Source organism: Danio aesculapii, chromosome 11, assembly GCF_903798145.1.
Source record: "Danio aesculapii chromosome 11, fDanAes4.1, whole genome shotgun sequence".
Taxonomy (NCBI): domain Eukaryota; kingdom Metazoa; phylum Chordata; class Actinopteri; order Cypriniformes; family Danionidae; genus Danio; species Danio aesculapii.
The window spans coordinates 37,709,369-37,770,316 of NC_079445.1; the positions used below are offsets into that span (position 1 = coordinate 37,709,369).

General features: G+C 38.0%; 2 protein-coding genes across 5 annotated transcripts in view; one reads left to right on the forward strand and one right to left on the reverse strand.

The window, feature by feature from the left end:
• The window catches only part of ninj1 (ninjurin 1), a 23,930-nt gene extending 23,737 nt beyond the window's left edge, over positions 1-193 (reverse strand). The window contains exon 1 of the mRNA XM_056468711.1: positions 7-193. Coding sequence (XP_056324686.1) covers positions 7-111 — 105 coding nt within the window. The 5' untranslated portion in view covers positions 112-193. The remainder of the gene's footprint in view (positions 1-6) is intronic.
• Positions 194-30,779: 30,586 nt separating this feature from the next.
• On the forward strand, positions 30,780-60,657 carry wnk2 (WNK lysine deficient protein kinase 2). Of its 4 annotated transcripts, none has more exons than XM_056468700.1 (30): positions 30,780-31,304; positions 34,773-35,439; positions 42,719-42,891; positions 43,045-43,265; positions 43,405-43,562; positions 43,885-43,973; positions 44,348-44,567; positions 44,645-44,927; positions 45,319-45,800; positions 47,564-47,698; positions 47,814-47,852; positions 48,108-48,263; positions 48,444-48,878; positions 49,147-49,428; positions 49,529-49,569; positions 49,775-49,937; positions 50,008-50,124; positions 50,255-50,413; positions 50,500-50,551; positions 50,681-50,887; positions 51,237-52,084; positions 52,306-52,363; positions 52,439-52,506; positions 53,721-54,304; positions 54,378-54,628; positions 55,094-55,306; positions 55,600-55,698; positions 56,180-56,224; positions 56,382-56,632; positions 58,551-60,657. In XM_056468700.1, the coding sequence occupies exons 2-30, from the start codon at positions 34,843-34,845 to the stop codon at positions 58,848-58,850; spliced, it is 6,726 nt and encodes a 2,241-aa protein (XP_056324675.1). In that variant the 5' UTR covers positions 30,780-31,304; positions 34,773-34,842; the 3' UTR covers positions 58,851-60,657. The 4 variants fall into 4 exon arrangements, with proteins under 4 accessions (XP_056324675.1, XP_056324676.1, XP_056324678.1 ...); XM_056468701.1 differs by having other exon boundaries at positions 55,600-55,674; XM_056468703.1 differs by lacking the exon at positions 48,444-48,878.
• The last annotated feature ends 291 nt before the right edge of the window (positions 60,658-60,948 follow it).

Consider the following 60,948-nt stretch of genomic DNA (forward strand, 5'->3'; position numbering starts at 1 on the left):
ACTCACCTCTGCTGATTCAGCTCGATTACCAATTAGCAATTCCATCCCGTCTGAAGCCATAATCCTTGCTTTGATTATATCTAACAGTCCGTAAAAGTGTTTGTGGTACATTGTGATCTCATGGAAGATGAAAGGAAAAAGGGTTGGACAAACGACTGCCAATCACTGCAGTAGCGGTGTAGGATTCGTTCTTTTGAGAGTCGGATCTTTCTGTCGAATCATTTTACAAAACCTATTTGAACAATTTGCTTACCAACTGTCCCAGGTGTTTTTGAAAACCGTTCTATTTACGGTGAATAATTGTTGAAAAGAATCGATGAATTTCGAATCACCACACTGCAGAGCCTCATATTTACCCTCCATCGCCCACAATGTAAGAGCAAAGTTCGGGTTGCACTTAATGCCATTAAAGGGGAAAGTTCTGCTCCCATCTAGTGGTCATTGAAGAACACCCAGAATTCACGTTTATTGACTGGGCTGAGAGAGCACCATATCTGTTGATAAATCTTAGTGCAAAAGATATTTGTTTTAATTACTAAGAAGTAAGAAAATGACTCTTCACAGGATGTTGTGAATCAGTAGGCCTTATGTACCACACTTGTGAAATAACACTTGCTGGATTGTTTGGTAGATTAAAAGATTATTCAATAAACGCTGCTACTCTTTCTATTATCACTTCATCTCCTGATTCTCAGTCAAATTCATGGGTGATACAAGACTGATTTGCAGTTTGGTAATCAGATGGTAGCAGTCATTGGGGGGTATTAGAGAGAATTTATGCTTTTCTGGTATTACTTACTCTTGTTCCAATTTTTTTTTCTATTGAGCACAAAATAATTTATTAGAAGACTTTTAGAAACTGGTAGCCATTGACTTCCACAGCAGGCTTATTTGTATATTTTTGTTTCCAGCATTTTTCAAAATATCTTCTTTTAAAAATCAAATCGGTTTTGCGACAAGTGAGTGATGAAGGTGAAAGAAATTTGTGTGTGTGTTTGTTTGTAAAATTGGTCATATTTCTGACATGGACACTTGGATTTTCTTTAATTTTCTTAACACTTTTGCTTAATGTTATTGATAGATTCACACTTTCTTTTGGGCATCTAATTTAATTATACATTGATTCACTTGTGCACAGAAAATGCTTTTTAAAAGTGGAAAAGGATTTATTAGATTAAAATACTTTAAAATATTTACATTTACTCATAAGAAATTATTCTAGATTAGAATTATTTCCAAAAAGATTCTTTAAGAACCAGAAGTAGTAATACTATTATAATGATTAAATGGCATAGTGCTGCATATTAAAAATGTATAAATGTATGATATATAAAAATATATATATATTTGGGAGTGTTTATTGTTGGGTATTGTAAAACACCACCTTTTACTGTATAAGATTTATATTTGTTCAGTTTTAAGTGATTCGGTATCCTATCCGCCGTGGGACAGAGCAGAACAATTTAATTGTAGTAATTTTAGAGAGAGCACTGACAACAGTTCAATATGTCAAGTTCTTAAAGTACAGACTCATGACAGACTAATTAAATGCAGTATTACAGAAGAAGTGCAGTTTCTATAAATATAAAGAACCTCAAGACAAGATTTCTGACCCTCACTGCACATTTGTCTTTCTTAATCTTTAAATGACCGATTATCCTTTTCTTGTAATTCATCCTTCGAATGACCTAGTGATTTTAAGCTGAATATAATAGGATACAGCACACTGCAATGTTTAAACACATTTTGAGACTTGTTTACCTTTAATGTAGAGCGCACAGAGTCCTGTTTTAATCAAGACTGGTTTTTAAATATTGGTAACACTTTACAATATATTTTGTGTTGGTTAAAGCATTTACTAACATGAGCAAACAAAACCTTTATTACAGTATTTGTTCATGGTAGTTAATGGAAATACAGTTGTTTATTGTTAGTTCATGTTAACTCGCAGCGCATTAACTAATGTTAACAAGCATGATTTTGAATAATGCATTAGTACACTGTAAAAAATGGTTTTCAACAGTAAAAATGCTACAGTAAAAATCTATAACCTGGTTAACATATGTTTCCTTAATATATACGGCGAATAACCGTAAATTGACTTTCCCAGAATTCCCTGAATGGCACATCACTTTTAATGCATTTTGTTGACATTACTATGGATACTATGGATGTACTATGTGTACATTAGAGATTTATGTTACATCTAATGTTGATAAACAATGTTTATTTCATGACGTTAATTTTATGTGTGTTAACATACTGGTGTTTAGTAACTGTGTGAATGACACTGAGCTCCTTCTATACACTGATTCACTTCTTTGCTTGTGAGAAAAAGTCGTTTGATGAGCATTGGTTCATTATGTAACACTCATCACCTCCTGCATATGGCTGTGGTAACGTGTCTAACTGTGTAACAAAGATGTGTAGATGTTGGTAATTCAAAATACAGACATATTACATCTATAAATTAATGAAATACGGTAGTTTACTGTAAAAATGAGGAATTACTTTCACGGTTTGTACTGTATTTTTAACAGTAAAATACTGGCAACCACAGCTGCCGTTTTTTTACTGTAAATTTTACAGATTTATTTTTTACAGTGTATATGTCGAACTATGATTAATAAATGTTGTACAAGTATTGTTCATTATTAGTTATTGTTAGCAAATACTTTAATTAATGAAACCTTATTATAAAGTGTAACCAATATATGGAAATTCTTGTTCTTATCAATTAAATCTATATTAAAAACATATTAAATCTGATAGTATAACTAACAATTACGACTGACAGGAAATCATGTACTGTCCCATTTAACTGGCTAAACTGATTATTTCACAACAAACCCTCTGGCCTCAAGAATGCGTTATACTGTACGGGTTATTGCAGAGGGAATAAACACAATTCTCTCCAGTAGGTGGAACATTTTCTTTCAGGAGCAGAGGAAGAGGAGCAGGGGAGGGGTGAGAATAAAAAAAGCATCGTCATACAACATTCATTCACATTAAATATTCAGCAGTCTTAACCAAGTCACGCGGCGTCCGTGCAAGGATAATCTTGAGCCCACTAAAAGACTTGCATGCAAAGTTGCTAGAAACTACTACAAACTTATGTATGCTAACATATGAGTCTAATACATCTGACGATAGTTATGTCTCTGCAGGACAGTGACGCATCCGGCCGGTGCGTCCTTCAGCCCGGCTCTTGGTCTCACGTCACGTAGGTTTTGGGCGGACCCAGCGTTCCGTGGGGTCCATGACGACCCGTATAGTGGAGGAGAAGGGGACCGCCTAAAAACAGGACGCTTTTATTGGACACACAGTGTTTGCTAGGTGCTGCAGGATGTCCGTAAGTGAGCATCAGCACTGGAACTATGACGCTGTAATATAACGAGGGAGCAATCTTTAGGGAGGTGTCGGTGTGCCGTATTATCCGAGATGAGGAGAGCATTGCCGCAGTGAGCAAATAATCTCATCAACTGGCTGTGGATTTCATGTCCTTTACAGACGCTGACATTCTAAGAAGCAAGAAGGGTACTCAGCTTTGAAGCGGATATGCGCGTGCTCGGTGAAAGTAGACGTCGGAGAGATCGTTCAACACAATGGTATTTCAAGAGGCAGATGCGCACTTTATAGTTTTGTGACGGATTGAACAACGTGACAACCCCTGTCACCATCCCAGCATGGTGAGATTGATTCTGATGTTAGTTTTGTAGTGAATAAGTATGTTTTTAAATTGTTTTGAAGTAGCTGCACGTTTGCGCTATGCGTTTCTGATGTAAGGAGCTTGCGTCGCACTTAAAAAAAAAGAAGAGATCTTTGAAAGGTTTGTACATTTTTAGTTTCACTTTTTAAGTAAGTGTAAATATTTGATTATAATTAATGCTAGCTTCTGTATGTAAACGAGGAGTCTGGCAGTCGGTGCTCAAATGATGCCGAACTGCGTCAGTACACACTGTCATTGCAGGTATGGCAAACCGATTTAACATTTATTCTTTTTAAATTAAGTGACTATTATAGATCTTATTTTATTTTCGCATGACTAAATTTAAATTTCACTATAGTCTAACTATTCATTAATTCCAGTGTGACTAACATATAGGCTGGTACATCAGTAGTGGCTATTTAATCATTCACTTGTGATAATTACTTTGTAATATTAACTTTTAAAACATAATTACTGTCCAGTTGCTACTAATAATATTTAAAGTTTTATGGCATAACTGCTATTCAGTAGTCACCTTTACTTGTAAGAATTGTAGTGTAGGGTAATGTTGTGCCATATGACAAATCATGAAATGGTTTTAACTTTAACTGTGATGTAAATACATTATGTTTGTTTCAGGGTCAGATATGAACTTTCCCATTACTGTTGTAGACAACAAGGGCAATTTTTAACATTAATAATCAGTCTCTCTACTGTTGGAAGGGAATCCGCTGCATAGTTGGTGGTTCATTCCGCTGTGGCGACCCATGATAAATCAGAGATTAAGCCAAAGGAAAATGAATGAATGAATGAATCAGTCACTCCAGGATTTGTGGGTCCATTGGCTTTTGAGAACAAAAAATATAATTATTTTACAAGATTTTTGTGTATTTCAAAGTAAAACTCAAGAACGGAAACAAATAATGCTATAATCTTGAGAAAAGCCATCACAAAATCTATTATAATGTAGATAAAATGTCCCTGTAAATTCCTGGGGGACTTGATTCTATCATGTTAAGAATACTAAAAACTATCAATAAAACAGTAACAATTATAAAAACATTGCATGAAATATTTTGCCAAAATCATTATGTCAATAATTGCTCTTGATATTGTAATAATAATTACTGAAAAGCTTTGCGTGTAAAGATTTATCTGGCTTTACATGATTATATTGGTCTGTTTTATTATCTTAGCTCAAGTTATACAAAAACTTCATATAATTATTTAAGCTGTAAAAGAATTTTTTACTTACAATATTTCAGCACATTTGTTTATGATTCAAGTATTCGTCGGCATGCAGTCCTGCAGTGACCATGCACTCAACAAAACCCTGGTTTTCTTTGAATGCATCTGATTGGATACTGCAATCTTAAGCTCATCACAGTATGTGTTTGGTAAGGTCGGGCATACATGTGTGTCTCTTTTGCCTCCTTGTGAGCTCATATGTGTTTTGAACCCATCTGGAGAAATCAATGAAGAATTAACAATTCAAGCCGAGTGACTCCACAAGCTCCAATCATTTTCCAATCATTTTTTCAGCGCAATAGCCTAGTGGTTAGCGCGTCGACATTTTGTGCAGTAGCAACGTCAGTGCGTCCTGAGTTCGAATACCGGCTCGAGGACATTTCCCTACCCAACTCTCTCTCTCTCCTCCTCTCTCTCTCTCTCTCTCTCTCTCTCTCCTCTCTCTCTATCTCCAACTTTGCTTCCTGTCTAAATACTGTCCTATCTAATAAAGGCAAAAAAGGCCAAAAAAGTAAATCTTTAAAAAAAAAAACATGTCAATAAAGAGACATGAGAAGTCATTTTGAATTTGTAAGGTGTGTGTGATTGAACGAGCCTACCTGTCAATCCACCTGAAGCTAACCAATCAGGAGGAAAAAAACTCACTGAATGCTGAGCACTATATTACTGTATGTGTTATGTATGACAGGGTCATCAGAGATGATACAGCAGGCTTTATAATTCACACACATGGGCTGACTAGTCATCCTGATTTTTTGGAGCTGAAAAAAGTATCTGTATGTGTAGTAGGGTTGTCTCGATACTGGAATTCGTTTCCAATCGATACTGAAACGTAAAAAAACGTCCTTTTCTCGCTAAAATTTGAGCGCTGTTGAGCACATTTTTAAACACCTCTGATTTCACCGAACATCACCGATGTTTACCGAGTTTAACCACAGATACGGGACACTGAATCGTTTTAAAGTCGCGATTTATCAGAGGAGCACTCGTATGTCAGCTAATAGACAAACCATGCCGATCGACGTGACTTTGAAATGCTCCAGTGTCCCTGTATCTGTGTTTACACTCAGTAAACAATGGTGAACTGATGACCTTTACGGCCAATCACAGTCATTTCTGTTGAGCACGTGCACACAATGACAGAGGTTTTTAAAATTTCAGTATCGATTTGTAGCGAATTTCAGTATCGTGACAACCCTAAGAAAACTTGCATAGGTCGTATCAATACTAAACCGTTATGGGGACAGGTAGAAAGAGGGTGATGCTTTGAAAGCAATAAAAACAATGTATTCCTCTGTTCCTGTTTTGGCACTGAATTTCATGTGATTGCTTCAGAATTGGTCAGTCATAAAATTTGTCGTATATCACTGCATCCAAATGATTTTCACATAAACTCAGTAGTGATGTGTGCATGCACATATAATACTCCTAAATCAGATCTGCATTGTGTACATCTGCCCTAACAAAAAAAACCAAGTAATCAGATGGCTCCACATTCATTAATTTTCTTTCGGCTAGTCTCTATTTCGGAGGTCAGCACAGTGTAGTGAACCCAACTATTCCAGCACATTTTTTACGCAGCAGATGCCCTTCCAGCCACAAACCTGTACTGGGAAACACTCATACACACACACACACACACACACAACACACACACACACCACACTCATACACTACAGCCAATTACATTTATTCAATCATTTTTATTTGGCTTAGTCCTTCCATTCATCAGGGGTCGCCACAGCGAATTGAAGCCGCCAACTTATCCAACATATGTTTTACAGCCAGCGGATGCTCTTCCAGCTGCAACCCAGTACTGGGAAACATCCATACACACTCATACACTATGGCCAATTTAGTTTATTCAATATAGCGCATGTGTTTGGACGTGTGGGGGGGAACCAGAGCACCCAGAGGAAACCCATGCGAACACGGGGAGAACAAACAAACTCCACACAGACAATGCCAACTGGCCCAGCCAGGACTCAAACCAGCAACCTTCTTGTTGTGAGGCGATGGTGCTAATCACTGAGCCACCGAGTGCCACCATGTCTGATACAGTGTGGTGCAAATCTGAAAGTAATGGTACACATAATAATGATTCATTTTGATATTTTCTTTACATGTAATGTGCAAGTGCATGTTTGCCTTCTTATGTAGATATTGTGTAGACAGAAAGTTCACAAACTATTGTAGTTAAATTAAGCTTTAGTTTACTTTTATGAAGTTTAAGGATTAAACTACTTGCAATATTGCAGGTGCATTCATTCAAGGAGGACCACGCAAACGGCTGAATGTCACTGATGAGTGTCCAGCGATTCACTGGTCATGGAAAACCTGACTGGATCCAACGCTGAGCCGGAGCCTGTGGGCTCCACAGGTCCTTCTGTTCCCTCAAAAAAGACTGTAATTTATGAAAATGGTCATGAACATCCCTCTCATATGGACCCCGCAGCTGCAGCACACAGGGGGGCCAGCGATTCCAACTGCATACCCCCTATCAGATTACCGAGGCCTGGTCCGGCAGAGATTTATACGCAGAAGTTGTGGTTCTCTGAGTGTCAGAGGACCAAGAACTCGAGGTTCAGAGTGCGACATCACCAGCAGCCCTGTTAAAAGTGCACATATCGCTGTCCAGAGGAGCTTTAACAAGGAGAGTCAGGTGGAACAAGCAGATGGTACCAACGAGAACTTGACAAAGAGCCAGAGACAAGCGAGACTGAGGACAAACAAGATGCTGAGCAGTCTGAAGCTACGGGGGAAAGGCAGGGAGTGATGAGAACGAGGAAGAGGCTGAAATGAAGGCCGTTTCCACTTCTCCAGGTGGACGCTTTCTTAAGTTTGATATTGAGCTTGGCAGAGGCTCCTTCAAAACGGTTTATAAGGGCCTGGACACTGAGACCTGGGTGGAGGTGGCCTGGTGTGAACTTCAGGTAAGGATAATGCAATTACGACATATAGTAAACTGCCGTTTTAATCTCACAGTGTTTCATTGACTGCATAATAGGATTCCTGTTGGCCTCCTTTCAGATTCCAAAGATTTGTTGATATGCTGTATTTAATATCAAGGTGTTGACTCGGGGGGCAGTTTATTCAAATATGAAAATTGCATTATTAATTACTCATCCTATGTCATTCCAAACCCCTGAGAAATTTGTTTGTCTTTGGAGCACAATTTAATATAATTTAGGAAAACTGAGAGCTCCATCAGATAGCAAGGCTTCCGACTTCTTCAAAGGCCAGAAAGGTACCAAAAACATCCTCAAAATAGCCTTCAGTGGTTTAATGTTATATTGGAAAATTATCAAGCTAAATTAGCAACTTTATTCAACAGTTTCTTCTCCTCAATGTCAGTATATTGTGCACGTTCATGAGCACTGTGCAGTTATACAAAGCACAGATGTATCCGAGGTACTTCGTCAGATGCACGTCAAAGCGAGACACGTGAATGTGCACCCTATACTGACAATGAGGTGAAGAAACTGTTAAAAAAGTCTTTTAAGTGGTTATGCACGCACAAATGTATTCTCGCATCTTGAATAAAATTTCAATTGAACCGTCCATTTTAAGGATATTTTTGGTATTTTTCTGAACTATGAAAGAGTGCAGACCAGTGGTGTAGTCCCTTGCACGTAGACTTTTTTCATCAAGCTGTTTGGGTATTACGACTTCTGAGGATCAAACCCTCTGTATACTCACTTGTTTGGTGATTAGACTTTCCTAATTTTTGTGTATTGAATATTTGAGTTTTTCGAAGATCACAACAAATCAGCTGAATGATGTCTTGCTGAAACGTCAAGTAAAATTAAAACAGCATGGGTGTCACTTCAGCTCCCCTAACACTTTTGCGATTACCTGTACACTACTAAATGATCGTCTCACAGTCCCTTTAAATTTGATATAAAAACGGCGGCAGAATCCCGCTCCTAAATATATATATTATATATATATTATATATATATATATATATATATATATATATATATATTATATATATATATAATATCAAATCAAAGATACATTGACTTTCGTCGTTTCTTTGCCTACTTTTAAAATTTGGATTGGGTGGGTTATAGTACACCACCTATTTTTTTTAGGACTACACCACTTTTGCAGACCATTGTTGTCTATGGAGGATGAGGGAGCTCTCAGATTACCTTAATTTTTGCTCCAAAGATTAATAGGTCTTAGCGGTTTGGAACGACACGAGGCCATGAGTAATTAATAATACAATTTTACATTTTTGGCGGGAACTAACACTATAACTAAGAGCACAATAATAAGCTCTAGATTTTAACTATATCAGTTTTCTGTAAGTAAAAAGCTAAAATGGTAAAAATATGTGGTTAATTAAAATGAGCTATTAACAAAGAAGTCTATATATTTTCTAAATTGATCCTGTTGCCATTCAGAATGCTTCCTCCTACAAGTTTCTCGGGTCATCTGATATGGCCTCTTCCTTTTATCAGCACTATTGATTGTAAAATGGGGAGATTGAATCACCATGGGCCACTTCTATATCAGATTCCCTCTGTTTAATAGTGTTTCCTTGTTGTTGTCTAGAATAATTCGAGGTTCAGCTGAGTTTAACATTTTTTTCTGAAATATTGAGAGTTGATTATGAGATTGATTTTAATTGCATCATGCAAACAGCTTTGTGCTACTTCTAGCCTGTTAAAATTTTAATACATCTGAGAGCTTGCTCAAACATCCCAGTAGACATTAACAGTACAAAGGATGAAGGGTGTGGACACAAACAAACTCTGGAGATCAGCAGTGCACATCCCAGGAGGATCAGTCCCCTCTGCATAGGGTCATGTGATGAGATCTGGTCATGTTAACTTACCTACTGAAATGATGCAACAGTGCAATGTTATCAAGTCATTTCTTTGTAGGTTTTGATAAATCCAAACAAGACATGTTTTTAACTAATCACTTTATTTTATGCATATAATATTTAAGAATTAAAATATTATTTTCAGCTCAAAATACTTATCAGATTATTTATTATACAATGCAGAATATGCCCATTTTTGGCTTTTTTGGCTTAGAACAAGGTGTAGCTGCCCACCGTTCCAATGTGTAACTTATGCCTTACATCAGATAAACAGCAGTCAGTGACGGAGACAGACACGGGTGAAACAGATATCCAAAATAGCAAGTAAGTTTATTTGATGTATTTGTGGTGGAGTTTATTCAAGCCTTTCTAAAACGATGAGTCACACACAAATGTCATCACAAAGTTCGCAGTACAAATACACACACGTTTAACTTTGTACTGTCTTTGCTCTCGTTGCTCCAATATACCATGTGGTGATTCCAGCGGTTATGAATTACATAGCGAATTTACTGTTTACTTTATTACAAACATATACTGTATTAAAAACGTTTTAAACTTGTAAAACTCATTCATGAGGTGTAGCTGATCATGGAGAGTTGGAACATCTTTTTATGCCAGTTATGTGCTGTGGACATGTTTATATAGTTTAAGTCAGAATTATTAAACCCCCTGTGATTTAAAAAAAAAATCTTTTAAAATATTTCCCAAATGATAATTAACAGAGCAAGGAAATTGTCACAGTATGTCTGATAATATTTTTTCTGGAGAAAGACTTATTTGTTTTTTTTTCAGCTAGAATAAAAGCTTTTAAAAAAATTTTTAGGAATTATTTTAGGGTCAATATTATTAGCCCCTTTAAGCTATATGTTTTCGATAGTCTACAGAACATCATTATACAATAATTTGCCTAATTGCCCTAACCTGCCTAGTTAACCTAATTAACCTAGTTAAGCCTTTAAATGTCACTTTAAGCTGTATAGAAGTGTCTTGGAAAATATCTAGTCAAATATTATTTACTGTCATCATGGCAAAGATAAATCAGTTACTAGAAATGAGTTATTAAAACTGTTATGTTTAGAAATGTGTTGGAAAAAAAACTTCTCTCTGTTAAACAGAAATTGGGGGAATAAAAAAAACTGGGCTAATAATTCTTACTTCAACTGAACGTGTTACTAAGGATTTATGCTCCTCTGAAAACCACACTCCTATGTCACGTTGTGGTGGGCCTCAAAATCCCTGGGATTTGGATCCTATTTTAACATAAGCAAATTTCAGAAAAGAAACTTGTTATATTCTATCACTCCAATATGACAGTTGACACACTAAACCTACACACGGATCTGTTCAAACAGCTTCCAAAAGTTGATTTGGCATCAAATGTGCTAAGGCTGCACGATTCTGGCTAAAATGAGAATCACGATTATTAATGTATTATTTATTTTTTCTTAAAATCAAGATCACAATTTTCTCACGATTCTATAGGTGTAAAATAAAGGTTGATATGAGTAGGCTATTATTATTGTTATTTCTCAAACATAGATAAAACACTAAAGTAAGGGGTTTACTAAAGTGGACATCATTGGCAGGCACGCGCATGTCCTCTCGGTGGTAAACAAACAGCGCTTCAGCTCATGTGTGATTTCGCGGGTGTTAATACTTCATTACATTAAGACCGAAAATATATTTTGGGGTTAATTATACCTTATAAATACAGTATGTGACACTTTCGATACCATTTGCAGGTGTCCATGTTGCTGAGCAACCTAAATAAATCAATGTGAAGACTTGTGCGTTCGCCTTAACGCTTCTTTTCTGACCTTGAAAATATAATTGGCTGAATCGTAGAAAAACAGAGATAAGATCGTGTGTAGGCTCAAACTGAGATCATGATCTTTTTTTCGATTAATCGTGCAGCCCTTTTATGTGCCCTTAAATGCACATTAAAATTTCCCCTTTATTCAATCCACACAAATCTTTTATCAAGAGATATAACTAGGACTACTAAGAAGAAGATCATTTTCACTTTGGGTGAAAAATATAAATTCGGTGTTCGCTGTCCTTTAAAGGATGACTAGACAGTCTTGATCTTTGTGTTTCCAGTCATATACATGCGAATGGATTGTTTTTTGCTTCTATGTGGGGTGGTGAGCGTTATTATTACAGAGGGGAGTCCCATTTGGACTATAGAGGTTAATATTTTGAGATTTTTGCTTTGTTTCTCTGAATGAGTGACCTTTTATTGTATCCGAGAGAGCTTTACAGTATATATTACAGGCATTATCGGTGGCTGCTGTTGGTTTTGGCTAGGATATATCCTGCTTTATGATTCGAAAAATCACATGGATGGAATTAGAAATAAGCATACATTACGACTGCTGTGCGTAGCATTTCAGCAAGCCAAAATTTGCTGAGGCTTCCAAATTTGCAAGGAGGAGGAGAAAGAGCAAGGATGAGACAGAGGAGTGGGTCAGATGAGGTGAATACGACTGTGTGCACAGGAAAAATGGCTTCCCTCACTTCAAGCAGCAGCATTCTCAAGACAATAGAAAAGATATTCCTAATGGACCATTTATGTTCAGCTGAACGCTCAACTTGATTTATCCCTCGTTCGTCAGATAGCATCAGCAGCTTACAGTCTGCATGAAACAAACCTGTTATCTTCAACTGTCTCTGATGGAGTCTTCATCTAATACAAGTGTCAGGAAAAGATCTTAGAGCCACACCCTGGCCATGCATACAAACTAAAATCTCATTTCGTTTTGTGAGCGCTATCTACTTAGCATAATTCTGAAAAAAAATGACATGTCATCCACTTTGATCACATTGATAAAAACACATCTTGATAGTAATGTAAACAGAGCCAAAAACCAAGCTTTTCTTTAGCATACTGCTCTCAGGAAATGCTTGCACTGTCAATGGAAATTTGTTTAACAAAAGTTGCACAATGGCTTTGACGTTAAAGTCAGCAGGAATAGTTAAGTTTGTTATTTTCTTCCTATTGTGATATCCAGTTGAAATGATTTCTGAATTGAGAATTTTTTTTTTTTAGAATGGTGCATTATTTTCATCCTTTGGGAACCGATTGGATTGTTGAAAGATGGGTGTTGCCAGGGCCAGATTAACCAATGGGCCTTATGGGCACAGGCCCAGGGGCCCGTGCAAACTCGGGGCCCTTGCGAGGGGGGGGTTGGGATGCAGATTTTGGAGTGTCTATTTAGGCTAAGTGCAAATAGTGCACCTCGTTGGAATAAGCTAGTTTAGTGATTCTCGCCCATCACTGTTTGATTGACAGAGACAACATAACTAAAGAGCGCAATCAACAGCAGCTTGAGTGGCGTAGCTTGTAAAGCGCTTGGCATGATCGATCATGAACCCGGTTCGAATCCAGCTTCTGATGAACACAGTCTTCTTTCCCCCCACTATAAATCAGATTTTAGCTACTCTTCATCACGAGGAAGACAGTAGGAATCATTAATAAGTGTGTGTATTATAGAAGACTCAGATTCATACAACTGGATTGGAGAGGTGTTATATCCAAATCAATGCATTATGAGTTTGTAGAAGTTATACATTAAAAATACCTTTAATTATATATTTTATACTGTTCTGTGAACTTGAACAAGTACTGTATATTAAAATCCATTAATTTTCACTCGTATTAGTATTTTTTCAAATTATGCTTTAAATGCTTTAAAAATAAGTTAAATCGTTGTAGACTAGAAATATATGTACTGTATATCATTTATTTTAAATATGTGGGCAATACATTATAGATTAATTTTATTAAAAACTATTATATTAATCTTATTTTTTAATTCAACTATAGGGATGCGGCCAGGTAGGGGCCTAGGGCCTAGGTGTTGCTAAAAATGGGGGAAGATTTGAAATGTGTTTGCACTCAGTGAATCACTGTCAGCACTCTGGTGCACATTTTTTTCAGTTGACAGATGAAAACAAGAAAAGCTAAATTTTACAGATGGACTCGTATCTTATTTGTTAAACTACTGCCTCCAATAAAGGCAGAGGAAAGTGAGACCCTCACTGATTGCCCCACCCTAAAGGACTGATAGCCCCGCCCTAAAGCCGATAGCTTCAAAAGCATTCCATGTGGCCATGAGTGAAGGAAAGTAATTTTAAAGGTGGTGGGAAGGTAATGATATTTGATTTAAGATTATTATGGCACATGCATTTATATATATAATATAAATATACAAAGACAGTTCACTGTGATTGCTGTGAATGGGGAATAGTGCAACACTCAGTTTGTCATCACAGTGAAGGAAGTCACACCTTCCAGTTGAAATAGCCAATCGTCATGTAATAGGCAGGATAAAGTACATCCTGGCTGTTGTTTTTGCAGAATAAAGACCTTCAATCTTATACAACAGCGCTCCGTTTCATGTTGGGCTGCCGATAACTCTGATAACAACCGCCTGAATGTTCTTTATCCCTTAATGCTAAAGCATCAGCAATAATGGGACCGGTCACTTCACATTTTGTTGCAGATTTGAAATATGTAGCTTAATTGCGAGTCCAGCATGCAATTTTGGAGACTTCAGGATTCCCCCATTCATTTAGGATTTTGGTCTTGGATAAATTGCTTGGGGGTGTTGCTAATATGGCCGCCAAGTGAACAGACATTTCTTGAAAGGAACTTTGTGAATATACAGTATATGTTAGTATTATGTTAGTAATTATGTTAGTATTTTTACTTTTTTACCTTTTTCAGCTTGACTCTATAACTTCAGAATGCTAAATCATGCCTGAGTCTGGATATGTGATGGTCAAAAACGTCTATCTAGTGGATTTTTACAACAACTAAAAGTGAAAACAATGGAAAAATACTGCATACATTGCATGAATCTATATCTTCTGCGTTTGATGGTCAGCAGTTTTGAATTAGTTCAAATTCCTCCTGCATTAAGAACATTACACCTCAAGCATTTAGAGTTTTTATAGTGCACGAGCCGTTGAACTCACAGTGTATTTTTGCTGAGCATGAGGGGGCCTCTTAAAAAGCTGTTATCTCAAGAAATCCCACTTTCTTTTTAAACGAGATAATGCACAGCTGGTCATATGATCTGTGAGGTTTACCTTTCTGAGAACACAGAGGAAGAGCTAAGCTTCTCTTTGAACACAAAAGCCTTATTCTTGTCTATTATGGCGAAGGAGAGGTCAGACCGCAGGTGTATGAACATATGAATTGCCTTTTCATAGTCACGCTAACCGTTTCAATGTAAAAAAAGTTATATGAAGGAAAAATAGTCTCACCTTTGGTTAAGAATGACTTCATATCCAAATATTCTCTGTTTTTTTTTAAGGAAGGTGATGTATTTGAATATGTTTTAGTCTAGTTGGCTAACAGAAGAACCCTTGTGCTTACATTAGGAGTGGCAAAGCAAGTAGAAAAACTCCCTGTTTCAATGAACCCCAAACACTCATATGCTGACAGTTATATAACACCCTTCCTGTTAAAAACTGAAGCAGTTATCTGAAAGTTGCAGCCTTAGGTGTCTTCCTCTTTTTATGTCCTGCTATGTATCCACGCATCTCATATGCTGTTAAAAAATAACCACAAGGTTTCATACACATAAATAAATCATTCATTAACATGAAGAAATAGCAAGCCTGTCTGATTTTAAGGATGTTTCAAAACCATGTTCATCATAATGTTAATTTTCCATAAGTTATTAATACATTATAACAGCTGAAGTGGTAAAGTGTGAATTATGTTCATTTATTTAACAGACTGAAGTCAATTTTTGCACGTAGCTCCCACATGATGTGTTTGTGTGTGTATAATGCTTATATTGTTTTTCAGACTTGGGTTGAGCCACTTCACAATGAAGTATCTTGCTTAAAACAGCACAGCTGCCACTATTAATTAATAAACAATGTGATATGGATATGTAATGCAGTCAGCAAAGCAGCTACTACAGTTCATTTACATTTCAGACGTCAATTTTAAGCATTACCGTGCTTATACCTTCATGCTTATGAGTGTAATTTTGGTTTTAATTTGAAGCTAGACTATTTGTTGGAAGTGTAGCACTATTTTGGATCACCTGGTATTGAAACCGACCATAATATTACTCAAGTATTACGTCATACTAAAAGCAAGTGGAGGCGTCGTCATGACTTGGCATAGAAATTACCCACATGGAAATCACTGACCTTTCAGTTAGCCTAAACACACAGATTTAAACATTGGTTTTGCCCACAGGAATGATGATATGTTTGATTTTGTGTGTTTTAGGATGTTTGTTGAATGGAGAAATCCCGCAGGTGGTTAGATGTCGCTCATTTTTCTAACCACAGGACCTCAACCTTTCGGGAGTTTTTTTTCCAGTGCAAATGCTGATGTAAGTGTATGAAAGCTCATTGAAATTCAAGGTTACGTTAATGAAAAATGCATGTTAAGTGTAAGAGCTGAAAGGCATTTCGATGAGAAATGGTGACCTGCCAGAGCATTTAAAATACACACTTTCCCTTTTCTCTTACACTAGTGTAAAATATGCAAAGTAAAAATGATTCTTCTAAATATGTTTCTAATATGCTGATTTGCTGCTTGAAAACACATAGATGTGTCAATGGTGAAAGGTTATGCTACTTAAATTTGTTTTAAAGGGCACATAGTTTACCTCTTTTTTATGATTTAATATTAATATTATGGTTCTTCTGAGTGTGCCAGTTTAGGTTCAGTTTAAAACACAATTCAGATTTTTTATTATAATGTGTTAAAAAGTGTCATGTTGGGGGTGTCTACAGTTCGCTGATTTGCTTCACATGTAAATTAGTTTCGGCTTCCCGCCAACGTAACAAGGGGGCGTGGCCTCTGTTTGCAACAGAGTCTGACAAGAAGACTCAGAGGAGAGAAGGAGTGAGAGGATCACCATTCAGTCGTACATGTACGACTCTGACACAGACCAAGCAGAGAGTACAAAATCATTTGTGTCTTTGTACAGTTTTACAGCCAACTGTGTGCTAGTTTCAAGTGCCGAGCTTGTACACAGAAACTAATAACCACGCACACTGAATTAACTTTGACTGAGGCACCGGATGCGCCGCTCGAAAGCCGCGACACGGCTTACCAGACACTCTCTGTGGCACACCAGAGACATGAAGTGTCCCGAATCATCGCGCCACGCATTTTTTAATTCTAAACATAGGTTTCTGCAGCGGTCCGCGGCGCCCCAGCCGTCGACTTGAGTGTACCCTGATAGAAACCGATGGTTAGAGTTCTAAAACGCATGCTAGTTAAGATCACAGGAGCTTCTGGGATCGCGAGAAATGCAACGGCTGAAAGTATAAGGTAGACTCAATGAAAAGTACACATGTTTGCAAACCTACCTAAAGATACAACCAATAATTCCGATTAGAGCGATAATGTGGAGAATATTGCTCTTGTGTTGAGCCCAATGAGCCTTGCATCTAAAAATAGAGCTAAGGGTGTTCCTTTAGTGATATCGCTTTCGACTCACGCTGAAATGGCGGACGTGAATCCAACAAACTGAGGATATGATGACGCGCCTGTCAATCATTATTGGTGGGCGGGGGGACCGCTCTCCTACGTAAAGTTGTGGTCGATTTGAAAACAGCTCCAATTGGTCCACCGTTTTTTTATGTTGTTAAAAAAAAAGCACTGGGTGTGCTTATATCACCCCAATATGACAGTCTATACACCATACATGCACATATGTCTGTCCAAACAGCTTGAAAAGATTTTTTTTACCATAGGTGCCCTTTAATATATTACCATTCAAAAGCAACATTCACCAAAATATTTATTCTAGTGGACAATGAAGACTTAGAGGAATAGGCCTTGAAATTAAATGAAATTGATATTGATTTACGCATTTCACAATATTACTTTTATTAGATTTTAATCAAATAAATGTAGTATTGGTTGCAGGGACAGGCCAGAAATTTGAAATTGGTTGTACTCAGTGCTACCTACATAATAAATATCCAGAGTGCTAAAGGATTCCCTTTGTCATAGAACGCAGATCTTATCATTCAAGATGAGAAAGCAAAAATACAGATTCTCCTTCTGAATTTTGCTACCCACAGAAGCAGGCAGAGGTTTACTGAATTCAGCCAGTTTACATAAAGTTTTGATGTTTAATAATAACTGCAAATAATTAACATAGCCTATGTCTTGCTAATATTTTCAAACTTCTTGCAAATTAATGTGTAAAATACAAACGATCGCCAAAACATAAGCTACAATAAAAAACCAAATGAGGGTTTTTATTTAATACAGAAAACAACGCAATTATATTATCATACCTCTCACACTACTTATTTTCTAATCTTCTTTGTTGACCTGCGTTTTAGTCAGTTGGACAGTTTCATTTTCAGAGCTGCAGCCTCAGTCAATTCCAGCAATAAAGAAGAAAAAAACGCTCATATGAGCAAAGTGCGGAGCAACAGTTGGACATTTCGTGCAGTGGAGGGGAATTTAAATTTTATAGACAAACAATGACTAAAGGACGCTGTTAATCATCAATATTGAATTCATTCATAAGTCTCCCCATGTTAATGACATGCTTTCTATTGGGATTTTCCATAATAAAAACATTTTTGTCGGGTGGGCCAGCCTTCAGTTGAGTGGGCCAGTGTACCCTGGCCTAGTAGCCCCCGCCACTGATTGGTAGGCATACACTTATTAAAAATGTTTCCATGTTTCAATGTTTCCAAACCTTTACTTTATATAAATGTATTATAAATATTACATAAGTCTAAAAAGACAACTACACAATAACCTTATCAGTACCAAATGGAACTGCTATACTGAATGCTTTTAGATCTAGTTCTCAATTCTTTAAGAAACATTCGTCATCTGCTTGTTTACTTTTAGATTTTTGTTCCCACTTTTACCAGAGACAAATCACTATCTATCTATCTATTCTATCTATCTATCTATCTATCTATATCTATCTATCTACTCTATCTATCTATCTATCTAGCTATCTATCTATGTCAGTCTGACCAATCACTTAGTTTATGTAAGATATTACTATAAACTATGGTAAAATAATGTTAAAGGCATGCTTTTTTACCTTACAATTATGTTACCTCATCGTATGATATTTAGCTAAAATAAGTTATGAGTCACTTACTGTAATTTACGTATGTTGAATATACCTTATTTGGTTTATTGCTTATGAAAGGTTTTAGCCTCGTGTTTAGCTGCTCAATGCGCCGCATTTTAATGGAATCTTAAATGCGAGCTATTTGTGTCTCGCCTCGGCTGGACAGAGTTTGTTAGTGTCTTCCAGAGGCTATTGTTGATGGTTACATGGTCGGGTGATCTCATCATCAGTCAGGATCGGTGGAGCGGAACCAACAAGCTAATGAATAAGTGGTTTGTTTCTAAACTTTGAACAGCTTTGTGCCGCGTAACTTATCAAGTTAACTCGACACTTAACGTTACAGACTTCCGTTACAGGAAACAATAAACCGGTGTCCTCAAGCACCCTCATGTTGCACAAAATACACTCTTATTAGGCGAGCCACACCACAACATCCCTTCAATTCAGCTCACTGTACGAAAGTGCATTCACTGCTTACAGTAGGCTAGCGACAATAATACTCGAAACCTAAGGAAAACACGCCCGCAGCTTATTCATAAGTGAAATACAATCAATAAATACATTATAATTAAACCTAGCCAAACAAAAACATTCGACACCATAGTGTAAATGTGACTGGGTTTCATAGACATCTAGTTGAACTTTCACGCTTAACGTTACATTCATTTGCGGATCGTTTTGTGTTCATTTTGAATGAAAAGATTCTGTTCAATTTCTCTCACCGCTCCTGGATTCATCCCTTCTGTTTGCATCTCCATTCAATTCCATTGCTTCTGAAGCCATAATCCTTGCTTTGATTATACCTAACAGTCCGTAAATATCTGGATTTCTGTGTGTTTGTGGTGCATTATGATCTCAATGGACGATGAGGGGGTTGGACAAGCGACTGCCAATCACTGCAGTAGCGATGTAGGATTCGTTGTTCGAGAGTCGGATCTTTCATTTGAACCAATTCATTCAGTCAGTCGAACCGCTTATAACATAGACTGTAAAATAAAACACTAATGAACAATACGCTTACAAATGTTCTAGGCTGTTTAACAAGTTTTCAGAGAAGTGTAAGTGGTTTCAAGCGTTGTTTACTGTAGATGCGAAATAAATGTTGCAGGAATCGTGGCCGCAACAAAGTGTGCATAAAATTGTAATACACAGCAAGATAAGATTAAACCGCAAGATTAATTGGGGAAAAAAAGCATCACAAAAGCCACATATCATCATATGCAGTACGTAGTAGTGAAACTAGTCTGTATGTAAAACAATCTGTGTTACATTTGTTCAAAAGAATCGATTCCCGAAATTCGAATCACCACAGTTCAGACCATCATAGGAAAAAGTTAAAAACAAAGTTAACCGCCAATTGTCCACAATCTCAATACCAAAGTTCGAGCTGATATCAGTGTAATGTTATTAATAGCCTATAATATGCATGTACGATCGCTTCATTCGTTAGCAACGAATGTAGACTTAATTGTGCAGTCCTAAACAAAAATATTTCACCTGTCTGACATGGTTTTGGTTTGATGGCGTCCCAAAACGGGCATTGACCTTGATTCAGTGCCAACACAGGAAAAGAATGTTTAGTAGGGCATGAAACATTTTGCTGCCATCTAGTGGTGTCGTTGTATACAAATGTGCAATTTCTGCTTTCCTTTTTCCTTGATAAAAAACCCAAAACACTTTTATGAACATAAATGAACATTTAAACCCCCCCCCCCCCCCCCCCCCACCCCAATTCAAATAGTGCTATCTAGAACATAAGGTGTTAGACAGTACCCAACAGTATTAGGGGGATTATTATTATTGTAATAGGGATAGCCTTTTAAGTGCTACATGGCACCCTTTCTTAAGCATGCTTTATAGCACATCAAATCGTGCTATTTAGAAATATTTGTTTATTTTTTAATGTAGGGTCCATTATTGTGCTCTTAAACAAAATGTTTCTACTTAAACCACAAATGGCTTCACCTGCTTCATACAGTTGAAGTCAGAATTATTAGCCCCTAGTTTATTTTTTCCCCCAATTTCTGTTTAACAGTTTCTGTTTTTTCCAACACATTTCTAAACATAATAGTTTTAAAAACTCATTTCTAATAAATTATTTATTTTATCTTTGCCATGATGACAGTAAATATATTTGACTAGATATTTTTCAAGACACTTCAAGACAGCTTAAAGTGACATTTAAAGGCTTAACTAGGTTAACTAGGCAGGTTAGAGTAATTAGGGCAAGTTATTGTAACGAGGGTTTGTTTCTGTAGACTATTCGGAAAAAAATTTGTTTAAGGGAGCTAATAATTTTGACCTTAAAATGGTTTTAAAAAAATTAAAACTGCTTTTATTCTAGCTAAAATAAAACAAAGAAGACTTTCTCCAGAAGACAAAATATTATCAGACATACTGTGAAAATTTCCTGCTCTGGTTAAAACATCATTTGGGAATATTTAAAAAAAGATTCGAAGGGGGGCTAATAATACTGACTTCAACTGTATATGGAAGCTACAGAAAGGCTCTGTAGAATCATTTTAATGGGTTTTTAGTTAACATAAATAAATAGATAAATAGAACTCCAAATGTTTTTTTTAGAACTATTTAAGGGTATTTATTATTGAATAAGAAAATCGAACCAATCTAGAAAACTCTAAATGTTTACATTAATTCAATGTATTATACAAAATATTTTAAAATTATATTTAAACATTTGACCATCTAATTTTAACGATTTCACTTTTTAATAAACATTCATAAAGTTTACGTTACTGTTTGTACAAATACAGTGCTTAACTTTCACATGCGTCTCTTGAAATTTGGAAAAGTAAACCACAATGCATGGTGAAAACAACTAATGACAATTAAAAATCTATTATAATAGGCCCTTACAATATCAAACAAATTGTACATTTTATAAACATTTTTTGTATATATTGGTGTTCTTGTGTCATGGCGACAGTACATATTTTTGGATGAAAGACATTGTGTGCTTAATGTCACAATGTGTGAACATCGCACCTGAAAAGACAAAAGACTGCAAACAGGCATTCCACAGTCTGTGGCATGTCCATGTCTGCCTCTCTAATAATGTTCATGTTGTCCATTATAATTTTGACACTTTAAGCCTTAAGGGAATCAGGAGAGCCGTTGAACTCTATGGTTGGTGTAGGACCTTGGGATTCCTATAAAACAAACATTTAATCTTTTGAGCACTTTTAACCAATAAGTCATTATCAAATAGACTGAAAATTACCCAATAATAAAGTTATAGGAATTTACTCATTATCATTTTTTCTTATCTGCTTGCCACAAAATTGTAACAGTATTTACTCACAGGCTGTTTGCTCTCCAAGAAAAAGAAACTGCTCTATTAGTTCAGCAGCAAACCCCTCCCTAATCTGCACCTGAAATTCTAGGTCCATCACAATATGAGTTAGGAAGAGAGTATTGTTTTAGCGCATAAATATGAAGAGAAATCATAGAATAATAATATAACATTTCAAGCAACAAGCCTCAGTCTTAAACACAGATGCATCACTTTTAAACTAAACCAACTGCCTCCTCGAACAGCAGAAGCATTTATACATGTCATAATATTCAATGGTTCCTCTTACATTTTGCACTCTGAAATTATAATTAAATTTAATCTACATTTGACATAAAATACAATTTATTGAACCAAACTTGCTTTGTTTTAAGTCCCTCAGAGTTCAGCTCACATCCTTTTGACCCCATACTTCTGCGTCATTTGCAGGATGATTGTTGAGCTCACAAATGAAGGCATTACAACACGTTTACTTTATTTATTTTCAAACTAGTTTTTTTTTCTTTTTATAATTCCTTAATTTTTTTTATAATAAATATATAACTATATAAAATCATTATTTCAGCATCAACCAGCAAGTCTGACATATGCATGTTAAAAAGGGCTGAGTATTGCCAAATTTTTCGATACTATAGTGATACCAATACATTGAATTCAATACTGGTTCCTGATCAATCGCAAGTCAAATGCATCTATTCTGGTAATGAAGTCATATCTTAGTTCACGGATCATTAAATAACAAGGTGTCCAATCACAGCTGACTTCATGAAAAATGACCAAAGACATTTGAGGTTACAATTAACCTCACTGTTACACCTGTTTACACCTGGTGCATTTTGTTCGGTCGAATCGCAAGTAGGGACATTCCAAGGGAGACACATTCCTGTTTAAACCTGGTGTTTTAAATGTGTGCTTTTGTCCAGTTTTCTGATGATGGGGGTGTATGTGATCAAGCTTTCTTTGATCTTTGTGTACTATGAAAGCTTCGGCAATTTTCATACTGCACAAGAAAGTACTAAATCAGTTTAAAATGCTTAATAAATAGGCTACTTCATGTATAATGTGTGTGTATATATATATATATATATATATATATATATATATATATATATATATATAGATATGTATATATATGTATGTATATGTAATTTTTTTTCTTTTCTATCCAATGAGCTCCAACTGTACAGAATTGTTTTACTGATATAACATGTATATGCATTCTTGAAGGTTGACCATGTGCGACCATGTGCCAATACAGCAATCTTATTGAACAAGTTTCCAACCACCTCAAGAACAAAGTCCAGCCTGGCAAAAAGTTATGATCACGCGACACACGAAGACCGGGGCGGGGAATTTATCACGCGGGGCCCCCCATCATGGGTCTGCGGGCCCATCCGCTACACCACTGACCGTAAGAAATCAATAACTTGCATTTACACAATATCATCCTCTGAATAATGGCTTGTCTAATTGCTCTGGTCTTCAGACACTCATTTCCGACTTCATCAAAATCTCCCAAAATGGATAGTGGTCTCTTTCTTCACAAGTTTTGGTGGCATTCAAGTAGTTTGTTGGAATTCATTGAGGCTCTAATGGGACAGACTGTATTTCGTCATCTATCTTCAAAGAGAATTAACAAAAACAAAGAATATTTGTTTTTCAGTGTAGTGTGTTGTTAAAGGTAAAGATTCAAGCGCTTAATGTGTTCTGTTTCTCAAGTCTTTGAGGCAAACATTTTGATTCCAGCATGTTTGCTGACCACCAGATGGTTCATAACAATGAAGCTGCAGAAACTGTCAGTAAAGGAACAGACATCTGGACTGAGTCCCTCCCTCAGAGATGTCAGGAGGACTAATGCTTGCAAAGGTTCAAGAGGGGAAGGAGACAAGGAAGGACAGCAACCTGTTTAGGCACGTAGAACTTACCAGATTTAAATTTGAGGTGTGCTAGTAGGCTAGGGTGGACAAAATGGAAAGTTCATGCCTCTCCAGATTGCCTGTGAACAACACATTTGTCAGGCATATAAAGGTGGAGTGGCCCCCCAGTGGTGTGTGCTTACAATATGTACCATCTGAAGTGGTCCTGGCCTATGCCCATGCCTTTTATACAGCATGAAGGACCAGGAGGAAAGACAGATCATCAAAAAAACAGTACAATCAACCAGAAAGACGGAGTTGGCCCCAGTTTTTTGAATGACTGTGTGAAAGCACAGTGGGCTGATCCAGTGATGTCACAATTGTGGTGTATATGGACAGAGGGAGATGACCTGACCAAGGGAACAAGTAGCAAAGGATCAATAAACTCTCAATGTTGCTGCAACAGTGGGCAGTCTCTGTGTGGATTAAAGTTTGTTGTTCAATTCAATTCACCTTTATTTGTATAGCGCTTTTACAATGTAGATTGTGTCAAAGCAGCTTCACATAAAAGGTCACAGTAAATAGGAACAGGGTAGTTCAGTTTGTAGTGTTCAAGTTCAGTTCAGTTTAGCTCAGTTCAGTGTGGTTTAATAATCACTACTGAGAGTCCAAATATTGAAGGGCAAATCCAACGATGCGCAGCTCTACAGATCCCGAACCATGCAAGCCAGTGCGACAGCGGAGAGGGAAAAAAAACTTCACTAAATGGCGGAAGTGAAGAAAAAAACCTTGAGAGAAACCAGGCTCAGTTGGGCACGATCATTTTAATTTCTCCGCTGGCCAAACGTCTTGTGCAGAGCTGCAGTCTCAGTGGCGGAGGCTGGAAGCTGGCCTCAGCGAAGACTCGTCTGTCTCTGGAGCGTCACAGGAATCAGTCTCATGTTCTCCACTCCTCCATGACCATCACAGTAGCTGCTCAGGATTCGGCCAGGTCCAGGATATGGAAACCTTGGGATCATCTGTGTGTAGTGTGTAGGAAAGTATGTGATCCAAAGACATTTGAAACAAGTTCAGGTGCCTGGTGTCTGCAAAACCAGTCCTGGAATAACACAGCCAAGCAGGACACCTTGAAGTGGTAAAAACATTGGGCTTGGCTTGTTGCCATTTCTTTTGGACTGAGATGACACAATGATTGGAGAAGTGGTGTCTTGAATTTGTTCAATGTAATCTGCATAAGAATAATAAAGTGAACACCCCTCTTGTATCTATACAATCAAAAAATCCTATACAGATTGTCTCAGTTGACTTCCTAGTCACGAAAGACCTAATAAGAAAGTCTCATATGACATCTTATCACCCAGCAGAGATGGTACAGGGCTGCAATAATTCACCCTGCCCTACTACAGCCACACCCCTTATTTTTGCAGGTTTGGACAATATGCCAACTTGCTCATGAACACTGTTGGTCCCTCCACAGAGATGAGTTTTCAGGAACAGCTGGGTACATCATCACCAATAAAAGGTTATTAAATGCCAAATAACTCAAGCAAGAAAACACCCTCAACTTCACCAAAATAGATAATACATGGTGGATAGATGGAAACAGAATACAAATATTGTATATCTCAACCTAAACTTGACATAAGCTGTTCTGTGTAATGAATTAAGGGGTGTTGGTGATGAGAGGGTGTTGCACCATGATATGTTACATCCTTGTATGTCTGAGGTAGCCTCGCCCTTGCAGAATGAAGTGAGGTTCAACCATCTGATCTAAGAATAATTCAAGAACAGTAACGGTGTGTATACTTGGGTTAGGGGCTATCTTACAGATCTGCCAGCACCTGTACAGAAGTATAGAGGGACTGATGATAGTATGGACACTGCTGAAGGCAACCTTACACAAATTCTACAGAGAGAGGACTCTCACGCCCATAGTTGAGCACTTGAGGAGGTCTGCACAGGCCACCAAGGACCTGTGCCTCAGCTTTAGAGAATGTGAGGTATTTAAGTGGACATGTGTGGACATATTTTAGAGTAGAAGGGTGGATGTAAGCTGTGCCTTCCAGATGAGGGTGGGCAAGTGGTGTTGTCCAAGCCAATAGTGCCTTTCTTGTGCTGTGCCGGAAAGTGACATCAACACCTGAGTTGAGATTATAAGAACCAAATCTATAAGGGATGGGCCTGGTGAGCTTGTGGGAGGGGGTTTCTGTCTGATTGCAGGGTGCTGTCGAGTTATTTCTTGCCAAGGCTATCCATAATAGGATGTGGCATGCTATTGTTGTACTTGAATTGCAAATTACTGGGAGGGATATTTGTAGTGCTGGAGATTCCCCTGACTAAAGTTCGGCAGCCAACTGTTGACTTCTCGAATGATGTAGTCCCCGTCTGGTAGCGGGTAAGAGGGCCAGCAGGAAATTGTTTGTTATGATTTCTGCGTGGTCGATCCTGTTGTAATATGTATTTTGTATACAGAGGAGACCCATTTAGGGTATGATAACAGAGTACGTTTGGTCCTCTGGCACTTGTTTTGTGTTTGCATGTGTGTTCATGTGAGTAAAAGGCAGTGTAAGCACAGATTATTATTCTCAAATGCAGGATATACTGTATAATGACAACAGCTAGATATTTAGCTTGAGTAGTATCGATAGTATGTTTTGTATGCATGGTTATGTATTGTAACAGTAGTATGATGTTACTGGATCAATTAACTTGTCTTACATGATTTTGATATTTGCTGTGTAATACAGTTGTGTATGTTGGTTATGTGAACAATTCATTTTGAGACTTCCATGCTGAATATCTTATAGTGGCCATTTTAATTGTCTTATTTAATCAATGAGTGACAATCTGCCAACATTATCTTCATGCAGTATGAACATTTTAGCTCCTACCCACCTTTCTCCTCTTTTTGGGATTTTAACATTTGTGATCATTGTATAAAGTAAAATTGATTTGTAAGTGGGTTTTTTTACACTAATTATAATTGTAAAAGCTGAAAGGACATTTGTAATGAGAAATGATGACACATCCGCAGCCGTTAAAATACAACTCTTTCCCTATTTCACTTACTGGTCAAGTCAAAAATATACAAACAGATTGGGTTCAATCTAAAATGTTCCTTGCAGAAAATATTTCTAATATGCTGATTTGCTGCTTAAGAAACATTTATGACCTATCAATGTTAAAAAGTCATAGCCTACAGCTTTTGTGTGTGATAAATGACCATTATAAAGTAATGTATACCAAAATACATTTCTTACGGACACTGAAGACTCTTATTTTAGATATATTTACAGCAACAATAGATATATTTCATTATTTTGCAGTTATACTTTTACTGGATAAATAGCATTGTCCAGACTTTTCAAGTGATCTGCAAAAAAAAAATAAATAAATACCCTCAAGCCAAACAAAAACATGCTAAATAAGACTGTAAATGTATTTTGTTTAACTCAACCGTGCGATTCTATAGCCCACTTAAAGCATAACGTAAACGTTACATCCAATTGGCGGATTGTTTATTGCCATTTTAAAACTGTTCTGTTCAAAATCACTCACCTCTGCTGATTCAGCTCGATTACCAATAGCAATTCCATCCCGTCTGAAGCCATAATCCTTGCTTTGATTATATCTAACAGTCCGTAAAAGTGTTTGTGGTACATTGTGATCTCATGGAAGATGAAAGGAAAAAGGGTTGGACAAACGACTGCCAATCACTGCAGTAGCGGTGTAGGATTCGTTCTTTTGAGAGTCGGATCTTTCTGTCGAATCATTTTACAAAACCTATTTGAACAATTTGCTTACCAACTGTCCCAGGTGTGTTTTTGAAACCGTTCTATTTACGGTGAATAATTGTTGAAAAGAATCGATGAATTTCGAATCACCACACTGCAGAGCCTCATATTTACCCTCCATCGCCCACAATGTAAGAGCAAAGTTCGGGTTGCACTTAATGCCATTAAAGGGGGAAAGTTCTGCTCCCATCTAGTGGTCATTGAAGAACACCCAGAATTCACGTTTATTGACTGGGCTGAGAGAGCACCATATCTGTTGATAAATCTTAGTGCAAAAGATATTTGTTTTAATTACTAAGAAGTAAGAAAATGACTCTTCACAGGATGTTGTGAATCAGTAGGCCTTATGTACCACACTTGTGAAATAACACTTGCTGGATTGTTTGGTAGATTAAAAGATTATTCAATAAACGCTGCTACTCTTTCTATTATCACTTCATCTCCTGATTCTCAGTCAAATTCATGGGTGATACAAGACTGATTTGCAGTTTGGTAATCAGATGGTAGCAGTCATTGGGGGGTATTAGAGAGAATTTATGCTTTTCTGGTATTACTTACTCTTGTTCCAATTTTTTTTTCTATTGAGCACAAAATAATTTATTAGAAGACTTTTAGAAACTGGTAGCCATTGACTTCCACAGCAGGCTTATTTGTATATTTTTGTTTCCAGCATTTTTCAAAATATCTTCTTTTTAAAAATCAAATCGGTTTGCGACAAGTGAGTGATGAAGGTGAAAGAAATTTGTGTGTGTTTGTTTGTAAAATTGGTCATATTTCTGACATGGACACTTGGATTTTCTTTAATTTTCTTAACACTTTTGCTTAATGTTATTGATAGATTCACACTTTCTTTTGGGCATCTAATTTAATTATACATTGATTCACTTGTGCACAGAAAATGCTTTTTAAAAGTGGAAACGGAATTTATTAGATTAAAATACTTAAAATATTTACATTTACTCATAAGAAATTATTCTAGATTAGAATTATTTCCAAAAAGATTCTTTAAGAACCAGAAGTAGTAATACTATTATAATGATTAAATGGCATAGTGCTGCATATTAAAAATGTATAAATGTATGATATATAAAAATATATATATATTTGGGAGTGTTTATTGTTGGGTATTGTAAAACACCACCTTTTACTGTATAAGATTTTATATTTGTTCAGTTTTAAGTGATTCGGTATCCTATCCGCCGTGGGACAGAGCAGAACAATTTAATTGTAGTAATTTTAGAGAGAGCACTGACAACAGTTCAATATGTCAAGTTCTTAAGTACAGACTCATGACAGACTAATTAAATGCAGTATACAGAGAAGTGCAGTTTCTATAAATATAAAGAACCTCAAGACAAGATTTCTGACCCTCACTGCACATTTGTCTTTCTTAATCTTTAAATGACCGATTATCCTTTTCTTGTAATTCATCCTTCGAATGACCTAGTGATTTAAGCTGAATATAATAGGATACAGCACACTGCAATGTTTAAACACATTTTGAGACTTGTTTACCTTTAATGTAGAGCGCACAGAGGTCCTGTTTTAATCAAGACTGGTTTTTAAATATTGGTAACACTTTACAATATATTTTGTGTTGGTTAAAGCATTTACTAACATGAGCAAACAAAACCTTTATTACAGTATTTGTTCATGGTAGTTAATGGAAATACAGTTGTTTATTGTTAGTTCATGTTAACTCGCAGCGCATTAACTAATGTTAACAAGCATGATTTTGAATAATGCATTAGTACACTGTAAAAAATGGTTTTCAACAGTAAAAATGCTACAGTAAAAATCTATAACCTGGTTAACATATGTTTCCTTAATATATACGGCGAATAACCGTAAATTGACTTTCCCAGAATTCCCTGAATGGCACATCACTTTTAATGCATTTTGTTGACATTACTATGGATACTATGGATGTACTATGTGTACATTAGAGATTTATGTTACATCTAATGTTGATAAACAATGTTTATTTCATGACGTTAATTTTATGTGTGTTAACATACTGGTGTTTAGTAACTGTGTGAATGACACTGAGCTCCTTCTATACACTGATTCACTTCTTTGCTTGTGAGAAAAGTCGTTTGGATGAGCATTGGTTCATTATGTAACACTCATCACCTCCTGCATATGGCTGTGGTAACGTGTCTAACTGTGTAACAAAAGATGTGTAGATGTTGGTAATTCAAAATACAGACATATTACATCTATAAATTAATGAAATACGGTAGTTTACTGTAAAAATGAGGAATTACTTTCACGGTTTGTACTGTATTTTTAACAGTAAAATACTGGCAACCACAGCTGCCGTTTTTTTACTGTAAATTTTACAGATTTATTTTTTACAGTGTATATGTCGAACTATGATTAATAAATGTTGTACAAGTATTGTTCATTATTAGTTATTGTTAGCAAATACTTTAATTAATGAAACCTTATTATAAAGTGTAACCAATATATGGAAATTCTTGTTCTTATCAATTAAATCTATATTAAAAACATATTAAATCTGATAGTATAACTAACAATTACGACTGACAGGAAATCATGTACTGTCCCATTTAACTGGCTAAACTGATTATTTCACAACAAACCCTCTGGCCTCAAGAATGCGTTATTACTGTACGGGTTATTGCAGAGGGAATAAACACAATTCTCTCCAGTAGGTGGAACATTTTCTTTCAGGAGCAGAGGAAGAGGAGCAGGGGAGGGGTGAGAATAAAAAAAGCATCGTCATACAACATTCATTCACATTAAATATTCAGCAGTCTTAACCAAGTCACGCGGCGTCCGTGCAAGGATATATCTTGAGCCCACTAAAAGACTTGCATGCAAAGTTGCTAGAAACTACTACAAACTTATGTATGCTAACATATGAGTCTAATACATCTGACGATTAGTTATGTCTCTGCAGGACAGTGACGCATCCCGGCCGGTGCGTCCTTCAGCCCGGCTCTTGGTCTCACGTCACGTAGGTTTTGGGCGGACCCAGCGTTCCGTGGGGTCCATGACGACCCGTATAGTGGAGGAGAAGGGGACCGCCTAAAAACAGACGCTTTTATTGGACACACAGTGTTGCTAGGTGCTGCAGGATGTCCGTAAGTGAGCATCAGCACTGGAACTATGAACGCTGTAATATAACGAGGGAGCAATCTTTAGGGAGGTGTCGGTGTGCCGTATTATCCGAGATGAGGAGAGCATTGCCGCAGTGAGCAAATAATCTCATCAACTGGCTGTGGATTTCATGTCCTTTACAGACGCTGACATTTCTAAGAAGCAAGAAGGGTACTCAGCTTTGAAGCGGATATGCGCGTGCTCGGTGAAAGTAGACGTCGGAGAGATCGTTCAACACAATGGTATTTCAAGAGGCAGATGCGCACTTTATAGTTTTGTGACGGATTGAACAACGTGACAACCCCTGTCACCATCCCAGCATGGTGAGATTGATTCTGATGTTAGTTTTGTAGTGAATAAGTATGTTTTTAAATTGTTTTGAAGTAGCTGCACGTTTGCGCTATGCGTTTCTGATGTAAGGAGCTTGCGTCGCACTTAAAAAAAAGAAGAGATCTTTGAAAGGTTTGTACATTTTTAGTTTTCACTTTTTAAGTAAGTGTAAATATTTGATTATAATTAATGCTAGCTTCTGTATGTAAACGAGGAGTCTGGCAGTCGGTGCTCAAATGATGCCGAACTGCGTCAGTACACACTGTCATTGCAGGTATGGCAAACCGATTTAACATTTATTCTTTTTAAAATTAAGTGACTATTATAGATCTTATTTTATTTTCGCATGACTAAATTTAAATTTCACTATAGTCTAACTATTCATTAATTCCAGTGTGACTAACATATAGGCTGGTACATCAGTAGTGGCTATTTAATCATTCACTTGTGATAATTACTTTGTAATATTAACTTTTAAAACATAATTACTGTCCAGTTGCTACTAATAATATTTAAAGTTTTATGGCATAACTGCTATTCAGTAGTCACCTTTACTTGTAAGAATTGTAGTGTAGGGTAATGTTGTGCCATATGACAAATCATGAAATGGTTTTAACTTTAACTGTGATGTAAATACATTATGTTTGTTTCAGGGTCAGATATGAACTTTCCCATTACTGTTGTAGACAACAAGGGCAATTTTTAACATTAATAATCAGTCTCTCTACTGTTGGAAGGGAATCCGCTGCATAGTTGGTGGTTCATTCCGCTGTGGCGACCCATGATAAATCAGAGATTAAGCCAAAGGAAAATGAATGAATGAATGAATCAGTCACTCCAGGATTTGTGGGTCCATTGGCTTTTGAGAACAAAAAATATAATTATTTTACAAGATTTTTGTGTATTTTCAAAGTAAAACTCAAGAACGGAAACAAATAATGCTATAAATCTTGAGAAAAGCCATCACAAAATCTATTATAATGTAGATAAAATGTCCCTGTAAATTCCTGGGGGGACTTGATTCTATCATGTTAAGAATACTAAAAACTATCAATAAAACAGTAACAATTATAAAAACATTGCATGAAATATTTTGCCAAAATCATTATGTCAATAATTGCTCTTGATATTGTAATAATAATTACTGAAAAGCTTTGCGTGTAAAGATTTATCTGGCTTTACATGATTATATTGGTCTGTTTTATTATCTTAGCTCAAGTTATACAAAAACTTCATTATAATTATTTAAGCTGTAAAAGAATTTTTTACTTACAATATTTCAGCACATTTGTTTATGATTCAAGTATTCGTCGGCATGCAGTCCTGCAGTGACCATGCACTCAACAAAACCCTGGTTTTCTTTGAATGCATCTGATTGGATACTGCAATCTTAAGCTCATCACAGTATGTGTTTGGTAAGGTCGGGCATACATTGTGTCTCTTTTGCCTCCTTGTGAGCTCATATGTGTTTTTGAACCCATCTGGAGAAAATCAATGAAGAATTAACAATTCAAGCCGAGTGACTCACAAGCTTCCAATCATTTTCCAATCATTTTTTTCAGCGCAATAGCCTAGTGGTTAGCGCGTCGACATTTTGTGCAGTAGCACGTCAGTGCGTCCTGAGTTCGAATACCGGCTCGAGGACATTTCCCTACCCACTCTCTCTCTCTCTCTCTCTCTCTCTCTCTCTCTCTCTCTCTCTCTCTCTCTCTCTCTCTCTCTCCAACTTTGCTTCTTGTCTAAATACTGTCTTATCTAATAAAGGCCAAAAAAGTAAATCTTTAAAAAAAAACATGTCAAAAAAGAGACATGAGAAGTCATTTTGAATTTGTAAGGTGTGTGTGATTGAACGAGCCTACCTGTCAATCCACCTGAAGCTAACCAATCAGGAGGAAAAACTCACTGAACGCTGAGCACTATATTACTGTATGTGTTATGTATGACAGGGTCATCAGAGATGATACAGCAGGCTTTATAATTCACACACATGGGCTGACTAGTCATCCTGATTTTCTGGAGCTGAAATGAATCTGTATGTGTAGTAGGGTTGTCTCCATACTGGAATTTGTTTCCAATTGATACTGAAATTTAAAAAACGTCCTTTTCCTGCTAACATTTTTAAACATCTCTGATTTCACAGAACTCACCAGTGTTTACTGAGTTTAACCACAGATACAGGGACACTGGATCGTTTTAAAGTCGCGATTCATCAGCGGATCACTCGTATGTCAGCTAATAGACAAACCAGCCGATCGACGTGACTTTGAAATGCTCCAGTGTCCCTGTATCTGTGTTTACACTCAGTAAACAATGGTGAACTGATGACCTTTACGGCCAATCACAGTCATTTCTGTTGAGCACGTGCACACAATGACAGAGGTTTTTAAAATTTCAGTATCGATTTGTAGCGAATTTCAGTATCCTGACAACCCTAAGAAAACTTGCATAGGTCGTATCAATACTAAACCGTTATGGGACAGAGAGAAAGAGGGTAATGCTTTGAAAGCAATAAAAACAATCTATTTCTCTGTTCCTGTTTTGGCGCTGAATTTCATGTGATTGCTTCAGAATTGGTCAGTCATAAAATTGTCGTATATCACTGCATCCAAATGATTTTCACATAAACTCAGTAGTGATGTGTGCATGCACATATAATACTCTTAACATCAGAATCTGCATTGTGTACATCTGCCCTAACAAAAAAAAGCAAGTAATCAGATGTCTCACATTCATTAATTTTCCTTCGGCTAGTCTCTATTTCGGAGGTCAGCACAGTGTAGTGAACCCAACTATTGCAGCACATTTTTTACGCAGCAGATGCCCTTCCAGCCACAAACCTGTACTGGGAAACACCCATACACACACACACACTCATACACTACAGCCAATTACATTTATTCAATAATTTTTCTTTGGCTTAGTCCTTCCATTCATCAGGGATCGCCACAGCGGATTGAAGCGCCAACTTATCCAACATATGTTTTACACAGCGGATGCTCTTCCAGCTGCAACCCAGTACTGGGAATCATCCATACACACTCATATACACATACACTATGGCCAATTTAGTTTATTCAATATAGCGCATGTGTTTGGACTGTGGGGGAAACCAGATCACCCGGAGGAAACCCACGCGAACACAGGGAGAACATGCAAACTCCACACAGAAATGCCAACTGGCCCAGCCAGGACTCAAACCAGCAACCATCTTGCTGTGAGGCGATGCTGACCACTAAGCCACCGTGCCACAATGTCTGATACAGTGTGTGCAAATCTGAAAGTAATGGTACACATAATAATGATTAATTTTGATATTTTCTTTACATGTAAATTGTGCAAGTGCGTGTTTGCCTTCTCATCTAGATATTGTGTAGACAGAAAGTTCACAAACTATTGTAGTTAAATTAAGCTTTAGTTTACTTTTATGAAGTTTAAGGACTAAACTACTTGCCATATTGCAGGTGCATTCATTCAAGGAGGACCACGCAAACGGCTGAATGTCACTGATGAGTGTCCAGCGATTCACTGGTCATGGAAAACCTGACTGGATCCAACGCTGAGCCTGTGGGCTCCACAGGTCCTTCTGTTACCTCAAAAAAGACTGTAATTTATGAAAATGGTCATGAACATCCCTCTCATATGGACCCCGCAGCTGCAGCACACAGGGGGGCCAGCGATCCAACTGCATACCCCCTATCAGATTACCGAGGCCTGGTCCGGCAGAGATTTATACGCAGAAGTTTGTGGTTCTCTGAGTCAGAGGACCAAGAACTCGAGGTTTCAGAGTGCGACATCACCAGCAGCCCTGTTAAAAGTGCACATATCGCTGTCCAGAGGAGCTTTAACAAGGAGAGTCAGGTGGAACAAGCAGATGGTACCAACGAGAACTTGAGCAAAGAGCCAGAGACAAGCGAGACTGAGGACAAGCAAGATGCTGAGCAGTCTGAAGCTACGGGGAAAGCAGGGAGTGATGAGAACGAGGAAGAGGCTGAAATGAAGGCTGTTTCCACTTCTCCAGGTGGACGCTTTCTTAAGTTTGATATTGAGCTTGGCAGAGGCTCCTTCAAAACGGTTTATAAGGGCCTGGACACTGAGACCTGGGTGGAGGTGGCCTGGTGTGAACTTCAGGTAAGGATAATGCAATTATGACATATAGTAAACTGCCGTTTTAATCCTCACAGTGTTTCATTGACTGCATAATAGGATTCCTGTTGGCCTCCTTTTAGATTCCAAAGATTTGTTGATATGCTGTATTTAATATCAAGGTGTTGACTCGGGGGCAGTTCATTCAAATATGAAAATTGGATTACTAATTACTCATCCTAATGTCATTCCAAACCCCTGAGAAATTTGTTTGTCTTTGGAGCACAATTTAATATAATTTAGGAAAACTGAGAGCTCCATCAGTTAGCAAGGCTTCTGACTTCTTCAAAGGCCAGAAAGGTACCAAAAACATCCTCAAAATAGCCTTCAGTGGTTTAATGTTATATTGGAAAATTATCAAGCTAAATTAGCAACTTTATTCAACAGTTTCTTCTCCTCAGTGTCAGTATATTGTGCACGTTCGTGAGCACTGGGCAGTTATATAAAGCACAGATGTATCCGAGGTAATTCGTTAGATGCACGTCAAAGCGAGACACGTGAATGTGCACCCTATACTGACTATGAGGTGAAGAAACTGTTAAAAAAGTCTTTAAGTTTTATGCAAGCACAAATGTATTCTCGCATCTTGATAAAATTTCAATTGAACCACTGAAAGTCTATTTTAAGGATATTTTTTGGTATTTTTCTGAACTATGAAAGAGTGCAGGCCAGTGGTGTAGTCCTTGCTATACGCACGTATACTCAGTATGCCTACTTTTTTCCTCAAGCTGTTACGACTTACGACCTTTATTACGACTTCTGAGGATCAAACCCTTGGTATACTCACTTGTTTTGATGATTAGACTTCCCTAATTTTTGTGTATTGAGTATTTGAGTTTTTCGAAGATCACAACAAATCAGCTGAATGATTTCTTGCTGAAACGTTCAAGTAAAATTATAAAACAGCATGGGTGTCACTTCAGCTCCCCTAACACTTTTGCGATTACCTGTACACTACTAAATGATCGTCTCACAGTCCCCTTTAAATTTGATATAAAAACGGCGGCAGAATCCCGCTCCTAAATATATATATATATATATATATATATATATATATATATATATATATATATATATATATATATATATATATATATATATATATCAAATGAATCAAAGATACATTGACTTTCGTCGTTTCTTTGCCTACTTTTAAAATTTGGATTGGGTGGGTTATAGTACACCACCTATTTTTTTTAGGACTACACCACTTTTGCAGACCATTGTTGTCTATGGAGGATGAGGGAGCTCTCAGATTACCTTAATTTTTGCTCCAAAGATTAATAGGTCTTAGCGGTTTGGAACGACACGAGGCCATGAGTAATTAATAATACAATTTTACATTTTTGGCGGGAACTAACACTATAACTAAGAGCACAATAATAAGCTCTAGATTTTAACTATATCAGTTTTCTGTAAGTAAAAAGCTAAAATGGTAAAAATATGTGGTTAATTAAAATGAGCTATTAACAAAGAAGTCTATATATTTTCTAAATTGATCCTGTTGCCATTCAGAATGCTTCCTCCTACAAGTTTCTCGGGTCATCTGATATGGCCTCTTCCTTTTATCAGCACTATTGATTGTAAAATGGGGAGATTGAATCACCATGGGCCACTTCTATATCAGATTCCCTCTGTTTAATAGTGTTTCCTTGTTGTTGTCTAGAATAATTCGAGGTTCAGCTGAGTTTAACATTTTTTTCTGAAATATTGAGAGTTGATTATGAGATTGATTTTAATTGCATCATGCAAACAGCTTTGTGCTACTTCTAGCCTGTTAAAAATTTTAATACATCTGAGAGCTTGCTCAAACATCCCAGTAGACATTAACAGTACAAAGGATGAAGGGTGTGGACACAAACAAACTCTGGAGATCAGCAGTGCACATCCCAGGAGGATCAGTCCCCTCTGCATAGGGTCATGTGATGAGATCTGGTCATGTTAACTTACCTACTGAAATGATGCAACAGTGCAATGTTATCAAGTCATTTCTTTGTAGGTTTTGATAAATCCAAACAAGACATGTTTTTAACTAATCACTTTATTTTATGCATATAATATTTAAGAATTAAAATATTATTTTCAGCTCAAAATACTTATCAGATTATTTATTATACAATGCAGAATATGCCCATTTTTGGCTTTTTTGGCTTAGAACAAGGTGTAGCTGCCCACCGTTCCAATGTGTAACTTATGCCTTACATCAGATAAACAGCAGTCAGTGACGGAGACAGACACGGGTGAAACAGATATCCAAATAGCAAGTAAGTTTATTTGATGTATTTGTGGTGGAGTTTATTCAAGCCTTTCTAAAACGATGAGTCACACACAAATGTCATCACAAAGTTCGCAGTACAAATACACACACGTTTAACTTTGTACTGTCTTTGCTCTCGTTGCTCCAATATACCATGTGGTGATTCCAGCGGTTATGAATTACATAGCGAATTTACTGTTTACTTTATTACAAACATATACTGTATTAAAAACGTTTTAAACTTGTAAAACTCATTCATGAGGTGTAGCTGATCATGGAGAGTTGGAACATCTTTTTATGCCAGTTATGTGCTGTGGACATGTTTATATAGTTTAAGTCAGAATTATTAAACCCCCTTTGATTTAAAAAAAAAATCTTTTAAAATATTTCCCAAATGATAATTAACAGAGCAAGGAAATTGTCACAGTATGTCTGATAATATTTTTTTCTGGAGAAAGACTTATTTGTTTTTTTTTCAGCTAGAATAAAAGCTTTTAAAAAAATTTTTAGGAATTATTTTAGGGTCAATATTATTAGCCCCTTTAAGCTATATGTTTTCGATAGTCTACAGAACAAACATCATTATACAATAATTTGCCTAATTGCCCTAACCTGCCTAGTTAACCTAATTAACCTAGTTAAGCCTTTAAATGTCACTTTAAGCTGTATAGAAGTGTCTTGGAAAATATCTAGTCAAATATTATTTACTGTCATCATGGCAAAGATAAATCAGTTACTAGAAATGAGTTATTAAAACTGTTATGTTTAGAAATGTGTTGGAAAAAAAACTTCTCTCTGTTAAACAGAAATTGGGGGAATAAAAATAAACTGGGCTAATAATTCTTACTTCAACTGAACGTGTTACTAAGGATTTATGCTCCTCTGAAAACCACACTCCTATGTCACGTTGTGGTGGGCCTCAAAATCCCTGGGATTTGGATCCTATTTTAACATAAGCAAATTTCAGAAAAGAAACTTGTTATATTTCTATCACTCCAATATGACAGTTGACACACTAAACCTACACACGGATCTGTTCAAACAGCTTCCAAAAGTTGATTTGGCATCAAATGTGCTAAGGCTGCACGATTCTGGCTAAAATGAGAATCACGATTATTAATGTATTTATTTATTTTTTCTTAAAATCAAGATCACAATTTTCTCACGATTCTATAGGTGTAAAATAAAGGTTGATATGAGTAGGCTATTATTATTGTTATTTCTCAAACATAGATAAAACACTAAAGTAAGGGGTTTACTAAAGTGGACATCATTGGCAGGCACGCGCATGTCCTCTCGGTGGTAAACAAACAGCGCTTCAGCTCATGTGTGATTTCGCGGGTGTTAATACTTCATTACATTAAGACCGAAAATATATTTTGGGGTTAATTATACCTTATAAATACAGTATGTGACACTTTCGATACCATTTGCAGGTGTCCATGTTGCTGAGCAACCTAAATAAATCAATGTGAAGACTTGTGCGTTCGCCTTAACGCTTCTTTTCTGACCTTGAAAATATAATTGGCTGAATCGTAGAAAAACAGAGATAAGATCGTGTGTAGGCTCAAACTGAGATCATGATCTTTTTTTCGATTAATCGTGCAGCCCTTTTATGTGCCCTTAAATGCACATTAAAATTTTCCCCTTTATTCAATCCACACAAATCTTTTATCAAGAGATATAACTAGGACTACTAAGAAGAAGATCATTTTCACTTTGGGTGAAAAATATAAATTCGGTGTTCGCTGTCCTTTAAAGGATGACTAGACAGTCTTGATCTTTGTGTTTCCAGTCATATACATGCGAATGGATTGTTTTTTGCTTCTATGTGTGGGTGGTAGAGCGTTATTATTACAGAGGGGAGTCCCATTTGGACTATAGAGGTTAATATTTTGAGATTTTTGCTTTGTTTCTCTGAATGAGTGACCTTTTATTGTATCCGAGAGAGCTTTACAGTATATATTACAGGCATTATCGGTGGCTTGCTGTTGGTTTTGGCTAGGATATATCCTGCTTTATGATTCGAAAAATCACATGGATGGAATTAGAAATAAGCATACATTACGACTGCTGTGCGTAGCATTTCAGCAAGCCAGAAATTTGCTGAGGCTTCCAAATTTGCAAGGAGGAGGAGAAAGAGCAAGGATGAGACAGAGGAGTGGGTCAGATGAGGTGAATACGACTGTGTGCACAGGAAAAATGGCTTCCCTCACTTCAAGCAGCAGCATTCTCAAGACAATAGAAAAGATATTCCTAATGGACCATTTTATGTTCAGCTGAACGCTCAACTTGATTTATCCCTCGTTCGTCAGATAGCATCAGCAGCTTACAGTCTGCATGAAACAAACCTGTTATCTTCAACTGTCTCTGATGGAGTCTTCATCTAATACAAGTGTCAGGAAAAGATCTTAGAGCCACACCCTGGCCATGCATACAAACTAAAATCTCATTTCGTTTTGTGAGCGCTATCTACTTAGCATAATTCTGAAAAAAAATGACATGGTATTTTATTTGTGTGTTTCTATATTAGCTATATATTTAAGCTATATTACAATTGTAGGACAGTTTAAAAGATTAAATTAAAAGGTTATCATAGGTGGTACTGTAATTTGGTAGTTTTCTAATTTATGTGTTGCTTTGGTAGAAACAACCTGGGAATCTGGTAGCATGTTTGGTCTGATGTGCTTGTGGGTCATCGTGTAAATCATTTGGAAAATTAAGAATGGGGGAGGTTGATTGAATGTATGTCTGTGTGTGTGTGTCTCTGAGTTCATGAGAGGTATTGGATGGCGCAGTGTGGGGGTGAGTATCAGAGGTTTTATGGGGTTGCACATCGCCTGCTGTGAGGGACAGAGATGTTACAGATACTCTCTGTCAGCGTTTAGCAAATTTAGCAGCATGGATGAGGGCAGATGCTGAGGTATTGATTTAGCTTCTTGACCATACATCAGCATGCGAACAACCCAAGACTGTAACTGTAGCATTATACACCAGTTTAAGTCCAATTACAAGTGCTTTGAAGCTGTTTCTACCTGGTATAAAGGTGCATTTTCAGTGATCTGATCACAAGTTGTCGGTAAACAGGCATTCAGCATGTTACAAGTGTGACCCTCCTCTATTCTTTCATCACACTCCACATCACTTTATGTGAGAATGCGAATGAAAATTATGAATGAATGATAACTACAATTTGGCATCTTGTTTTTGTTCTTTGGTGCATCATAATGCTAGGTGTAAGTAAATCATCTTGGCTAACCACTTGTGTTCAGATCAATAAAAATGCATGTTTATATGGAATAAGGTCTTTGTATTTTGCTGCAGGATGTTTGCTTTAATACTACTTTCTGCAATGTACTCTATATCAAAGCACTACAAAAATCTTAATCACACAATTTTCTGTGAGGAGCATGAATCTTTTTCCCTTTCATGTTACATCAATGATGCTTTAGTAACTGTAATTTAGTTGTTTTATCTTTTGCCTGCCTTTGATCTTCCAGTTGACTTTCTTAGTCATTTCATGATTTTTTTTTTTTAGATATGTTCCCTATCCCCATGACCACAAAAATCCAATTAAACATATACACTCACTGGCCACTTTATTAGGTACACCTGTCTAAGTACTTGTTATTGCAAATCACATTGCAGAAACTCAATTCATTTAGGCTTGTAGACATGGTCAAGACGATCTGCTGCAGTTCAAACCAGGCATCAGATAGGGGAAGAAAGGTGATTTAAGTGACTTTAAACTTGTCATGGTTGTTGGTGACAGACGGGCTGGTCAGAGTATTTCAGAAATTGCTGATCTAAAGAAATTTTCACGCACAACCATACCTAGGGTTTACAGATAATGGTCTGAAAAAGAGAAAATATCCAGTGAGCGGCAGTTCTGTGGGTTGCTATGCTATGTTGATGCCAGAGGTCAGAGGAGAATGTCCAGACTGGTTCCAGCTGATAGAAAGGCAACAGTAACTGAAATAACCACTCGTTACAACCGAGGTATGCAGAAGAGCATCTCTGACCGCACAACACGTCCAACCTTGAGGTGGATGGGCTACAGCAGCAGAGCCCACACTGGGTGCCACTCCTGTCAGCTAAGAACAGGAAACTGAGGCTACAATTCGCACAGGCTCACCAAAATTGGACAATAGAAGATTGGAAAAATGTTGCTTGATCTGATGAGTCTCGGTTTCTGCTGTGACATTCGGATGGTAGGGTCAGAATTTGGCATCAACAACATGAAAACATGGATCCATTCTGCCTTGTATCAACGGTTCAGACTGGTGGTGTAATGGTGTGGGGGATATTTTCTTGGCACACTTTGGGCCCATTAGTACCTATTGAGCACCGTGTCAGCACCACACACTGAGTATTGTTGCTGAGCAGGATAACATGCCATGTCATAAAGCTTGAATCATCTTAGACTGGTTTCCTGAACATGACCATGAGTTCACTGTACTCAAATGGCCTCCACAGTCACCAGAACTCAATCCAATAGAACACCTTTGAGATGTGATGAAACGGGAGATTCGCATTATGCATGTGCAGCCGACAAGTCTGCAGCAACTGTGTGATGCTATCTTGTCAGTATGGACCAAAATCTCTGAGGAATATTTCCAGTACCTTGTTGAATTCATGCCACGAAGGAGTAAGGCAGTTCTGGATGCAAAATGGGGTCCAACCCGGTACTAGTAAGGTGTAACTAATAAAGTGACCGGTGAGTGTATATTGTTTAAACTTACAAAGCAGTTGCATAGAATGTCAATAAAGTAAATAGAGGTTTATCTAAATGTCTTCAGAACATATCAGGAGTTATGTAATAGAACTGTCTTTTCTCTGAAAGGAGAAGATAATTGAGTTTTCCTATTAGTATGGAAGGTTGGCAAATTCAGTTCAGTTCTTTTGTTACAATGATTACTGTACTTGTTTATCAGTCTGTCTCTTACTTTTCTCCTGTCATATGTCTGGAATCACAAAAACACCAATGCCTTCCCATTTCCATCCAAGGATCGAAAACTTTCCAAAGCAGAGCGTCAGAGGTTTAAAGAGGAGGCAGAGATGCTAAAAGGCCTTCAGCATCCAAACATTGTGCGCTTCTATGACTTTTGGGAATCTCCTCTCAAGGGGAAGAAGTGCATTGTTTTAGTCACCGAACTCATGACATCTGGAACCCTGAAAACGTGAGTCACAAGACATATTTAGGTTTGATTTGCTCTTTACTTCTTCTCAAGCCAAATTTGCTCTTTAATATACATGCTTCTAAATTAATGCAGAATGTAGTATATTTAAATTTGTGAAGACACATTGGTCTCCTTTTTTGTGTTAATATTCAGGTATCTAAAGCGATTTAAGGTGATGAAACCTAAAGTTTTACGAAGTTGGTGCAGACAGATCCTAAAAGGTCTTCATTTCCTTCATACGAGGACTCCTCCTATTATCCATCGGGATCTGAAGTGTGACAATATCTTCATCACTGGTCCTACAGGCTCAGTCAAGATTGGAGATCTTGGCCTGGCCACATTAAAGAGAGCTTCCTTTGCCAAAAGTGTAATAGGTAACGTCAGGAGGGTGACGGTTACATGATATTGGGCTATATTAAATATAATACTTAAAATGTTAAGATTGCAGATATACAAAGGCTACATTTTATATGTAGTAATTGATTTCTCTCTTCTGTTTTCTTCCTCATTTAGGCACACCAGAATTTATGGCCCCTGAGATGTATGAGGAGCACTATGATGAAGCTGTAGATGTATATGCATTTGGCATGTGCATGCTAGAAATGGCCACATCTGAATATCCATACTCAGAGTGCCAAAATGCAGCACAAATATATCGCAAAGTCACTAGCGTAAGCACTGACTCAGCATTTATATTTTAAGAATGAAACATTAAGTGAAAATGCAGTATCAGGTCTAACATAGAAGGGTCTTTATCATGAAACATGTTTAAGAATCCATTTGTACATATATTGTTCCATCCAGTTCATTGGTAGAATTTATTCAATTTTAATTTTATGCATCAGTGACCTAGATAACAATTCTACCCATTGGTAGATTTATTATGTCAAGTTTTATTAATGCAGTCAGCTACAAAAAAAAAGCATTGCCTTTAAAGAAATCACAGTTTTGCTGGTAAAACTTGTGTGTGTTCCACATTTATTCATTCCATAGGGTGTGAAGCCAGCCAGTTTCAGTAAGGTGGCTGTACCTGAAATAAAAGAAATCATTGGAGAGTGTATTTGCCATCGCTGGGAGGAAAGGTGAGTCCATCAGCTGACAGGTCCTGTCACATAACCAGAAGACCTCTGCTCTTGTCTGATGTGGCACTTAATATAAGACCAGACAATTGTATCTTGGAATGCTGTGACTTCATATACTGTATTTACAGTAATTTGTATTTTAAGTAATAAAGCACCGATAATGACTTATATTGGCATTTATATGTGATTCTCCAATTGTCCTTTTTCATGCATGCATACATGCATTGTCAATCAGTCAGATAGCTCATATAATTTACTCGAGCAATGCCATAGCATTGTTGATAGTCCTTGTTATGTTAATTTAAGTGCATTGCATGTGGCACCACCAGATTTGTCAGCTCTTCACAAACAAAATTAAATTTTTTCCTCCAAAGGTACTCCATAAAGGACTTACTAAACCATGCATTTTTTGCTGAAGACACTGGGGTGAGAGTAGAGCTGGCAGAAGAGGATGATGGCAAAAAGTCTTCCATCGCTCTGAGGCTTTGGGTTGAAGACCAGAAGAAACTTAAGGGGAAATATAAAGACAGTGGTGCTATTGAGTTCAGCTTTGATCTGGAGACAGAAGTCCCTGAGTCAATCGCCCAGGAAATGGTGAATAAAAACAGATATATGCTTATAGTTTTGGATACATATTCTGAATGAAAAAGTTACATAATTTCTTCTTGCAGGTGGACTCTGGCTTCTTTTTAGAGATTGATGTGAAGATTGTGAGTAAGTCTATCCGTGACCGTGTGTCTCTAATCAAGTGGAGACGTCAACGGATTGTCTCAGGATGTAATGGAAAAACCGAAGAGTGCAGCACCAAGACTGAGACACAGCATCTACTTCAGGTGCCCTCAACGGGGCCACCAGTCGGTGGTCCACCCAGTCTTCCATCCGAAACAGAGGAGCTACAGCCTGAAGCAGTCAGCATGGTCTGCAGTGTCCCAACCAGTGAGACTACAGCTACACGTGAGAGACAATTAGGTGTTGTGTGATAGCTAAACCCAGCAGGGCAACAAAAGATATCCACATGAAAGTCGGCAAGATTAGTACAAATAGATTTGTACTAAAGTAGTCATGTAAATGTATCTAAAGGTGCTTTTCAACTGCATGACATGATGCGGTTCAGTACGGCTCACTTTAGGAGCTTTTTTTCTACTGTTTTTACCTTTTTAGTACCACCTTAGGTGAGGCCCACCCACTTTAAGCAGTACTAATCTGCAGTGGAAATGCAAAATGATCTGAACAAAACTGAAGCAAGCTGATGTCGCACTTACATATATTATATGAATTCATGCAAAATTCCTTTGGTTTAATAACCTGAGTCTGCACTTTGTGTTGTTTGTCCTAAATAATGCAGCAGACAGCAGTGCAGGCTCAACAATGGTAACAGGAGCTTCGGGCAACCAAGACAGCACCTCTCAGCAGTCCCTTTCGGAGTCCATTTCCACTGCCCAAAGGGTCTTAAGCCCTCCAGCACAGCTTCTGACTCAGTTTCCACAGGCTGGCCTACTGACATCTACTGCACACCTGCCTCTGGGGACTCAACAACAACCTGCTCTACAAATGCACCAAGGTGTCCCACAGCAAACAATAGACCATTTGTTCCATGGAGCCCAGCAACAACCTAGTCCTCGGCAACCCCAGGGAGCCCAACAACAACAACCTAGTGCTCCACTGCACCAGGCTGCACAAGCACATGGATTAATGTCTCAAGCATCCCAGCAACAACCCACTGTTCAGCTGCACCAGCAATATCAGCAGGCAACTCATCAGCTACATCAAGGGGCTTTTCAGCAATCTTCAGTACATCTGCATCAGAGCGCCTACCAGCAATCACCTGTAAGTTTATTCTTAAATCATTGCAGTTAGAACTGTAATAGAAAAGACCACCATCTTTATTCCCATTCTTTTCTCCTCTTAGCCTTTAAGTTTTTTATGTTATGGCTGTCTGAATTTTTAAAATGTTTTTTTTTCTCACATTGTGGCTGAACAAGCAGAGACATGGCAGTATTCCTGGTGACTCCCAAAGACTATTCTCTAATAACTCGGCGGGGAACAGGCGCAGCAGCACATCATTTCTCGACACATTACAGAGAAGGGCCGACCTACAAGATTTTTTAGGACGGCTTCATTATCAGGCATATAGCTGTCCCAAACCTGAAGCAAGTTCTAGATATAAAATGGATCAATTACGGCCTACAAGTGCCTTTGCAGGATCTTCATCATTCACAAATGATGATCAGGAAACAGATATTTCTAAAGACAGCAGAGACTTAGATCATAGGTTAGAACAAGTGAAAATTAATTCTCAGTCGATGCCATTCGGTCGGAGGAACTCTGATGTCCCCCCACATTACTGCCAGGCTTGTAGGGCAATGTTGCTGGGTGTAAGATCAGGGGGTCGAGGGTCGCTTGGCCATGCTTCTTCCTCCCATATCCACCAAAATAAGTCCACTGGATCCCCATTTAAACCACTATTCTCACCTGATCCGGCTCATCCAGATTCAATTTTTATGACCCAGCAGTCTCCACATATATCTACACTGCCTCCAAAGCATGTTTCTGTTCCTAAGAACATATCAACTTCAATACCAGTTCAAGTCACCCCACCCTCTCCTGTACACAAAGGCCATCTTCCTGCTCAGGTTCCTGTAACAGGATTAAATCATACCACTGCCTTCTCCCCTGTCTATATAACTATACCCTCTCCCGGTCCACACTTCTTCCAGACATACGTCCATATCTTCTCCAGTTGATTTAGTCTCCCCCTGGTCTTCCTCTCCAGTGTCCCCTATCTCCTTGATTGGGCCACATTCTCCTAGTTTGGGAGACAGCTCAGATTTGTCTCACCTTGATCGATGTCTCCATCATATCATCAGTCGTCGTACTAGTTCCCCTGTGCTGGCTGACAGGGCACAGCCTGGAGATGGCCACAGTGATGCTTCTATTAACAAGTTTCTTGGACTTCAGTTCCAAGCCAAAAGCTCTTTGTGTGTACCTCTATCACATCAGGAAACAAGTTATTTTTCTGTGCAGGACAGTGAAGTTGGACCAGGTCTTGTGGTAGGTGAAAACAAAATGTCCTAGCTAAGATCCTAGCAAGAAAATGTAGAACAAAATGTCGCTTTTGGCTCACCCATACTTTACTTGGAGAAATGCAGCTTCCTGAATTTGTTGCATTAGTTCTAGATGTAAATCCTTCTTAGTTCTAAACCACTGCTATTTGCAAAAGAATAAGAAATGGGACTGTTTTCAGGGGATTATTAAGTCCTTTTGAAGGGCACAGTCTCTTGAAAGACTGCTAGAGGATGGCACAGCAAGCTGACTGAACAATAAATGACTGCTGCTGCAACACTGCAAATTACCCTTGTCACCCTTTATGTGGTCCATTTTAGAGCAACATCCCCTGTGTGTAGAGCAAATCACTGCTCTGATGTTTGATATCATACATTTTCTCCTTTTGTTCCCTGTCAGTAGCTGATAATTTACCTGTCACATCAAACCCTGTGCTACAAATATCCTAAAGAACTGTTATTGGTTGAAAAGTGGTTAATTGCAGCGGTTCCCGTATTAACATTTGTGTTTGTGCATGTCTTTTTCAGCCTTCTGCACAATCTGTTCCATCTAAGACTGTCTCTGCTCCAGCTACTCCTGTACCACATGCTCGTCCACAAAGCATTCCTCCTTCTGCCCTTGTAGCACAGCAAAACCAGACAACTGTACCACTAGCCCAGGAGGTAAGACTGCTGTAGATTTTCCGCCTTATAAATGAGGAGAGATGCATGTCTGTGGCTAGCCGAGAGATAGTTTCTAGTGTAATTTAGTTCTTCCTTGTGTTTGTATTTCTCTCAGTTTCATCTCTATTTCCATCCTGAAGCTTTCCTGCCTCAGGTAGACTGTATAAACATCCTCAGTTGTTTTTTTTTATCTGAAAAATTTTGGAGTTCTGGAGTTTCAGTCATGCCATAATCGTATCAATTTATAAAATGTTCACTGAATAATACATAAATTCAGTTTAAACAACTACCAACCTACTTGGAGGTAAAGATAAGACTACCAACAAAGTGTCTGGGAACAGTTGAGTATGTGTTTCTGAACTTAGTCATTGTTTATTTCTTTTTTCTTTTATCTATTTGTCTATCCCAGACTTTATCAACTCTCCAGCCTCTAATGCAGGCATCCACAGATGGTCAGTCCATTCCACAGCATCTATTACAATCTTCAGTGCTCAGCACCCTACCTCCACAACCACAACTAAATATTCAGACACCCCTTCTCCAGCCTCTACAAATTGCCACAAAGGTGAGCTTGTGAAAACCAAAAAATGGCACATATGTGCAGTATCTATTTAGCCAGGGTGAAATCTGTTCAACTATAGATGAAACAGTTGATATAATTTCTTAAATGTACCTGTAAATATGTAGATTCCTAGCTTACCTCTGGCTGTTTATGTTTTTATGATTTTTGCTCTTTATTCTTTAGTTTCCTTCGACATATCCTCTTTTGCCAGAAGGGGGCACATCTACAGGGACAGAGCCTATATCTTTCTCCTCAGTCTCTTACTCTTCACCTTATCCCACAAATGCTCCTCCTGCATCCTCCCCCTACTACTCACCAAGCCCCATCGGTCCTCCCCTTTCCATAATACCCATGCAGAATGTACCTTGCATACTAGGAGCAGGCACACCTGTATCTACCCCTCTGAATGTTCCCACCCCTATACCTCTCCTGGCTATGGCCCAGTCCCCACCCATGCCTCCTCCAGAACAACATCTGCAACAGATGTTCTCCCCAATTCCAACACCAGAAGGTGCCCTTTTCCAACCTCAACCCCAACCAACACAGCCCTTCATTCCCCTTCCTAATCCAGCATCTCTCCCTCAGCAAGACCCATCTATTCCTGAACCTTTTAAAGAGGTAAATTCTGTGCTTTCTTTCCTGCTTTGTGCAAGGATTAATTAATGTATAGTGAATGTGTGTCAAAATGTTTCTTTGATCACACAGATGTTAAAGCACAGTAATTATTATGAAAGGGACAGATGAATGGCAATACATTAATCAGGATTGGTGCATTAGTTCCTTGTCACAGCAATCAATGATGCAGGATAATTAATATTATTATGAAACCCTTACAATTGAGGTAAATGCTTTTCTTGCATATTAAAACATGTTATTTTTTTCACAGGATTACCCTCACCATGAGGAATTGCAGATCCTGGCCTCAGCTCACACTATTATATCACAGATTCAGTCTCCTCCACAGGACAGTAAGTCAGAAACAAAGTTTACCAATGTCCAAGCATTTTCTGAGACAGTGGAGCCTCCTCTGCAGGCTGCTGGCATACAGAGAGCATACACTGTTCCTGACAGTACTGGCACACCCAGTGCAACTCAGCAGAGGGCAGAAACTTCTGCAGTGCCCATTCTTCCAGCACCCGAGCCCAGCCCATTTCAACACACTACTGAGGTAACATTCTTTTTGAATATATTTTGATTTTGATTATAACGTGTTCATAAAACTAAGACAGTTATAGATCAATTGTTTAAGTATTATGTTTTCCTTACAGGCACCTGCATCTATTCCTCTCCATACTTTTGTGTGTGACAGGTAGGTAGATGTTAGTTTTCTCTGAAAAGCTTACAGACATTAAAGAAACATTATTGTTGTGCTTAAAGTTTTAAATGTAGTTTCATGTAAATTTGTAGCCTACCATCATATTTTGCTTCTTTTTATATATATATATAAAGTATTTGGAAAACAGCACTCAATGCATTACAACAGTAGCAGACTTCAAATTATTTTGACTTTTTAGCCTAAATCAAGATGCAGGATCTAGTAAAGAAATGAGTGACAGCTATGAAGGACCCACTGGTGGAGGAAAAGGTGATGGCAAACCCAGAAAGCATCACCGCAAATCTGCTCGCACACGTTCACGGCAAGAAAAAATTAACAAACCAAAACTAAGCATATTAAATGTGAGTATTAAACATCTTCTATTTAAATACAAATTTTGTGGTTATTTCCTAAATGTCCTTATATTTTCAGGTTAGTAATACAGGTGACAAGATGGTGGAATGCCAGTTGGAGACACATAATCATAAAATGGTCACTTTCAAATTTGACCTAGATGGAGATGCGCCTGAAGAAATAGCCACTTATATGGTGAGATTAATGTTCTACCCAGGTTTTTAGAGTATAAAGAAATACTACTGTGGTGCTTTAAGATTTAAATTTAGCTTAATGTACATTTAGAGTCTACCATCAGATTTAGTTTTTCTTATTTGTGTATTAGGTGGAAAATGGTTTCATTCTACCAATAGAAAAGGAGATTTTTATAGATCAACTAAAAGACATTGTTGACAAGGCAGAGGACATTTTAAGTGAGGACATGGATGGAGAGAAGACATCAGAACTTGGGAAAGGACAGACACCTGGAGATAAAGGGAGAGAGGTAATACAGGGAGTGTGTTAAAGGTTCAGACATCTTAAATTTGGAATTTACTTCACTAAATTCAGTCTCTTACTGTAATTCTCCAGGCAATAAATGGACAGCAACCTGGGATTCCCCAGGCAGTTTATCAGCAAAATGGTAAACCTTCCTCCAATAATTTGCTAATTTAAAATACATGTTCATCAAATGCTCACTGAATTTTGTATCACCGATTCTTGCTGATTTAATGTATCAGTGTGCACGCAGTTAGTATCTGTTATTCTTTAGTTCTGCACACAGGAAAGAGGTGGTTCATCATCTGCCCTGTAGAAGAAGCTCCTGTAGCCAGCCAGGATGCATGCTCAGATGGAGGTCCGTCTACACAATCTCCATCCACAACAACAATAACTGATGGAACAGCCACTGCTCAGCCTGTAGAGAGTGCATCAGTACAACCACCAGAACCCAGCACAGGATCTGCTTCCGCTTCTATGGGTAATGTCAGGTTACCCATTATGGGTAATAATACATAAATGGGTAAACCGCCTTGGGGTTGGTTTAAACAATTCAAACTTGACGCATCACAACACAATGGTCTAGACTACATATGAGATCATGCAGAAAAGACACTGTATGTTCATGGTGTTTATTTATTCAGCCTATCTGCTTCTGTTGTGACCTAGGAAACTTTAACATAAATATAAAAAGTATCTGCAATATTGTGAGAGACAATCATGAATATACCAATACAGCTATTTTCCTTTTAAAAGACTAAAATGCGCATATCTTCTTTATTTTTAAGAAAAGTTTTGCTACATTTTCTGCTTTATCTCTCATTCCGCAGATTCAGAAACCTGTGCCACAGCGCCTCCTTCTGGAGGAAGTGATCCCTATGGGGTTTGGAGCCCCCTCTCTTTGACAACTACTGATCCTCTTTCTCTGGCTGCTCTTTCCCAAGCTCCTCCTGTCCCGCAAGCTGCTACAATGCCAGCACAGCCTGCTTCACATTCAGAGGAGGGCCAAAATTTGGGTTCTACCCAGGTCAGAGTACAACAATCCCAGCCCTGCATAGATCCTCAAAGCTCTCTCTTTGTGGAAGAGACCCAAAGTGGCAGATTAGACTCTGCAATGCACACCGCTCAGCAAATGGCTGAAATTGCATGTGCTGCCTCATTGGTGGAGGACGTGCCCTGCTGTCCCTTGGTCATGCCATTGTCCCTTGAAGTAAACAGTGGGGCTCAGAAGCCGTCCACTGTGATGCCGCCACCATCACAAGACACTACATCTGCTCGCGAACAACTCCAATCCATTACATCTAATCGAGCAGAGCGTGCCCAGCAACCTGTGGTGCTGCAGCAGCCTGTTTCCACTGTAAGTGGATCTAAGGCACCTTCCCTGCCTCAGAGCCCTGCCCCTTCACAGCACCACTTTGTCCCTAGTGAATCAGATGGAGAGGGGCGTGGCAGAGGCGGGTTTGTAGACAGCACTATCAAGACTCTGGATGAGAAATTGAGGAATCTATTGTATCAAGAGTACGCTCCAATGTACCCATCAGGAAGTGCAGCTGAAACTCCTGGATCTGGTACAGAGTATATTCAATCTCCACCAGGACCCGAGAGTGCAGTGGGAGGGTCAGGAACCAGTACACCTAGTCTTATAGGAGAGGGACGATTCAGGGCAGGTGAACAGTTGGTAAGTGTAATCTCCATCGTTTATTCTTGCATATTTCATATAGTCACAAGATTTTATTTATTAGGAATGATACTTCTTTTGTAAGTCAGCTGTCACCAATAGCTATTCCCTTGCTTACAGCATTTCTGGATAACAATTTTGAACTGATAAATGTTTTGAACTTCAGAACTTAGGTATAAGGATGAATCATCACCAAAAAGTATTGCTTTTTTGTATTGAAGCCACAGATCCCAGAGCGGGTAGACAGTTTAAGTGCTCTCAGCGACTCTGCAGTTGGAGGTTAGACAATATTTTGTCTTTTTTTTCTCGATAAACAATATATACAAACAGTATAAAAGCCATGTTTCTCCACAGTTACTGTGTCAAGGAGACATGTGATGCCACACTCTACATCTTGTTCTGGATCTAGAAGTCGATATAAGGTACACTGTGCACAGCAATGGTTTGATTTCTGCTGGAAAAGTTTTAAAGACCTTATATTAAAGGGAACCTATGGTGAAAAATCTACTTTTCAAGCTATTTGGACACACATGTGTGTAGGTATAGTGTATAGACCGTCATATTGGGGTGATATAAACACACCAAGTCCTTTTTTTTTTAATTTAACAACATAAAAACGATGGACCAATTGGAGCAGTTTTGAGACCGACCACAACTTCACGTAGGAGTGTGGTCCCATCGTCCACCAAATATTGATTGACAGGCGCACATTACCATATCCTCAGTTTGTTGTTTCACGTCCGCTATTTTCAGCGTGTGAGTCAAAGCGATGTCACCAAATGAACACCCTTGCTCTATTTTTGGATGTCAGGCTCATTGGGCTCAACACAAGAGCCTTTATTGTCTTCCTGCGAATGAGCAACAGAGATATTACATTTAGTGGCCATTTGCACTGAACACACAGTGAATGCAACGCATCGAGATTCAGGCCATTAAAAACAGCTGATCCACCGAGTCTTTCAGCGAAAACACTCGATTGATCTTGGCTGGCGGATCAACATTCACCACATGATCGCTCTCATCGGCACCATTGTTTGTAACTTTAGGTGGGTTTGCAAACCTGTGAACTTTTCATTGCGTCTTCCTTAAGCTTCTGCCGTTTGCATTTCCTGCGGTCATAGAAGCTCCCTGTCATCTTAACTAGGTGCGGCTGCAAAGTGTGAACGCGTTGCCTTGCGTGCACATCCCTCCATTGGAAATAACGAATTGCCGTAGTTATATCCTCAGTCAAAGTTAATCCAGTGTGTGTGGTTATTAGTCTCGGTGTACAAGCTCGGGGGAGCTCTTGTCTCCGCCCCATTGTTAAGTTTGGCGGGAAGTCGAAACTAATTTTCATGTGAAGCAACACACCCCTAAATCAACGACCTGCATACACGCCCCCAAAATTACAGTTTTTAACATGTTATAATAAAAAAATCTGAGTTTTTTTTACTGAACCTAAACTGGCACACTCAAAAGAACCATAATATTAATATTAAATCTTAAAAAAGGGGTAAAATAGGTGCCCTTTAATCTTCAGTTTAATAATCTGAGAGCCACTTTGTGTAGTTGTTTGTAATGGTAACAGAATAAGTCAATTCATGTGAAATCAGCAATTTGACTTCTTATTTGATTTGATTTTACTTTTCTGGATTAGATGGTGCCAAGCTCCACTGACATCTTGACAGGTCAAGGTCGAAAGCAGCGCAGCCTAAGTAGCACAGCATCTCCAGCACACCCTGGTGGATTTTTGGGAGAATGTACTATGTACGAAGAGCCGACTATGTCAGCTACTACGGTTGGCAGGTTCTCAGTGGTCAGCACAGAAGACGAGGTCACACGTAGAAAGTACAGTAGCAGATATTCAGCTCCACCTGACTTTTATCTGGACGCTCCACCTCCACTGACCAAACGAGGCTCTTTGCCAAGGGCACAGACCTCAGCCTCAGCAGATGTCACAGTTTGCACACGATTTATGTCATCTGACTCTGGGGCAGAGAGCAGCCCTGCAAAAATGGCACATACAACCCCATCCCGGCATGGCAGGTCTGAAAGGAGAGGAAGTGACCTCATGAAAAGGGCAGTGGCTTTTCTAAAGCGCTCTGGCCGCAGCAGTAGTGTGCAAAGCTCTGATTCACCAAGCCGGAAAGGAGGGGTGTATGGATCCTATGTCAGCAGTGACAATGACTCAGAGATGGAGGACTCGGATATTAAAAAGGAGCTTCAAAATCTAAGAGAGAAGTAAGTTTATCTGTAAGCCTATTTTTTTTTTGGATGAATAATTAAAGAAAAACATTGTTTGCATCCTATACAGGCATATGAAGGAGATAAGTGAATTGGAGGCCCACCACCGAGAGGAGATTGAGCTTCTCTACGTCAGATTAGGAAAACCACCACCTCCAGGTCTATACATCCCGCCCACAGTGCCCCCTGCTGGACGCAAGCGCAGGACCAGCAGGCACAAACTAAAAGCAGGCAAACTGCTCAGCCCTCTAGTACAACAACTGAGAAATGTTGCTTCTAAAACTGGTGACTCCAGCAAACCTAATGATTTAACAAAATCTGGTAAGAGTAGTATGATTTAGCTACATAAACACCTTAAAGGGTTAGTTTAAGTGTTAGGGAAAGTGAAATTTCAGAGCTTTCTCATTCTCCAGAGATAGCAACGTTTCTGACTAATTCAAAGTCCAGAAAGGTACCAAAAAACATAATCAAAACAGACTATATGCCTTCAGTGGTTCAGTTGGAATATTATGAAGCTACAAGAATGCTTTTGTGCACACAAAAAAACAAAAAGTCTTTTCTCTTCATTCTCAGTATATTACACACAAACAACCCATAAATGACTCCTTACTGTCTATGGAGGATGAGGGAGCTCTCAGATTTCACCTAAAATATCTTAATTTGTGTTCCAAAAACAAATGACGGTCTCAGGGGTTTAAAACGACATGAGAGTGAATAATTTATAACTGAACAGTTTAAAATTTGAAACCTTTTCAAAAACATCATAACAGCTGATTTCGTTTTCAGCTGAGGCGGTCCCGAGCTTGAATGGATCTCCTGCCAGAGCATCCAACTTGTCTGATGGCAGGCCTTATTCTGGGACAGGGACTCTACCTTGTTCTGTTTCTGAGCCAGTTCAGACCCAACAGCCCTGCTCCCTCAAAGGATCTCTGTCTTCCGACAATATCTACTATGGTGTACAGGGAGAAGGACCTGTTCCACGCTGCCAGCCTGCCCAAGGTGAATAAAATTCCAAGTTTCCAGCATACATTTTGAGAGAAATATCCTCCAAGCAGTAAAATTATTTTGTCATTGTACTAGACCTTAAATGATTGATTTGATTATCCTGACATTTATCATCCACCTGCTAAAAAGAAAAAAATGAAAAATATCACATGTAATTGACTTAAAACATTATAGCATTAATATTTCAGACATGTGAGTTTTTAGAATTCTCATCTAGAAGTCAAGCAAATTCAATAGATCTTAAGGTAGTGGTTCTTACTCTCTCACCTTTATGCTTATGTCCGCAGGCTGGCCTCCTTCTCCCCAGGCGTCTGCGCAGGTCACCTATAAATCCAGTAGTAAACCACGCGCTAGATTCCTCAGTGGGCCTGTTTCTCTGTCCATCTGTTTGTATCTCTCTCCTTTCCGCCATTCTCCATATCATATGTTGGGAGTCTATCTTTCTCCCACTCTCTTCTCTTGAATCTTTCTCCCACTCTCCTCTGCTTATCAGCATTCATGCTTCATCTTTGATCATTTCTGTAATTATTTGTATCATCAGTTTATCCCTAAAGATTTGTATTTAATTCAGTTGTTTATTTATGACAATGCTGTTATGCTTCTAAAAATTTTAACTAGCTGCATGGCTTCACAGTAATCTTTCTTTAATTATTCTCACTTTAAAGTTTTGCAAGCCTAAACCAACACTGTTTTAACATTGATCATTTTCTGTTCCAGCATTTTATTACTTTGGCTTATAATACCTTACCTCTAATTCAAGTTTATATTGCAGTTGTAATTTTTAAATGACACATTCCACGTCTTTATGTGACTATGCAGTGATTTTTTTTAAAGAGGACTAATTTGAACAATTTTTCTTTTGTGTAGGGTCAACACTTAAGCGCCTGTGTCTGGGTAAAGAACGTGGCAGCAGTAAATATTCTCTTTTCTAAATTACTGACCCTGTTTAAGCATAATTGTAGAGCGTTCACAGTGTAATTGTAGTTTAATTGAAGATATTCAATGTAATCAAACACACTCTATGTTGTATTTCACTTCATTCATGATTCTCATGCATCTTGTTTCATAGGATCTGGAGCATCATCAGGTGCCTCTAATCAATCCCCTATGCCTCCTGGATCCACTCCTCCTCCTCACCAGCCTATTGGCCTTGCCCAAGCACAGACAAACAACAGCAACAACAAAACAGATGCTTTCACTCAGCAGCTTCACAGATTGGTGGATAACTGGGCACAAGGTGTTAGGGCTCCTTCACGCTCGCGCTCCCTCAGTCTAAGACCACAGCAACTGACCAGATCCAGGATCTGGAGCGCAACAGAGGTGAAACTATTCAAAATAATCAATGAATGAAATAATGAACATTCTGGTTACTCACTCACTCTCATGACACTACAATTTTATTTCAATCAGATTGACACAGGGTTGGATTGAAGCTTGTTACCACCATAAAAAGAGTATGTTCACACTTGGTTTGGTTCAGTTAAAATAAAATCTGTCTTGCTCTGTTAGTGCAATTCATTTGACTAAGTGTGAACATTGTTGTCCAAATGTCTGGGAACCAAATAAACTGCTGAAAAGATGAGTCTTGGCCTGGTTTCAAATAAACAAACTCTGGTGCAGTTTTTAGGCTTTTGGTCTGCAGTGTGAGCACTTTTTTTTATAATAATTTTTTCGGGGTTTTCACCTTTATTGGATAGGAAAGTAGAGAGAACTGACAGGAAAGCATGGGAAGCAGACAGAGGGGAAGGATCAGCATAGGACTGCGAGGCGGAATCAAACTCGGTCGCCGTGAGCACCGGAGTGCATGTGTCGACGCACTAACCACTACACCACTGGCACCGACCAGTGTAAGCACCTTTTGAACCAGGACTAGACTAGGGTTGTGCGATATGGGCAAAAGAAACCTATCACGATTTTAACACACTGTGTGAATCTGAAACATATTTCCAAAGAAGAATAATTAGATTATTGTCAAAGACTATGGCAAAACAAATAAATAGTACTACACTACTGAGTACACTACTGAGTGTGTCTGTGTTTGTGTGCGCACTCTATCAAACTCAATAAAGGCTCCGATGTTCTGCTTGACCACATATTAGAAGTAGTTGCGTGTACTTTTCTATGTGTCCACAGTTTTTTTTGCTATGCATAGATCACAGACATCTTTGTGACGCTGCTGGTAGGCCGTTCACATACTGCGTCTTTAACGTCTTTAGTCTGTTATTTCCAATGGAGGCATGTGCATATTGAGACCGACGCATATGTGTATTCCAGGCTCACCCATTTGAAAAAATCTCTGTTCAGACAAACTTTAAATAAAATTTTTCAGAATAACACACGTGACAAGAGCTGACCGATCAGCTTCATACTTTGAATGGAATACACACATTTCGGTTGACTAATTACCTCAGACAAACAACCAGTGCTTTTTTATTTTCTCCATAAATAAAACTTGTATCGAAGCTGCAGCAATGTTTTGTTAGTTTGTAAGAAAACAGTTGATGGTCACCGAGCAACGACAAAGGAGTGCAAGCGAGGAGTGCGTTGAAAATGCTCAAGGAAGCTACGCGCCTCATGCTGTCCACACGCTTTTAGATGCAATTTTATTACTGACAAATTACCTGGTTCTGCGATACTTCAGCCTTCCTGTTTCCAAAGTAATCCCACACCACAGTTGTTGACTTTCTCCTGTGCTAAACTCATCATGCAGGCCGTTTGTCATAAAGCTCAGTCTCCTGTTCTCACGCTCTGTTTAGCTGTTTAGCCATGCTGCGTTATGATTGGTTCAAATAGCATACTAGGGGGAAAATCAAGCAGTAGGCGATTTAGAAATCGTGCATGTCCAAATCGCGATTTCGATACGATTTCAATTAATCACACAGTCCTAACAAGACCAAAAAACCAAGTGAAATGCACACTTTTTATATTGTATATTCATATCTTTTCATAGATATATCTCAATATGTCATCTATTAATTATTATCTCAATATTTTATTTATTTAACATCAGACAAGAATGACCAACAACCCCCCCCCCATACCCCCCCCCCCCAAGGTATAAACCCATAATTGCAATGAAAATCAATATAAATTTTTAAGATTTTTGAGATAAAAAGTCACAATCTATTCAAATATGGTGAAAACAAGCTGCAGCGTTCAATGTCTTCCTTATGAACATGTTGGTGGTAGGATTGGTGGTAATCACCAAAGACATTGATGTCCATGTCTTTTTTTTTAGGTTCCAGGGTCAATGGAAAGATTGAATGCTTCCCAGCTGCCTCTTTCATGGCCACAGATTGATTTCCATGCCTCTGTGATGGTGACTGACACTTCACAAGTGCTCCAGCACAGTTTTATGGTGTCCAGTAACCCTTATGAAAAGATGCTGAACACCACACACTTTGACAAGGACCTTTGGCCAGCAATGACTGCCAATCTTAACCAAGAAGTCTTTGGTTTCTCTGCAGTGCACTCTCCGTCTTGGACAGCACCTTCTTCCCCCAGCGAGGGTCCTAGTTCTAGAAATAGGACCATGTAGCTTTTCCATCACTGTACTTACAATTGTAACTCTATCGCCAAAAATACTTTCTTCAGAATTTCTTTAGAGAGCCAGTTGCCTATCGGCAATTCTGTCCATTGCAGTTGCTAGCATGTAGTCGTTTACAATGCACATGTAGTAATTTCACAAGACCATGTAAATATTCAGGCCAACAATGTAGGCATTATTTGATGAATCAGTATTATTGTACATATTCATATACCCTATGTAGCTTACCTGAATTTTAGCATAGGCATATGTACAGAACGTATATTTTTCATCGAAATCTGTTCAGCTTGCTTGTGTTTGTTGCAGAATCGACCTCCTTGAGCTGTACACATGTAAATGCTATTATGTAATATGCCCTTAAAATTGTGTAGATGTGTATAGACACTGTTTATACCTCTGTAAATATAAACTCTGTCTGCATATGTGCATAAACTGGACAAGTGAATGAAAGACTGAGGTTTAGGCTAATCGGTGGTTTGGGGTGAGTAGTATCACATCACGAGTGGATGAAAACACTAGAGCGATGATCACGATCATGACATCACTGTGAATTTCTCACCGTGTAAAGCAGCGATCACTAACTTCACAATGCAACGGTTAAAAATACATTATCGCATGCTAGAAAAGTAACAACCCCGAACTGTAATGAGAAATGAGAGAACTTTAACAGACTGTACATTTCAGGTAAACAAGCCTGCAAGAGTGCCTTGAACAGCAACTGCAAACTCTGCTGCATATAAGCCAATATACCAAGGGTAAAGTTCACTGCTATTTATAATTTTCTGTTACAAAGCGTTATAATAACTAAATTCATTTTTCTCCACTTACAGTTTATGACCATTTCAACACTACTACCGATACTGGTATAAATCATTTATGAGTGTCTTTTTGTTTTGAATGTGTGTGCATTCCTAATTATTACATCCTCTGAAACGTTAAAACAAAATGCATTGGCCTAAAACAAAACTGCAATGTGGTTAAGCTATCATTTTAAGTCTTAAACTAATTTTGCAGTGAATGAAATCTGGCTACAGCATAGCCTCACAATGCCATCTAAGTGCGTGCAGTGCATTATTGCTAATACTGGATTTGACTGTTTAGAGTGTTTCAATAGACACATACTAATGCTTTGAAACATTTAAGATTATGTCTATCCTATATTATTAGCAGTTGGGTGAGTTTTGAAACATCGTCATTACTTGTACACCACATGTTATAGAAACAGGAAGTGTTTTCAGATGGTATTAAAAAGGTTGGAAGTAGACATGCTGTACGTAACATTAAATCTCTCCATGTGACAGTTTTGTTTTGTGGTAAATGGTGCTATTATGTTTCTAAATAGCATTTCCATTCATGATATAGTAATTGTAAATCTTAATTCAGTTTATATTTATATATTTTTTGTATTTTAGCTATGTAGCAGTGAACCAGATATACTGAAATAAAATAGAACGAGCTAATGATATTTGGGTCACAAAATATTACAAAGCCACTTTATTTATTAATTTATTAAGTAAATATGACTACACTATGAACTTGCATAATGAGATTACTCTTCTGTAAGGCTATAAAGGCCCAAAGTTGATCTCGAATCTGAGCCATTTATCTTGACTTTCGTTTCTTGCTTCCCATCAAATGAGTGATTTTTGAATGAGTGACTTTTGAAGAAATTCATCTTCAGATTTGTCAGGCTTGTACGTACAAACAAATAAGCAACGTGACATCGATGTAACATTTCATATCATGATAGAAAGTATTGCATACCTTTACTGTATAACTTTTCCATACCACTATTTAAAAAAAATTAAAGATACAATTAGCATTTGCAACGACTGGTTCATTTTTGTGTTTGTGCAAATGCTATAATATAGTAATGTTCACAGGTAACTCCTATGCTGAGGTTTTCATTTTACTATTGAAAGTACAATTTAGATCCTTTACCCTATTTACCATAGTTCCTTACATATTTTTCACACATACAATACTTTTATGGTAACACTTTACAACAAGGTGTCATTATTTAATGGTAGTAACATGAACAAACAATGAACAATACATTATTTTCTCATCGTTTTTAATGTTAGTTAAT

Bases quoted from the DNA above. Each gene is read 5' to 3' on its own strand.
- wnk2 (XM_056468700.1), top strand. From the start codon at position 34,843: ATGGAAAACCTGACTGGATCCAACGCTGAGCCTGTGGGCTCCACAGGT. The intron at 43,563-43,884 runs GTAAGCACTGAC...TTCATTCCATAG, and splicing joins TATATCGCAAAGTCACTAGC to GGTGTGAAGCCAGCCAGTTT. The intron at 44,928-45,318 runs GTGAGAGACAAT...TAAATAATGCAG, and splicing joins CAGTGAGACTACAGCTACAC to CAGACAGCAGTGCAGGCTCA.